This window comes from Phyllostomus hastatus, unplaced genomic scaffold, assembly GCF_019186645.2.
Source record: "Phyllostomus hastatus isolate PE091 unplaced genomic scaffold, TTU_PhHast_1.1 phas_contig_137, whole genome shotgun sequence".
In the NCBI taxonomy this organism is placed as follows: Eukaryota; Metazoa; Chordata; class Mammalia; order Chiroptera; family Phyllostomidae; genus Phyllostomus; species Phyllostomus hastatus.
The window spans coordinates 4,655,227-4,727,315 of NW_025333583.1; the positions used below are offsets into that span (position 1 = coordinate 4,655,227).

The 72,089-nt window shown below is 44.2% G+C and overlaps 1 protein-coding gene across 1 annotated transcript; it reads left to right on the forward strand.

Annotated features, from left to right (window-relative positions):
* Positions 1 to 2,415: 2,415 nt before the first annotated feature.
* AP1S3 (adaptor related protein complex 1 subunit sigma 3) lies at positions 2,416 to 59,685 on the forward strand. The gene is made up of 5 exons (XM_045855966.1): positions 2,416 to 2,589; positions 41,498 to 41,676; positions 43,473 to 43,581; positions 52,953 to 53,090; positions 57,572 to 59,685. Exons 1-5 carry the CDS (start codon positions 2,587 to 2,589, stop codon positions 57,605 to 57,607), a joined length of 465 nt encoding a protein of 154 aa, XP_045711922.1. The 5' UTR covers positions 2,416 to 2,586; the 3' UTR covers positions 57,608 to 59,685.
* Positions 59,686 to 72,089: the final 12,404 nt, after the last annotated feature.

Consider the following 72,089-nt stretch of genomic DNA (forward strand, 5'->3'; position numbering starts at 1 on the left):
TTTACCTCAAGCTCAAATTTTCCAAGTCTTGAGTCCCCTGTCACCTTTAGGGCCTCCAGGTCCTCAACAGGGATGGCCTCCTTGTTGACCTCACATACAGCCTAGAGTTTGAAAGGGAGCCAAGATGGGATAGGGAAGTCAAGACTCAAAAATGCAAGCTATTCCACGGAGACACGTGAATGCTCTGAGTCAAGATTGCTTAACACCCCTGCAGTGTCCCGAGTTGGGTCTGCCTCGTGCGCGGCTCCGGAGGGAATCAGCGTGAGCCTCGGTGGAGCCTCGGTACCTGGGTTCCAGGCTTAGCTCTGCCTTTGGTTAGCTGTCTGTTCCTGCTTCGGCCTCACTCCCTCTGCGTCTCAGCCTCCTGTCTGTACAATGGGCATAGTACTCCTTGAAACAATCGACAAAATACAACGGCAACTATAAAATGGGAGAAAGTATTGCAAGCCTTGTATTGAATTACAGGTCATTTGGATGGCCAGAGAAGATAACCTATGTGAAGCGGCCAGCCCTGAGACTGGTTTGGGGTGTGGTTTGAGAATCTGGAGGGAAGAACATTAGGGGGAGAAGACTAGGAGAGCATCCGCAGCCTACGTCAGCAAGGTCGTGAGGGAGGGCAAGGGCTGCTAACAGCTTTCAAGTGAAACTCCCTTATTCCATAATCAAACTTTCCCTAACATGGGCCGCACAGTCAGGGAACTCTCTCCTGCTTTAATCTTTTACTTCATGCATGGCAAGAGCATTGAGATTTCTTTTGCTTTAAAACTCACCTTTAGTCTTCCCATCTCTTTCCGCTAGCAATGGAACCCTTAAAGCGGGAGGCTCTAGGTGCTTTTCATAGATGAGCCAGGTGTGTGACACCGGGCTGAGCCCTGCCTTGAAATTAGGTAGAAAGAGGAGATCCTACGTGCTGAGACCGAAAGTCCAAGATGGGGGGAGAAAGCGGGGCCTGCGCAGAGAATTAGGAGTTTAGAAAGCAGCTCTCCTCCATTCACAGCAAGTCGTGGGCCATCTGTCAGGAGGCAAACTCACCCCATCCCCTGGGGGTTCATGGTTAAATCCTCCTCCAGAGCCCTCTGGCAGATGCCGCACACCGGGAGCAGAAGCCACCAGGGGTGCAGTAACAGAACACGGAGCCTTTGGAGAACTTTCGGGTTGGAAGCTGTTCTGTCTTGGGGGTTTTATTGTGCATGGTGCCCCTGATGCAGGACCCTTTGCCTTTGGCTCCTGGTCATCTCTTGAACCTCCCCTCACTTAATCCCAGCCACAGAGGCCTTGTCTGGGGTCTTTTAAAAAGGAAAGCTAAATTTTTGTCCCCCCTGAGCCCTGGCTTCTCATCTACAGGTCTCCTGTCACCTCCTCAGCTGTTGGCCTTCCCCGACCTACCTCTCCCCCTGCCCACCCACCCGAATAAACGTAGCCTCCCCTGTGCCTACCCCAGCAACCTGCACACACCTTCTTCTCTGTAATCTCACCTGCCTAGCACTGCCCTCACTTTGTAATTATTTATTTACTTTTTTATTTGTTCCCAGCAGGAAGCCCCGCTCTCCTGCAGGGCCTGGCGCAGGGTAAGCACGAGTACATGCGGCTTCAGTGCATGGGTGGGTGGAGCGTGCCTTCCCTCCCTCCCGGTCACCTGAGCCGGCCCGCAGCTCACTGAAGGCGCGCAGCAGCACACCCGGGGAAGGACTCGCACCAATTTTGGTTTCCAGAGACAGCCCAAGCAAAGGTTCTTAACCTTTTGCGGGTATGGGTCTGTCTAGGCGTTTGATAAAACCTACCAAGCCTCCCCAAAGAACATAAATACGTGCTCAAAACTCTTAGAGTGTGGGGGTTGGGGGACTCCTAACGTCCCGGGTAAAAAGTCTAGACTTAAGAAAAATCAAGGGGAGAGGGAGATTGGAGACTCAATGCCAGTCTTAGGAGAGGCCTCTTCAAACCGGGAGGTTTAAAATGACCCATGGCTTTTGATTGCAGTTATATACAGTATATAATAGATACAATGCAATATATATGCAGGAACCGATTCCAGCGCGGGCAAACGCCCCCTTCATGCCCGGTTTAGGAACGGACAGCCCCCGGTACTTTCCGCGAGTGTATCGGGAAGTATCTTCGCCAGGTCTGCACAACGTTTGTGCAATGAATGACACTTTCGCACCGCAGGGTCAGGAAAGCAGCACCCCCCTGCCGGGACTCCCACCGCTGGGGTTTTCAGGGAGGTCCTCGCGGGTTTCTGCCGCCGAGCAGAGGCCAAGGTGCAGAGGAGCGCGCAGGTGGATTGGCACCTGAGGCCTCGAGCATGGCGCTGGGCGGGGCAAGCTGCCTCGGGGTGAGGGTGCGGGGAGGGCGGAGGAAGGGCGGGAGGGATAACGGGAGGGGCGGGAGAGGAATCGGCTGGGAGGAGTCAGCAAACTTTCAGTTCGAGAGCATTGTGGGAAGCAGCCATGGTCTGAGGCGGGTACCTCACCTGTCAGCCGCGCGGGCTCCTGCACTCCGCTCTGGCACTCCGCTCCGGCCCTCCACGGTACCGCTCTCGCCGCTCGGCACCGGCCAGGCTGGGGAGGTGGCGGCGGCGGCCCAGCCACCATGGTGAGTGTGGGCGATCGGGCGGCGGCTCTGACTCGGGAGTGCGTGCTCCCTGGAGGCACCTGCGGCGCCAGGCTCCCGGAGGGCGCGCCGATCTGTGGGGACGCCCTGCCGGGTCAGCTGGAGCTCCCGGGCCAATCGGCGCCTGTGGCCCCGCAGTCGGGACTATGGGGACGCGCCGGGACACTAGGAACATCAGTCTGGGACTCTCGCGGCCACCGGGCACCACTGCTTCATTCATTCGATCAAGGTTTGCTGAGTGCTTAGTCTGTGCCAGGCACGCGCCAGGCGCTGGGGACCAGCGGGGGACCAGGTGGAGACTGCTATCTGGGGCTCACGTTCTAGGAGGGAGGTGTGGCTGGAGGGAGCCGTGTAATACACCAGTAACATATAGATAACCTCCGAGAGGAAGTGCTCTGATAGCTCTGATAGAGAGGATGGAGGGGTGCAGAGGCAAGCCTGCAGAGTGGGCGAGCAGGAAAGGCCTCCTTGAAGAGGCGGTGGCGTCTGAGCTGTTGGAGGTCCTGGAGGAGTCCTGTGGTGGTGGCCGCAGAGAGAGCAAAGGCCAGAGAAAGGTAGCGGGGCCTGTTGAGGTGGGGCCTTATAAGCCAAGTTAAGGAGTTTAGTTTTTATTGCAACTGAATGGAGGGGATACTTAGGAGCATTTTTGCGGGAAAACTAACCTTATCCTTTCCATACTTTTAAAAGATCTTTTGGCGGTTAGTGGAGAGTAGAATGGTGTGTGTGTGTGTGTGTGTGTGTGTGTATGTGTGAAGAGGGGTGTCAAAGTGAAAGCAGGGAGACCAGTAGCAGTGCTCCAGGTGACGAGTAGTCCTGGTGGCCTGCACTTGGGTGGGAGCAACAGCACCAGGCATCTCCTGCCTGCTCTTGCCTCCCGCCCAGATGGCGTTTTTGAGAGTGCAGTGTCCTGAGCGGCACTAGACCCGCTTCCCCAGCTGAACGCACTCATTGCATGTGAGGAGGGACGCAAGTGACCTGCAGGTCCCCGGTGCACTCTGCTCCAGTGGGCCAGGACAGGCAGGCGGGACAGGACCCCAGGCAGGACTGCGTGGGTTCGGAACGTGGATGGACAAGGGGAGCCGTGGCGTGTTGAGTGCCCGGACAGGCGGACCACAGGTGCCGGTTCCTAGGCGAGGTTTGCTGCACGGACTAGCGGCACTGTCGTCGTCTGTCGAAGGTTCCCTGTAAGTACAGCGCAGGGCAGAAAGGAGGCTGTAAATAATGGAGCAGCTTTCTTGGCTTGCTCAGGTTTCCCAAGGAACGCGGTGGTGGCGAGCAGCGTGGCCGCCAACATCATTTGCCTAATGGGGGGTGGAATGAGGCCCTGGAAGTTTCGGAGCAGCACGGGCTGCTTCCACTCCACAGGCTGGGCCGGGGTCCATGCTCACGGTGCAGCACCTGCTGGGGAGATGTGATTTTTTCTTGCTGGAGTCCTACGATCCGTTGATCAGGAATGTGCGAAGTTTCCCTGGTTTTCCACCAGGGCTTGCCCAACAGGAAACATTAACATTCTTGAGCACTTGTGATAGAACAATCTGTATACTCGGCCCTTTCTGTCCATGATCTCAGTCCTTGCAGACGAGGGCAGCAGGTGCTCTTTGCCTTTTACCTGCTCTGACCTGTTCTGGCAGCGAGTCCGTGGACCATCCCTTGACCTCGCCATGCCAGTTTGCTTATGGACACGGTACTTGTTCCAAACTCACACGGCCGGGGTTCTCAAACAGCAGTCTGGGTACCCGGAGGAGTCCCTCAGACTTTTGCGAGGGCCACAGGCCAAACTGTGTTCATGATAACACAGGATATTATCTGCCCTTTTTCATGTTCATTCCCACGTGACCGTCCATGGAGCTTTCTTGAGGTGCATATGACCCGGGGCGGTGCCACCAGTTCAATGCGGAAGCGTCTGGGAGAGTCCAGCTGTCTTCTGTTGAGCCAGGCACCACGGGCGCTTGCCAAACTGCAACAGTGCCACTCTTCTCGCTAACTTTTTTTTTTTTTGCTTTGGAAAATATTGTTACTCTTCATAAAAAGTTATTTCTGTTAGTGTGTCATAGCTTTATTCTTTTAAAAAATAAACTGGTAATGTTTTTCTCTATTTTAATGGATAATAGACGGCTACAACCTACATAAACAAAAATTTGGGAGAATGTCTATTTTTTAAGAGTGTAAAGGAACCAGAGACAGGTTCTGTGAGTCAGTGCAGATTCAAGTGTGTGGAGCCACTTTGCCTGCAGTAAGTGCTCAGGGACTGTGATGTCTCATCTATTTTTACTGTCACCTGGTAGGGAAGAATAAGTGGACCTCCCTGTTGCCCTGCAGCGCTAGGTTTTTGGGTGAGGGCCACTTGTAACTCCCGTCTTTGTCCTGCTCTGTTCCTGGTTCCTGACTCTTGCCAGCTCTTCCTCTAGGAAACTGGAAGGTGCTCATAGCACCCCACCTAGCACATGCACCCGGGAAAGGGTTCTGGATGCCCTTGTGCCAGTGATCCAGTTTTCTAGCCCAGAGGCTTCCTACTGCATGCATCTTGGAGCTGTGTTTGTCTTTGAATCGTACTGTGTGAATCAGCTCTGGCCTGCCTTTGTTTTAGAAATCTCTGCCTTGGGAAACAATGCTGGTGTTATCGTGTTTCAGGGGCTCAGAGCCCAGCGCACTTAAACATGTTACTGGGAAGAATTTGCTATTGAATGGTTGAAATGGTGATGGGAGAGTTTTTTTTAATGCTTTTTTTTTTAAAGTTTTGATTTCCCTGTAAGAAGATAGCAGTGAGGATTTATGGAGTGATGTTCCAAAGGCTTTGGGGACATGGTTAATAAAAATGCAGGGGGACTTTGCTAGATGCAGGCCACGTGCTTCTGAAAAGTTGAGGTGACTTCTAAGACATTTAAAAACTGCTCTTGAAGTGTGATTAATCACCTTCTTGTGTTGCAAATCCAGTTCTTTTTAAAAAATATTTCATTGCTTTTACTTATAAATCCTTAAATAAATACAAGTCATAGCTCTCTGGCTTCAGTTTGTAAATTTTAGTTACTTCACATGCAGCGAGGATCGAGGTTACAGCAGCTGGAGAATGGAAGAAGAGTTAACGCGTTTTGTGGGCTCTGGAAATTATCGAGTGCAGTGTATCTAAACATTAAAACCACTTGGGATCTTTAAAAATTACTGATGTCCAAGCCCATACCAAGCCGTTTGTCACATTTCTGGGAGTACCACCAGGCTTCTGGAGTTTTTAGAAGTCTCCCAAGTCATTTTAAAGTAAAGCTAGGCTTCACAATGTCTGACAAAATTCTCCATGATCTATGATGATGACAAACAGCTGCTCAGACTTGCTCCCTCTGGGCTCCAGCAGCGGGGTGGCAGCTTGAAAGGCACCAGTGACAGGGAGAGACTGAAGTGTCTCGCATCAAGGCGAGCAGAGGCCATTGTGCCTTTGCTAAACCCTCCCCCCACGGAGCTGGTAAGCTGGTGCCATATCGGAGACTCCGTCAAACTGGCTCCAAATCCAGTTCTTATAATGTGCGTTATTTATCTATACTGAGAGAGACTGATTCAGAAAGCGTCAACTTTTGGGGGGCATGTGGTTTTAAATCTTCTTTGGAGAGAGACCTTCCCAAGCTGTACTGTGAAGCCATTTCTTTGTCAGAATCCATGTCAGTTTGAAGCGGCGTGTGTGCACCCGTCCCCTCCATCAGTGAATTCCGTTTCCCATGTTCACTGGCATCTCTTTCTATTACAGAAAAGGTGAAAAGAAATTGGGGAAGGTGAGTGGGGGAGAATCCCAGCTATGAAGCTGTAGATCCGGCATGACCCCCCTCTCCACCCGGTACATTAATTTTATTGTCTGAGGTTTAAGTGAACGGTAATCAGTATGTGGTCATCTGGGCAGTTTAAATTCCAGGGAAGTAGTCTATCACCATAGACTGTTTGAGGCCTGGTGTGGGCTGCTGCTGGCCAGCAGCTGGTGTGGGGGGCGGGGGAGGGCAGTAGGAGGGAAATGGCCCTCTGTGGTGTTCCGTTGCCCCAAGAGGGTTCACCCACAGCAGACCCTTCCCACAGGTCTCCCAACAACATCAGGAGACTCGTCTTTGCCTCTTGCCAGGACTGTGACTTCCGAGTTCCCATTCCTAGTTCTTTTTTTTATGACAAATACTGACAATAGCTTGCAGTTTTTATGTGGCATTTTACTAACAACAGATGGAAGGAAATGGTCAGTAGACTGCGTGTTTGCCACACTGTATTGTCAAGGCCTGCCCCTTTGGGTCCCATAGACTATTTCATTACGGACAGACACAATAGGTACAGTCACCCCCTCCCCCCACGCAAATCAAGTTCTTGGAAGAGTCCCCAAAGACAGGCATTTCTTGACATCTTAGCAAATCATTCTTTCACTTAAAGAATTCTTAAAGTATAGTTGGCATACGATATTATAGTATTTCAGGTGTACACCGTAGTGATTTGACATTTATATATCTTGTGATGTGATGGTCACAGTAGGTCTGGCAGCCATCTGTTCCATGTGGAGTTAGGGTGTTAGTGATTCTACTCCCTGTGCTGTAAATTACATCCTCGAGGCTTATTTATTTTATAGCTGGAACATTGGACCTCTTAGTCCTCTTCACCTTTTGTACCCCCCTCCCCCACCCCCTCCGGCCACCACCGTTTTGTTCTCTGTGTATGAGAATTGCAAATAACACAACACAGAAACTAACTCCTTTCATTTTATTACTGCAGCCAGAGATTGTCCCAGAGATCTGAGACTTCACCGGGGTTACTTCTTCCCCGGGGCCCATCCTTGCCCCTCACAGAGTCTCCCTTTCTGGTATATCTTCTTCTTCTCTGTTGGAATTCTTTGTGTCCCCTGAAGTATCCTAGCCATTTACCCAGGAGAAACTCCCTAATTACCATTTGAGGCCCCCAGATCCTGGGTTGTGTGTACACAGTTACTGGAGGCAGACGTCCCTCTCAGATGCTCTCAGAGGGGTACTAGGCTGTCTCACCAGCACCCTGACTAGAGGCAATACTTACAGCATGGCTGCTAATAGCAGAAGAAGTGAAGAGTTGTTTAAGTTAGAAATGAAATGCCATTGGCCCTTATGAGGAAGGCAGGTTTCAAAAAAAAAAAATCTCCAACCAAGACCCAAATTGGAAAGATCTGGATTAGGAGAGAGCTTTCTCTAAATAGTTTCTGAAAAATGCCTGGAGAGAAAACAGTACTGTCAGTCACTCATGGGTCTCCTGGTGTGGTGGGGCGGAGCCCTGAAGGGTGTTCAGTCAGGAATAAAGGCATCCAGGTTTTATTTGGAGTGTCCTTTTTGGATCTTTCTAGCAGGCCTAGCTGAATAAACCAGAGGCATCCTACTTTCCTGGAACTTCCATTCTTGGCAGGAAGTTCTGTAAACTTTCTAAATGTTTTGTATCAAGCACACAGAAGAGAATTATCCTAGAGCCTGAATTATACTATAATATGGCCCCAAATAATTTAGGGGCTGTATAAATGTAACTACTCTTTAACTGTTAAGGAGTTGAAATTACATTTGGCCCTTTGAAGGCAACTGCGAGGCTGATGTGGCCCCCGGTGAAAATGAGTGTGACTCCCCTGCTCTAGAGCTTTGCTAAGTCTTCATCTCATTTTTTAAAAAGATTTTATTTATTTGTTTTTTTGGGAGGGAGAGAGAGAGAGAGAGACATCAATGTGCGGTTGCTGGGGGTCATGGCCTGCAACCCAGGCATGTGCCCTGACTGGGAATTGAACCTGCGACACTTTGGTTCACAGCCCGCGCTCAATCCACTGAGCTACACCAGCCAGAGCTTTCATCTCATTTTTACTTGATGGAGATTGCTGACGTTTCCGAGGTGGGTGTGTGGGGACCTAGTTGAGACGTGTGTACCAGGGAGTAATGCTAGCCCTGGGGACTAACTCAGGCCCTGACATCCACAGCCCTTCCTGGCCTGAGGCGGTGGGGCCATTCCTTCAGCTGGCTAACCTTCGCATGGTCACTGTCTGGACCAGTTCCGACTGAACACGGTGTTCGGGAGCATCTCCCCGCACTTAGCTTCAGATCAGTGCTTTTCCTGCAGGCGTGCCTCTCTCCACGTCCCTGTGGAGTCTGGGGCGTGGGACACCATGGCTTCTCCAGACCCGCTCTTCCCCGCTGTGTCTGCCCTGGTCGTGCAGGTGCAGCGGGGCTCATCAGCTTAGATCTTGTACATTCTCCCCCCATTTGGGTAAGATAAGCAAATACTCGACCTGTAAGCTGCAAACTTCCAGAATGATACATGCAGACAGCGCCAGTCTCTAGGAAGGGCTCTAAGCATCTGGTGTGGTCAGGAGATTCACTTTTTATTCTCTGTTCTATTATTTGACACTTCAGTATTTTCTATTTGAACGTAGTATGTTTTCGATGATATAAAAATGACCTTATAAATATTGTTGTGTTTATGACTTCTCCAGCAAAACTCTGTTTTGTGTTTGTCCCTGTTTTGTAGCTCATTCAGCTTGGATGTGTTTGGGATCGGGATGGTAGCAGAGGAAATTCCCTTAAAATACCCGCACATGTAATTTCTCTTTCTCACGAACTCGGGCTTTTGGCCAGGGTTCCAGGGCTCCTAGTTGTACTTGGCTTTCATCTGAGAACAGAGACTAGCCGAAGGGTGAAAATGCGAGCCATCTTTCTCACTCCAGTGACTGTGAAAACTTTTGGTAACAAGGTAGAATAATATTGCTGGTTGCTTCACAGGACTGAACCATTCAAGTACAGAGCTGTTTGTCAGGTCGGGTAGCGCTGGCCTCTCTCTCCGCATTCGGCAGACAGCTGAACGTTCCAGCAAGATTAAGAAGCCACATCCCTAAAGATGTCAGGAAGGGCACGTCAAATCTGGGATCAGGTGCAGATGATCACTGAATTGTTCCGTCCCCAGGTTCAATGTCTGCTCCTTTTCTCTTTTTCCCTTGAAAAAACAAACAAATGAAAACAACTGGGTGGCAGTTTTTCAGGCTGCAGATGAATCTAGAAGAGCCCCCGGGGGGAAAGAAATGCAATGTCTCTTTTAAGAGAAGGGTGAGAATTTCATCAGGGGACAGAACATGCTGTCAGAGGAGACCTCTCGGTGGTGTGACACGCTGAGCCTTTTGCACGGCTTTTCATGCAAAAGCCTTTGCTTGTTCCCGTCTGAGGCAGGTGTGGGATCTGGGTGTGATGTGGCAGGCGTGGGGAGGTGGCGAGGCACTGTGGCGAGACAGCCCAGGCACTGTGTGTGAGCTCCGTGACTTTGGACCCACGGCTCATCCCTCTCCTCATCCAGGCCACTTCCTCAGGGGACCTGCAGGTTAAATGAGGGAATCCAGTTCGAGCCTCCTGCACAGGGCCTGGCACCTGGAATTTATTCCGTAAATGTTCACGAGGCTATTTTAAGAGAAATAGGAAAAAGCTAATGAATCACTTTACAATGGTTCATTAGGTTTATTTTTTCCTCCCTGAAGAATATATTTGAGCCGGTGAAATAAAGAAACAAAATATAAACTGCAAATATGGGGGAGGTGGGAGAAGGTATGTATATAAAACATTTTTCTTTGATTTCTTAAACAAGCACTTGCCTTCAGTTTCTTTACTAAGAAGCCACGTCCTCAATCCTAGGTGTGTTACATTTGAGTCCCACCTCTCAAAGTCCATTTGGCCTCATGGTTTTGACACTCCAAGAATTCAGATAATCTAGTCTATATCAGCAATCTTCAGGAGCCTGGACTATGTAACGAGACAGGTCAGATTGAACCTGAACTTTGAAACAGGATGATAGATATGCCATCTCCCACCTCCTAACAGGTTTTGTTCCTAACTGTAGGTATCGTCATCAAGGCACAGAGGCCCTGGGGACTGATTTTTAATGAGTGCTGAGCAGGCTGCAGTAGGGAGAAAATGAAAGTTCTTAATAAACATTTAAGTGGTCATTACCATGCAGGGTGCGGAGTTTCGCAGATTGAGCGTATTTAAGCATAGCCTCTTAAACGAAGTTGTCCCTGGTCACAAAAAAAATTCACATTAAGATCAAATAAGCATCACTATGAAATATGAATAAGGTCCCAAGTTACTAATGTTTCGTTCAACTTCAAAGTCAGACTGAAAATTGCCTGGAACTTTCACCCCCTATTTCCAGTATCTTGACTCTCCTTGAAAGATTTGAAACAAGAGCTAAAGGCGCGTCTGCCCCTCGAAAGACTCCAGGAAAAAAAAATCTAATTAGAGGCATATTTACTGTAAGACAAAATTAACCAACTAAGGGTATTGTTGAGATAATCTAGGTTGATTATGCTGTCCAGAGGAAATGGTACATGGAGAAACAGTCTATGAATCACTCTTCAGGGTTTTTTTCCCCCCACTTGTTAATCTTTGTGTTCTAACTGTGGAGGTTATTAGAAAAGCAAAACAAGTAAGAGGTCTGTTTCCTGATTATGAGATATTGTGCTGTTGGGAAGAAATTTCTCACATGCTCAGCAGACCCAGCTGAGGACGAGGGTGGATAATTAAGCTCTGAGGCATGTTGTTTGGATTATGGAATTGCTGCGGGGAGTCTGTGGAGGGGCTCTGGGGGGGTTCTGGGGGGACAGGCGAGGGGCTGAGCCCCCAAGGGTTCAGCTTTTCAGAGAAGAGTGTGGGGATGTGTGTCTGGATACGTGCGTGGGAAGGGGCTACCGTGTGGACTGTACGGAAAGGTGGCTTTAAGGAAATGTCTGTCCCGGAGGAGAGCCTGCTGAGTCTCCCACGATGAACAGCTCTCTCCCTGACTCCACCTCCGCCCTTCCCTCCTCTAACTCCGCCTTCCAGGCTGCCAGCCCCGTTGAGAGATGATTTCTGCAGAATCTTTGGGCAATGATGTTTCTCACAAGTGGATTTTGTAGATAACTAAGAAGGGCAACCTTTAAAAAAATCTAGAGTTAAAAAAATAAATACTAATACCCTCCTTAAGCATTAGGGGAAATGGGGCAAAAGTCATTTAAATCTTGTCCAGAGCCAGGAGGAGCCTCACTCCACTCTGCTGCATGGTTTGGAGACGACTGGTCTACTTAGCAGCCAAGGTACAATGTTACTGACGTCTCGAGTGTACTTAGGGATGTGTGTGTGTATGTATTTTGTCTCTGAGAGGGTTAGTTCCCTTGTGTATCTCTAAAACATGTCTGCTGTTACCCCCTCCATGACCCCCTGTGTCTGACCCAAGTTTTCTTCCTCCAACATTTTAAAGTCCGTTTTGAGAGGGGACACTTACTTGAATAGCAGCATGGGACAAACGTCACTAGAAAGACAGAAGAGCGGCATGCTTGGAAGGATTGCTGGACTACAAGGTGAGGAGATTTTTCACTTCCTCCACCCAGCTATGCCCCTAGCCGTGACCTTCACCGGGTCATCTAAGTTCCCAAAACATCCCCCCTCAGTGGTCACACCAGGAGAACTTGGGCCTGAGATATAATCTTAAAAACCCTTTCTGGCTCTCACACTCTGTTATCAGCAACAAGAAAATCATATGCCTCTCTAATCTTAGTATACATTAGTATCCGAATGAGAAGCAGGGCTCGCCTGGGGCTAAGTTGTTGGTCCGTGTGTCCTTGGTGTTGCTGTGGAGCAGGAGCTGGGCTCATTCTCTGTGCAGCTTACAGGCAGGGCTCTCGTGTCCACAGCTGACATGAAGGGACAATGGCCACCGCAGCAGAGTGTGTGTGTAACTTTGTGTGGGTCATAGCATTGCTCACCCCTCTGTGTGTGTGTGTGTGTGTGTTTACTTACTGGCCACGTAAAGTGAAGTTGGGGCTTCAGTCAGGTGAAGTGTAGAAGCAGGACAGCATTGTAATTTTACCAGAGGTGCACATTTACTAAATATCTACTGTGTTCTGTACCTGGAACTGGAGATTATCAAGGGACATAAAAGGAACAGAAGTAATCATGCGTCTGATGCCACAGAGCAGGAAATGTATACAGGGAGCCGCTGGTATGCTGCCCTCAGCTGTGGGTTTCCTTATGAAGGCTGCTAACAGAGATGTGGTCAGGAAGGGCTAGGGTGCATGGGGCAGTGTGAATTCTGAGAGAGGTTCTGAAAGCTGCTACAGACTTGGTTTGGTGAGGAGCCCGTTTCACACATGGGGGAGGGAGAAGGAGCTGGGTGGTGAGACGGGTCCTGGCCACACGTGTTTCAGGGTCTGTAAGTGGGTTATTGTGGCTGCATTTGGGGACGAGTTTGGAAAATGCGCCCTGCCCTTCTCTCTCTCATACACACACATATACACACTCTGCAGAAATTCAGCTCTGAGTCAGTTGGTGGAGAATGCTGAATGACAGAGGAGGTTGTCTCCCTGCCGTTGGTGGGGAGGGGACAGCCCAGGAAGGTGCGGTATGTTCGTTTTCTCTTCAGAACCATCATTTCATAGATGCGGTGGATGAGCGGTGTGACGGGCCTGCTGGGACCAGCTCCTAAACCAGACCTCTGTTCCGCTCTTTCGTTCAGATGTCAGGAGCTCTATGCGCACATGTAGACGTGATTGGCTTGACGTTTTAAAGTGAAATTTGGAGTTTGATGTTAATTTTCTTCTCTATTAGATAAGTTGAACCATCCTATCCATATCTCAGAAAAACTTAAGCTTGTCCCTCCATGTGGTCCTTTTTTTTTTTACGCCCTTTTTACCAGGATGCACCTGCTGATCATGAGTTTGGAGGCCGGGCCAACATCAAATTGCTGTCATATTTCCTTCTTTTTTTGAGCTACAACTGACATATAACATTACATTAGTTTTAGGTACACAATGTAAGGATTCGATATATGTGTATGTCCTGAGATTGAGCGCTACAATTAGTCTAGTTAACCTTCAAAGTCGTTTTCTAAGAAGTTCAAGCAGTAAGTATGTATTTGTTAAGCAGCTTAATGTCATTGGCTATTAAAATTCAAACCATTAAACTTATTGGAAAATAAAACATTTTGAGCATAATGGACCAAATGCAGAAACTTCAACGAAGGCTTCTTGTGTGAAGCATCAGGGAACAGGAGTTTGTGCGCCCCAACTGCAAGATCAGTGATTTTCAATCGGAGGAAAAAAATCCTTTTAAAAAAAATGATTTCCTTTGAAACCATGGGCTTGTCTCATCAACTGCTGTCTATCCATATTTATTAGCAAAATCTATGTTGCAAGTGCCTCAGGCCAGCAACCAGCTTAGTGGACACTGTGCTAATAAAACTCGTGCTGGAACAACCTCTGTTCCCCATAAGTCAGTGGTAGGCCCAAAACAGCAGTGTGTTAAAGGCCACACTAAATCTTTCTAACAAGATTTACATTAAGACTTAAAATAAAAAAACAAAACAAAACAACCCACAGCTTCTAAACCCCATTTTCCTGCGTTCCCTTTTAGAAACTATGAATATAATTGTATTTGATCAGTAGGAGTTCAAAGGACAGAATACTTAAAATAACTAACTTTGCACAATCATTTATTTTTACAAGTATTTATAACGTGAATGCTTCTATAATATACTTCTAACTTACAGTTATATTTTGTACTAGAGTCTCAACTATGAAAGCTAAAAATTTTTTGGACCTTGAGCAAAAGTGACCAAAAAAAAAAAAGAACCCCACAAAATTATTTTTTGTTAACTGTGAAATAAAGTAACCACTAACAGAGTAGGACTTCCTTTTCTTTACAAAGCACCTTTTTGCTCCCTCCCTAGTTTTGTTGAGAAATAGTTGACCACAACATGTTGGAGGGTATTTTTTGTTTTTTTTGTAGCACCCTTAAAAGATTGATAATAAAATCAGCGTTATTGCCAACTGCTCTGTGTTTAGGGGTGTCAGTTTCTATAGTTTATTCTGTAGCTACAATCGCTAACATTAGTTTAGCTTCCTGAATTTGAAAATATTTAAAATATTTGGCAAGGGAAAGTGGAGTATACTTTTCTTACATTGCCTGTTTCTCTACTGGGTGATATAAAGAATGGTTGTTATCAGCAAAAAATGACTCCCAAATGTCTGTTCTGTTCTCCCTTAAAAATTTTCACACTCTTGGGCCGATCTAATGAAAGAAGAAACAAATGGAAGACATGAAGTCCAGATTCAGCCCTGGCTGCACGTGGCTGACTGCTCTGTGCTGGCCTGCTCTGGGGCTCACCGTGCTGCTTCTGAATAGGGGGCTGGAGGCCGCCAGCTAGAGAACAGGTGCCCTCTGGCCACTGCGAGCTTATTTCACTGCCCACCCTTAATGACGTCACATTGGAAGAGTAGAGAAAGCCCATCAAGGAATTATATAATGAGATTTGCAAGAGGCCAGGTTCGCTATCAAGTAATTAGCCCTGGGGTTACTTTAATGGCAATTAGAGTAGTATTAAACTGTCTCTCCAGGACTGAAGCTTCAATCCATGACTGTTAAATAATGTCATCTTAAACAGTAGCTGATGGTTTGTACAGTTTTGCGGGATAAGAACCCCTTTGGGAATCTGCTAACTCTTCTGGATCTTCTCTCTAAAGCAGTGCTCATAAATCCAAAATTTTGCATATACTTTCTGGAAGTCTACCAACACCCCTTTGCCCTTCCAGACTATCCTCGCTAGACTTTGGGCATTTCTTGTAAAGCATTTCTTAGAGCTTTGCCTGAATCTATACCTAGCCCCCCATCTATAGCTTGATGACGCTGGGAAAGTCTTCTAGATGCTAACAACATGACTTTTTGTTTGTCTTCAATATTGTTGCCTCACCTAGGTAGGCGGATGAAACAATAGAATGCTTGCAAAGCTGCTCAGTATTGTGCCTGCCGTGCAGTGGGTCGCTTTTACTGATAAATACAATGTCATGTGGAATATTCCATTCAGATTAGCTGAGCAGCAGATTTGAGCCATCCTGTCCGAATGTCTCTTTGAGACATTAGAGGAGTTCCTGGGAGAGCACAGGGTCAGAGTAGGGAAAGTTAATGGGCCGCTGGTAATAATGCCTTTGGTGTGTGCTGACAGCTGCTGCGTCTACCTCCACTCCAGGGAAACAAGTTAACAGCGGATACTCATAGAAGCCAGACAAGACGTGTTTTCCCTTAGAGATGTGTTCACGAGTTCTTCCAAATTGTCTTCTTTTTTTAAGGATGCTAAGCAACCACTTCTGTTAATACCGTTTTCTTCAGACTGGTCACTGTAGGGTAGCCCCTAGAGCCATTTTCTGGTTGTCATCATAGCCATATCATACAGTGACCATGACATGGCCACGTTGGTTGGACCGTGTCTTCTACAGATGGCTAACATCACTGCCTAGGGGCTATTTTATTGCCAAGTTATGGGGATTACCTGTAGTCTCCTGTGACCAGACTGCAGTACTGTTGGTGCTCTCTGTCTAGCACAGATTCGAAAGGTTCATGTTGCATAACCAACAGTCCTGTCTGCACTGTGCGCATGTGAAGACTGCCTTTGGCTGGTGGGAAGGACTGGGGCATGGACGGACGGAAGACCTCAGGCCCTAGAGTCGCACCGGCCTGAGTCGGAATCCCTGTCTGCCGATTCCGAGCCTTTGAGCTCGGTCCCTGGCGTGGTGTTGTGGGACATCTCCGTGGCCTCGTGAACTTCACTATCTGCTCCTTGCCAGTGATTATTATGATCAGGATGCCTGTGGCTAGTCACATTTCCTGCTTCTCCCAGCAACATGGTGCGTGTGTGGCCTGGAATGCTGGCTTTGCTCAAAGAGGGCCCTCTGGTCTCTCGGGTTGTTCTGACCAGTGACCGGTTGAAGCAGTTTTTTTCAAATGCACGGAAATGGCAGGAATAGTCACCCACGATCTGTCATAGATATTTATCTTTGAATATAGTACCTTATGTTCCTAATTTAACCAATGAACCTAACTAATGATCACATTCATTCTGGTAGCATTGTGTTCTGTGGAATGTGGAGTAATGTATACATAAGAGTGGTGTACATGTTTGGATTATGCTGTGGAATTAAAATTTAGATTTCTGAAAGAACTAGGACCCATTGCCTTATGTTCCTCCCTTGGTTCACATATCAGGCTGGTTTTACCCACTATGCATCATTCATGTTAGGTTGCTGAGCACCGCAGTCGACAGAGATCTGAGGTTGGTTTATAAACTTAGGAGGGAAAGTGATTATTATCTGAGAGTTGGGTCAGACCCTAAAGAATCATTACTTCGGTTTGTCTGAAATTAATTAACCCAGGCTCTCTGTTTTCCTTGGACTGTATCCAAAATCAACCCTGGACGGTTCTCAGAATTAGCTTCTCCAAATTCTTCCTCCCAAAGAAAATGTGTCACATACACAGAGCCCATGAATAAAACTTACCAAACAAGGAGAATCAATGACAGTCCTTTAGTTTTATAGCAAAAGATAGTCAAAGATTTTCCCCTGAGGTTTAGAGAACATTGATATTTACTTTCTGAATTAATTTTTTAAGATTATATTTTTTAAGATTTTATTTTATTTATTTTTGGAGAAAGGGAGACAGAGAAACATCAATGTGTGGTTGCCTCTCGTGTGCCCCCAGCTGGGGACCTGGCCCACAACCCAGGCATGTGCCCTGACTGGAAATCGCACCAGCCATCCTTTGGTTTGCAGGCCTGTGCTCAGTGCACTGAGCCACACCAGCCAGGGCTCAATGGCATTATTTTACTGACTCTATCAACCCTAAAACTAAAGTAAAAAACTAAATGACATCCATTTACAGTGAATATTGGGTTTTTGTTATTATTGTCAGTCTGAGATCTCCTGCACAGTCATAGAATGCTTGCATTTTCTAATTTCATGTATAAACTTCATTTTGATTGAAGTACAGCCAAGAGTTTCTACACATGAAACACCAGGCTGTTTTGTGGATGTTTACTTGATCGGCGAGAGTTTTGTGTGTAAGGTTTATTGGGGTCACTGGAAACCTAGTCCTGGGAATATGCCCCTGCTTATTTTGTCATGGAGGGAGGCCAGGGATGGTCCCAAAGTCACCTTTTAAGTATGTTTGGTTCTAGAATTAGGTGATGTCTGAGAAGCAGAAACGGCCAACTCTTTGTCATTTTTTTGCCTCTTTGTTAAACAACACTGGCAGGCGAGGCCTCTGCATGTAGGCTGCGGGCTGTGAACTGGAGAGAGCCGAACAGAAAGGAGCGGCAGAGAACAGCCACTTCCCATTGTTCAAGCACAGAACAAAGAGCAGAGTGTGAGATGGCCAGCAAGGCCAGCCGTGTCGTGTCCACTGTGGCCTCTTCCCCGTGATTTTTTGTCCAACTTGCTTTTCTCTGTCTTCCTCTCCATGGGAGTCACAGGGTGTCAGGGCCTGAGGGCCAGAGGGACGGGAAACCAAGGTCACTTCCACATTCTGAAGCCACTGGCATGTGAGAGAAATGAAGTGCCCAGGCAGAGCGACGCACGCCGTGGCACCTTTGCAAGCCAGTGCATGGAGTGTGCATACAGCACTGTGCGCCTTCAGTTTGCCTTTTGCAATGTGTTTTAAGGATTTATAGAAATCTATTGATTCACTGTGTATGTGTTCCAGGAGCCGGAGCTGGTAGTGGGGCACAGACTTATAGCTGGATGAAGCACATCTCTGTCTTTCGGCCTCGTTGGGGTTTCTCTGTGATAGCCTGAATAGTGGACAATTCTGAATTCGAGATCCTTTGTGGATGTGAGGCCTGCCCACTCCTTCTCACCCCTTTCATTCAACAGGCTTCCTCTGAGTCCAAGGATGGTTTGTCTGTATTGGTGGTCCCACCCGTGGGCATTCATCATGTCCATGTTTGAGAAACGGCTTAAAGGAAGGATGCGGGGGCTGTGTCAGAGTGGGTCACAGCTAGGCTGTGACCTCCAAACAGGACTGTACTTGCTAAAAATATTCAGAGGCGGGGATCTGCTGCCAACCTGCCTGGTTTCTAAGTCCAGTTCTACCACGTAGAGCTGTGTGACCTTGGGCAAGATACTGAACCTCTCTGATCATCAGTTACTTCCACTTTAGAGATGGAAAAGAATGATTGTTCATCTCATCTGTTTTTTTCTTGGGGATTAAATGATGTAAAGTATTTAGCATGGGGCCTGACATGTAGTAAATGATATTCCAAATAGTGAGCAATAGTAATAAATTAGTATTGTTTATTGTGCTGTTTATTCTTCTCCCCAGGATCTTAATCCGTTTACTCTCTTAATCCGTACACTCATGGGCTCATATAGGCCCATGAGTGTACTGCTTGGAGATGCTCAGTCTTTGGCATAAATTCCAAAAGACAGCTTTGGAAGCCATAGAACAACTGCTCACTGATATTTTGTAATATGCATTCCGAGGTCAAAATGACACACCCGCAGCAATGGCAAAAGAAAAGTGAATTTGTTTCATTGTTTTCATTGATAGTTTTGAGTCCAGCTTCCTTGGGCCAGGTGGGAACTGAAGAGTAGGGTGTTTAGAAAACTGCAGAAGACAGGGGAGTATGGTGGGGTCAGCTGTGATTTAGTTTCCCTCTGTCACATATTAAGCCACCGAGTCTAAATTTTCACTGGCCCTGCTGCATTTTGCTTTGGTCAAGAGACAACTGTATGTATTTGAGATTCAGATCCCCAAGCTCCCATCCTGACTCAACAGCTTGCCAGCCACGCGTGTCTTTGGGCAGTGGCCTTTTCTCTACAGCTTTCATTAAATCACACCCATGATTCTATTCGGCTTTAGCATTCTGCAAACTCTCTGGTCTATCATACTAAAATTTTTAGTGCATACACAGCTTTAAAACATCACTCTCTGATCTTGATCCATTATAGCTCTTTTTAAATTTCTAAACAACAACAACAGAAAACCCCGAACACCTCCAAGATTGATTTTGAATGAAACAGAGGAAAGCCAGTGGACTCATTAGTAGCCCGGACGTGGGACGAGTCATGTGAAGGCATCTTGATGTTGGAAGGCGTTCTGTGACGTCATTCTCCGTATTATTTAGAGGAGCGTTACTGTGCAAACCCGAAGCCCGTGATGCCGGTGGGGTCGGTATTCACTCTGGAGTTCTGCAGCTGGTGGGCACTGCTGCTGTCCTGCCACTTGAGTGACACCTAGAAAAACTGGCCATAAAGACAGCATCTGGAGATGGGCGGTGACAAAGGCTTGGGACCCCATTCTGAACCCATTCTATTGGTTTGCAAATGAAAACTTCAGTTTTTCCAGGAAAAAAAAAGTGACGTGATGACCCCTCATGAATGATATTAGGGAAACTCTTAAATTTTGAGACTTACCTAAAGTTTCAGGTGTCCTTAGAAGTTTGTTTGCTGCCTATGGTACTTTGGTCATTCTGGTAATTCAGGTGCCTGTCAGACACACGGCCCAGGCTACTTCAGTGTTGTCAAAATACTCCCTTTGATTGTTACTTGTTTTCTGATTGTTGATGGTCTCTGTCCCATTTTCTGGGAGGGGTAATGTGGGGTGTCTTGGAAGAGCAGATATTTGGTAGCCCGTTGAAAAGTTAAATATGAATGTATTCATTTTGTGTTCAGTTAAATGTTTAGTCTTCTTGGCAGTTACTTCGTAATTGTTAGTCCTATCAATAAATGGCTAAGGGAAATTTTCCTTGACTATGCTGTGATGATGGAACATTGCTTTTATTTTTAATGTAAGGTGTACAGAAAAAAAATTCCTAGTGTTCTCATGTTGCTGTTAGTGGGCTGTTTTAGGCTGACCCACCAAAGACTGACACCAGTATACTCATTTGTTGATAGTCCGTCAATAGTTCCCAGAAGAAATTGCTTTCCCTTCTCTCCTACAAGCAAAATTCTGCCACTCACATGTGAGGCAATGATGGATTTAGATACCATTTGAAACCCATCAACATTATTCTAAACATCAATCTTCTAAATTTTCACAGCTCTATTGTAAGTTAACCGAATAATTACATTTTCCACATCACATTTTCTTTTTTTGTAGTATGAAACTGTCATTGAGTAAATCATTGCTTCTTTTTCTTCTTCATATGAGAGCTGATTTGCTGTAGTCATTCATTCATTCATTCACGAAGGATTTAGTGAGGGCCTACTATGTGACAGTTATTGCTCAGGAAGCTTGGGATACATCAGTGAACAGAAGGCAAAATTATTGTCCCGTGGAACATACATTGTAGACTGTGGAATAAGGACAATAAAGTAACAGATAAGCAAAACAGCCATAAATACCGTGAAGAATGACGGAGTGGGTCAGAAGGCCAGGAGTATGGGGGGAGGGCAGTGATGGTGGTGCGTGTTGTACGGGGGGGTCTGGCCAGGCCTAATAAACAGGCAGTGGAGTTTTGAACAGATGTGGTGGAGACGAGGGAGTGACCCATGCCGATATCTGGGGGGAGAGAGTGCTGGGCGGAGGGCGTGGCTGGTGCCACGACCTTGAGTTGGGGTGTGCGTGACCCGTGAGGCTGGGACAAGGTTTGAGGAGAAGAGCAGAGGATGATGTCGGAGGCAGAGAAGGGCATTTCGAGTGAGGCCTTGTAGGTCATGGATGGTAAGGACCTGACTCTCCCTTACAGAGCAGCAAATGACCTACTCAGAGCTACTATAAACCTGGCTGCCTTATTCATACCCACGGTAAGGGAGCGATGGATGAAGTAGTTGTTACGTTCTTGCTAATGAGGTCTCCTAAAACTCCACCAACTTGTCAAAATGGAAGGGAAATGAAATTGAATTTCTCAGGGCATTAAGTTGCACTGTGTTCTAGTGCATGAGCCTTGTGCCTTCAAGTTGATTTGTCTTCAAAGTATCAAAACGTAGGGGTCTGTTTAGGTCTGCAGTAATGAAAAGATGAGTCACTAAAAGTTAGAAATTCTACATTTTACAATGTTCTGATGTAAAAGTGATTGAAAAGAGCCCCTTCTTTCTGCAGTGGCCTGTGGAATGACAAAAGCTAGTAATAATAAAGAAGTAAAAATCCCTGCTTCTGTGTAGCATTAGATTAGCCTAGGATTTGAAACTTACCCAGAGGGAGGGGGCTCCTCAGAGCAGGGTGGAGGGAGCACTTCCCCACCGCCCCCCGCCCCCCACCCCCCACCCCCGGCCTTCAGGGTAGTGTGGGCTCAGCTGCCTGGTCCCACCAGGTTCTCACAGGCCTTGGAGCTCAGTCTAGCTGTGCCACCGCCTGTGCTCTCCGGTCTTACTTTGCCACAAGGAAGAATTTTATGGCAACCACTTCACCACTTCTGATGAAGAAAAATGCTTACAAATACTAGGCTCTTTCTAGACCTCATCTCAACATCAGCAAAGCCATGTTTTCTTGGGCTGGGTGTTTCGGAGAGTGGGGTGTGTGTGTGGGAGGGGGGCACAGTCCCTGTTCCAGGGTCCCTGAGTAATGAATGGCACGGCCTCCAGCTCTCCAGCAGAAGTCCTGAGAACAATGATAAGTAAATCGTGTGGACTGCTCGGGTAACCAGGGAGCACAGTTCTTCCCTTCCTGTGTTAGAGTATTTTCTCTTGTCCTAGCAATCTTTATGAGTTATAAAATTATGATAATACATTATTATAGAAAATTCGAAAGAAAAACGTAAAGAGAAAAATAACCCCCCTGAAATGATGCCTTGAGAGAACCATTGCAACCTCGTTTATACTATTGCTTTTTTCTCCTCATATAAAAATTAAACATGAACAATATCTCAAATTACTGGGGCTCAAAAAGAATATTTACAATCTCAATCACATGTACATAAAAATTTACATATATTCCAAATACTGAAATTATAAAGTTACTTTTTAAAAGTAAGAAGAGTAAAAAGGAGAATCTAACAGGTGCAAAATGATACAAAGCAGAGCTAAATGACAAAACGATTTAAAAAGAATCAGATAAATGATATGAAGTATATAGCTAAAATGATATGAAAGTAACCTTTTCTTCATATCAAAACCTGAAATGTGCCCATGCATCTCAGTGGCACGCATTTCACATTTACTGGTGTGATTGCCAGGCTGGGGTTTGCCAGTATCAATAATGAAATCATGTGGTCGTTCACTCAGTTGGAACCTGTCTGGTTTCTTTTTAACTTGGCAGGCATGCCTGCTGGAGAGTGCTGCCGTTTTTCTAATGTTTGTGTTCCAGTCTGTCTTTATTTTTGTTTTTCTACAAGTCAGATGTTTCACATTCTCTCTCTGCCTCTCTCTCCCTCTCTGAAGTTTGGGAAACCTTTTCTTTGTCCCGTACCAACTCTTCTTAACATTAGTGATTCTGCGTTTTATCAATCAATAAATGTTAGGAATGGAGGTTTCTGGTATACTCAGACTAGGGAAGGCACAGAAACTATTCAGATTTGACCTCAGAATCATTATTTGCAAAGGTCCTGCAAAACATCATAGCTAGATTATGTATACGGCTTGGGTGAGGTGGAGAAGGTAGAAGGAAGGGGTGGGGAAAACCTCAACTCACTGAAACCTCAAAGCAAAAAACACATTTCAGGTCAGCCTGTAAGAAACCATAAAACATATTTTTAGAACTATGTGACGGTAGCGATAGTTCCGAACGACAAGAGGCATTAGCATGTATTTGTTCACTTGGAATGATACTGGATGCACATCTAAAGTGTCAGATGAATCACTGACCCAGCGGAATAAAGGGTGAGACTGAACCATGTTGTCCTGACATCACAAGTGTAGCACCATAGAGGCTTTCTGCTACGATCTTCAGAAATATCTCTGGAAACTGTGCATAAGTATGTAGTAAAGTGGCAAGAGTTGCTATTTCCTTCATTCAAGTCCATTGACCGGTTTCAAGGCTCCTTTCAACGCTGGCCTTCCCTTTGCTGAGCTATGCAGAGGCAAGCTCTTCCTGAAGTCGTTTTTCTGGGAATGTTTTCTCACGGGTTCTCTTCACTTGACTAAAAGTGTATATACCTTTGAGTGTCAACCCTATATCATTTCAGCTGTCAGTTTAAGGTGGTTTTCAACCAAGGAGAGCTAGACTGCCCATTTCCTACAACACTGTTGCAGAGTTAAGTCTTTTCTTACTATTGAATATTCAAGATGGACATACAAACACAATATGCAGCTTTTATCATTCACATCCTAACTTGAAAAACTCCCCTTCCTTTCATTGGATTCGGAAGATCCTGGTCATTTTCACTCCCCCATGGTCTGCAATCAGTGACCTGGAACTCGGGAAGAAAGGAAGCTGTGACCTTGGCACAGCAGGGCTGTTCACTGGGGTGTGCATCGTGAAGTTAATTAGCCGTTACAGCTCCTCACTGTCTGCCTAGGCGGCAGTCAGTAATTTGGAGGGTTTGGGATGCGTGCTCAGCCACTGCCCGATGGCTGTTCTGTCCTGTCTGAGCTATGGGTGGGACCTGAATTTTGCAGCATGAATCCAGGCATCAGCGGGGGAGTTCTCCATGTCTAGCTCTACCTGGCTGTGATCACAACTTCTTATTGAAAGACTGTAGTTCATCCAGTGGGAAAGAGAGACAGAGTAGGGTGGGTCACAATTCAGTGTCCTGTTTAAGTGGACGAAAGCCATCCTTGCACTCCTTGTTTGTGCTGTTTATTCCACCTCTCAAAGGTCAGGAAAACTGTACCCGCTCTCCTTTGGAGCCGCCGCTTCTGTCTTCATGGTGCCTCTGTCTGGGTGTAGTTACCTCAGACTTCCCACGTGGTCTTTTCAAGTCAGGGATACAATTTTTTACTCCCCAGATAACAGGAGGCCTGCCACCCTGGGACTTTGAAGAACAGTTATCTTTGAGAACGCACTGTGGCCTGACTGTCGCCGCCTTCACCCTTATACTAGTCGCCACGCTATTAGGTTAAATAAGACCAATTAATTGTTGCACGAAGTGAAAACCGCTTCCATGTGGAATTCTGAGCAGTAACATTTACCAACGCCAAAATTGCACTCTGAAATTGGGGCATTATAAATCTTACTAACGGGATCCAGTTTTCCCATCCCATTTTGGCTCCTTTTGACTCATCTTGGATATAAATTTAAAAATTAACTGGCTGCGTTTGACCTTGAATAAAGCTTTAACTTTCTGGAAGAGGATTGACCTATAAGCAAATTTCTCATCTATGAGAGGATAGATGTTGGAGTTGCAGTGGGTTGTTTTCACGGAGCACCAGTGATTGACAAGAAGAAAAACAAATCTTCTCACTTGACTGATAGTAAATGTGTTTGTTCGCATTTGATAACATCCTTGCAATTTAAAGTCGCTTCAAACAGGGTTCACACAGTCACAGAAAAAGGCTAGTCTGTACTGGCAACTAGTACAGAAATTTTGATTGAAAGGAATATTCAGATTTTAACACAATTATGTAGATTGTAGCAATGGGAAAACCATCCTACTGTGGTTCTAGTATATTCTCGTTTATGTACCTGAGGGTGTACATACTTACTGTAGTTTCATACATGTATTATTTGTTCAGAAATATTACTGAACTATTGGTTGGCAGAAAGATATTTCTTCTGAGAAATCTGGATAGTGGAATAGAATCAAAACTTCAGGAAAAATGCTCCTCATTGAAACCATTGATGAAAGTTCAGAATTTCCTTCCCCCTGAGGTTGAACATGTCTCGGAGTAAATGCAGGAGAAGTAGCCTTTACAATGAGCCTTTGCTCATTTGGGGTTTGTAAGGTCGTCTGTTAAAGTTGCTTGAGAACTCCTACATCTTTAATACAGTCCACATATTGCCTAAGAATATAATTTATAATTATGTCAGCTTTTTTAAAGGTAGGATTCATTATTGGGAATCAAAGAGTCAGAAGACCATTAAGACTTTTGCATTGCATTCTATGAAAAAAATACTTCTATATGTCCTTACGTTGAAAAACTGTCAACTGTTTTGTCCTGGCAAATAATCACTATTAATTTTTCTTACACTCTTAAAATAACAGTAACTGGGACTTTTTATATAAGCATTGCTGACTACATGGTTCATCATGGGAAAATGATTCATTATTGGAAAATGGTTCATTATTGGAAAATAATGAGATCCCCCAACCTACACAGTATTATATATTTTTTTCTAGGATATTTTGAAAGGCTCTCCTTCAGTGAATTCCAAATGGAAAAGAAATAGACAAACAACACAGAATGTAACCTTTCTCACCAGGTCGGACAGATTTGCTTCAGGGAGTTAGTGGGGAAGGGTAACGGGTTTGACTCTTCCTGACCAGAAGCACTGAACGAACAGTGGCAACTTGGGCCCGGATCCTCTATCTGATTTTACTCACTCCCTTTGTGGTCTCCATGAGTCATTTCCTGTCTCAGTGCCTCAGTGTTCTCATTTAAAAGTACAGATTGGAGCAAATGATTTAGGAGAATTCTCCCAGCTTCGTTACTTTCTAAGCCACTGGTTGGAGGACAGTCTCTACATTGCGGAAGATCTTGAAACTGTACCTGACAGAGTGTTCAAGCCTGTTGCCACCTCCATGACGGCTCCCTTTCCTTTGGTTTACCTCCTAACCCTCCGAGGTTCTGTGGCTCACAAGATTCGCCACCACACTTGGGAATTATTCTTGACTCTTCTCTCACACCCACAGCTTACCAAGTCCCATTGGCTCTATTTGGTTGGCCAAAAAGTCTGTTATTTTTTTTCTGTATGGTGGCTCTAGTAGTGCTTAGTTGTCTTTAACTTCATTTGAAACATTTTTTTTAGATTGTATTGTGACAGCTGTCATATCAGTGTGCATTAAAAAAACATCAAAATTCGTGAACTTTTGTATAGCCATTTTAATATTGAAGATGGAGTAAAACATGCAACATTTTCAGCATATTATGCTTTTTGAAAGAAAGATAAAAAATGCAATGAAATGTGGAAAACGTTGTGCAGTGTATGAAGAAGATGCTGTGACTGATTGAAAATGTCAAAAGTGGTTTGCGAAGTTTCTTGGCATGACTGATACTTTGCCCAAATAATTCTCTGCTGTGGGGCTGTCTCGTGCATTGGAAGATGTTTAGCAGCACCCTTGGCCTCTGCCCACTAGAAGCCAATAGTGGGAGATGGCCAACAAACTCAAAATAGCCAAATCAATAGTCATTGGTGAAAATGAAAAATATGTCTTATTTTACAGAAAAAAACGTAACGGACTTTTTGGCCAACCCCACGCCACGGAAGTAGCTTAGAACTCCCACTTCTCTCGGTCCTCACTGCTGCGTGCTGGTGGAAGCCACTGTGGTCATCACTTCCACGTGTCGCTCCCTTCTTATGCTTCTTCGCTCCCATCACGCTTAGACCCAAGTCCAAACTCCTCACTGTAGCTTACGAGACCATCCTCATGTTTGCGTCTGTGATCTCTGCTGACTTCATTTATTTTTTTAATTTTTATTTTTCATTGCATTTTTTTCCACTACCATTTATTCCCCTTATCCCCCTTGTACCCTCTTCCACCTTCACCTCTACCTACCTCCCAGTCCCCGCATCCCACCCCGGCAGTCACCACAGTGTTGCCCTTGTCCATGAGTTCTTTTTCTTTTTTGGTCAGTCCTTCCATTCCCTGATGCCCCCACTAAACTGCACTAACAAGCAAAACAGAGACAGACTCCTGGATTGAGAACGGTCTCTCTAGACATTCATATCTACAGTTCCCTGTGCCGGATCATTCCTCCTTAGGCCTACCCTCTCCTTTCTCTAACCATTTCTATTTGGCTAATCCTCTTGATCTTTTAGATCTTAAAGCAACTTGAAAGTTGCTTCCGTAATATATTTAGACAAAGTTATTTTATTTTCCCATAGCTGCTGTGCTACTTCTGCTTTAACACACCACACTTGGCTATAATTCTGTGTTTAATTGCCCATCGCTCTCTGTTAGGAAATGTACTCTAAGAGGGCAGGAACTTGTCTGTCCTGTTCTTGGCTGTGTCCTCATCTCTTGGCACGGGGTCTGGTACAAGGTAACATTCAGTACATGCTGGCTGAATGACTACATGCAAGAAATAAGGCAAGACATGAAGGAAGGTAAAACTGCATGTTTGAAAACTGCATTTTCAAGAAGAAAGAAGGCCCAGCAGACAGCAACTGTACTTCTTCCTCTCCTTTCTTATCACACTTCTCCCTACCTCCCACCCCAGGGACTTTCCTACCAATGCAGGGCCTGTTTTATTTTAGAATCTTAAAGGAAGTAGTGGTTCTTCTTTGTAATAGCATTGTAGACCCTTGGTAGAGATAGCCAACAATTTTTTTTTTTTCTGAATTCTTCATTGCTCTTATTTTGTATGAGAAAAGATAAGGGCCCATGTTTGATCTAGTTCAACTACACAGATGACTTTGGATTATATTTTTCTGTTAATAAAAAATGTTTGGTCTTATAAACTTTATTTAAAGCTTTTTTACCCATTTTTTGTTACTGCTGTGATACATTTAATAGCAGCGACCCAGACTGATTCAGTGCTAATGCTGTTGTTACATTGAGTTGAATATTTATTTCTTCTGTCTTAATCTCTATAAGCACAGGAATTTTGTCCCTTCTTGCTCATTTTAAGAATTGGCACAGAAACTCTTTTTTTTCCCCAGCAGGGTTGGAGAGAGAGAGAGAGAGAGAGAGAGGGAGGGAGAGAGAAATCAATGTGTGGTTGCTGGGGGTCATGGCCTGCAACCTAGGCATGCGCCCTGACTGGGAATTGAACCTGCCATGCCTGGGTCGCAGCCCGCGCTCAATCCACTGAGCTATGCCAGCCATGGCGGCACAGAAACTCTTGATACTGGATTGGGCAGGTAATCCTTCAAGAAATACCTTCTAGCCACTATGGAAAACAGTGTAGAGGTGCCTCAAGAATTAAAAATACAATTACCACATGACCTAGTAACCTTCTTCTTGATATCTACCTGAATAACTTGAAAGCCTTTATTTGCAAAGATATATGCACCCTTATGTTCATTACAGATTATTCACAGTGGCCAAGACATGGAAACAACTGAAATGTCCTATGTAAGACGATTGCATAAAGAAGATGTGCCACATATATATATAGCTCAGCCATAAGAAAAGATGAAACAGTGCCATTTGCAACAACATGGATGGGTCTTGAGAATATCATGCTAAGTGAAATAAGTCAGACAGAAAAAGTTAAGAATCCTATGATTTCACTTATTTGTGATATAAAATTGAAAGCCACAAATGAGCAAACAAGAAAAACAAACAAAAACTCACAGACACAGTCAACTGTATGGTGGTTACCAGAAGGAAGGGGGATGGGGGGCATTAAAGGGTAAGGGGGGTCAAATATGTGGTGGCAGAAGAAGATTAGACCCCAGGCGATGAGCCTACCACACAGTGTACAGATGGTGTATCATAAGAACCACACACTCAAAACCTATACAGTCTTATTAACCAATGCCACTCCAATACATTTCATTTAAATACAAAGAAATGCCTTCTAGTTGCAAAAATCGTTCAATATATGGACTTTGAAAGTGGGTGAAACCAGCCTAGTTGGTGCCCAAGTCCGTGTCTTTGCCACTCCCCCGGGAGGCAATGCTGCATCAGTTAAAGAGTGGGCTCCGAATCAAAGCCCAGATCCGGAACCTTCCAGCTGATGGAGCGGGAGCTTGGTACTTCACTTTTTCTGGCTCCAGTTTTCTTACCAACCAAATGCAGGTAATAATGTCACCTGCCTCCCACCCATTTTAAAGATTAAATGGGATCCTGCATGTAATGCTCTTAGCATGGTGTCTTGAGCACTCTCAACGCAGGTCAGCCCTTGTAAGTAGGTCTCTGGTGTTTGCATAAGTCTTGCTTGGTTATAATTATTTGCATAAATGGAAAAAAAATGTAGAACAGGAGTAGTCCTAGCTTTGCCAGAAAACAAAAGGTGGCTAAAGGTGCTGAATGCAAAGAGCCTTGGGCTGGGAGCCAGGGGGTCATTGTAAGTTGGCCACTTGCTAACTGCAGGACCCTGGGTCTAGCCACCAGCCATCTGAGTCTGCGTGTCCTCCTCTTAAGAGGAGGCAGTTTGCACCAAGTCAGCTCTGTTTTCCTTTGTGAGTCCAGGAATGAGGGATTTTTTTTCATTTTAAATACCTTACTGTGGTAGACACTGAATAAATATTTACTAACTTGAACGGAATCTGCCGATTTTATCTCCGGAATGTAGAGGACTTGGTTTCATGATTTTGGGCTGTAAACACAGAAAACAATGACGATGATGTTTGAGATGTAAAAAAAAAAAAGGTTATAAAATTCAAAGCCAGAGATAAGATGTATATTAGGGTTGCTGTAACACACTGGCATGAGCTGAGTGGCTTAAACAACAGAAATTTATACTTGCACAATTCTGGAAGCTGGAAGTCCCAAATTGGGGTTCCAGCTCAGCTGGTTCCTCCTGGGGACTCTGAGAGAGAACCTGCCCCATGCTCCTCCTCTGGCTTCTGGGGCTTTGCTGGACATCTCTGGCGTTCCTGGGCTCTGCCTTCATCTTCACAGGGTGTTCTTGCTCTGTGTGTACTTGTATCCAAATTTCCCCTTCTTATAATAATACCTGTCATACTGGATTAGGGGCCCAGCCTACACCAGTTTGCCCCATCTTAACATCTGGAATGACCAAGGTCACAATCTAAGATACTTGCGAAGGCTAGGGGGTGGTTAGGACTTCAACACACGAATTTTTAAGTGATGTAGTTCAACCCACAACAGGCTGCTGATCCCGTCCTGTCAGTATAACTACCCACATGCCTATCTTTCTATCCATCCTTCCTTCCAACAAACATACGGCGGTGCATACAGGTGGATGGCTAACAGACAAATTTATGAGAAGTTTTCTTTACAGAAGTCTCTTTAATGTTTCATATACATGGCCACTAGCTCATCCTCATCACTAAACCTTTTAATTTGTGGATTGCTCATAACTTTTGTTTTCATCTCATTCCTTTTTTTCCCCTTACGGTCGGTCCCTCTTTTCCCATCCTTCCTAATGGCTCCCTCCTCACCCAGTTCACCTGATTTTCCTTCTTCACTGAGCACTTCACTTGCCGTAGCAGATAGTTCTGCCTGCCACCAGATGGTGTGCAAGGATTGGGGAAAGCTGCTTTTCAGCATTTTACTCCAGGAAAAAAACTGATGTAACAAACTAGACTAGGGATTCTGAGATTGTGTAGGTTTTACTCCTTCATATACATTTTCTCTGTGTTTATTGTGGAAACAGAAACCTGAGCTGGGCTCTTGAGGGAAAGAAACCCTGAACGAAAGTTGATGAATAAGAGTTCCCAGGAGATTCTGATCTCAGTATTAAGCTGGGAGGTGGAAGCAAGGTTCTGAAGCCAGAGGGCCACTTCCTCAAATAGAAACCACGAAACAGGGGGAACCTATTGAGTGCAATAAAGCTGTAGAAGGACACGAGTGAATGGGGCACTGGGCTGTCCCCTACCTCGGCAGCCTCCCATGAGGCCTGCAGCCCGAGAGCAGCTCGCAGACCGCCGCTGCTCACCATACGCGTTGTTTGGCTCCAACGGGATTGTGGTGTTACTATTGTTATGAATGCCCAACATTGAAATAATACCAGTATTTTACATAATCATCGGATTTCAGGCTTCTTCGGTGGGGGACCCCTGAAGACCTGGCAATACTGGCTGATACTTGTTTTTCTTGACAGCACCTTATGGTGGCTGAGTTGTGGCTGTCCTTTAGCTGGAACTTGGGATTCACAGTTTGACTCTGGGTCTTCCACCTCCTGTTGTGTCACTCTGACCCTTTACTCTCCTTTTAAATGTTACCTGCCTCTGCTGAGCCCATGAAAGGTATTTGACATGTGACCCTGCTGTCCCCTTTTACAAATGCAGAGCCAGAGCCCATAAAGGGGAGCGGGCAGCAGACCTGGTGCCTCAGCTGCCCTGTACTCCCCACAGAGCCACGCTGCCTCGTGAATAGGACCTGGGGGGGAAAGAGAGAGCAAGGTCCCCTCGGGGGAGTGTCACAGTTCAAGCAGACTCAGGAAGGAAGGGGAACACTAAAACTAAAAGCAGTAATCGCCATCGCCCAATTATAGATAAACGAGAACCATGCACACCCAGGAGTGAAAAAAATGGGGAACCCTAAAGTTAGCACTTTATAGGGAACTCGGAGAGAAGTAATAAATTCTTGGTCAGAAGGTCACTGGTTAGCAGTCAACGGAAAGAAAGGAGCTTAAATGACTTCCCTGCAAGTTTGGGCTGCCTGTCAGCTCATTCTGTAAGCATTAGAAAGGTCATTGATGAGACCGGGTGATTAAAGAGACAATGTAGCAAGTCAGCTGGAAAGAGGATGTTTTATTGCCCAAAGAATCAGCAGGACGCCGCCCTTGGATACCTGTGACACGGCTGTCAGAGGCTCTTCCCTTCAGAACGTGGAACCAGTTGGTGAAAGGTGGTGGAAGGGGAATGGAGTGATTCACAAGGAGGAAGCGAAGAGTTTTTTTCCTACCCCAGTGAAGATCAATGTCAGTATAAATGGGAGGGACAGTCTCTTGAAGGATTTATTAGCAGTAGCCAGCATTTCCTGTGAGCTTGCTCTGTGTGGACACTGCACTCTGAGGTTAACCTGTGCGTTACATCCTCCAACGTTGCTCATGTCCTTACTGTGGTCATCCCTATTTTACAGATGAGGCGACTGAGGTCCAGAAAGATCAGGTACCTTTCCAGGTCTACTTAGCTCATACATCACAGAGCCAGGATTCAAATGCAAGCTGTCAAACTACCTGCTAGCAAAGTCTTCCTACTTAACCACCAAAGCTGCCCTACCGCCACCCCACTTTCTCTGGCCAAGCATGTGGCTTGGCCTAGTGACAGATGCCTGGCCTGCCCTGAATCAAGGATGGGTGCCCTGGGTCCAACATGAAACAGGGATTGAGATACACCATTTGGGCTCCGTGGTATGTGAGAAATTTGAAATAACCAAGAATTTTCATTTCTGGCATATCACAAGTTTGTTTCAGAGAGCCGCTAAACTTGATCCCTGGCAGATTGTCAATGAACCTTCATGCAAAGAACGTGTATAAGTGACTTCTGGGGAACTAGAGTGGCAAATCTTATTCCCACCCCGAGCATGCTGGTAGAGTCTGTAACTGGGTAGATCCCCGAAGGCTTAAGCAAATGACCTTTGCAGAGAAGGCAGCTCGGCTTATGCAGGAGGGAAGTGTACACCCTGGAACCCTTTGAGCAGGTGAGTGCAGGCGGCTGGTGAAGAAACGGTGGATGTCTCTTCCCCTTTCTGAGAATCCCTGATAGGGGCTCAGATCGAAGGGAGATGCTTCAGACTTCGAGGAATGGTCCTGTGGCTTCCAGAGCAGGCTTAGAGGGAGGAAATTAGGAATTGTTAAAGGGTTCATCCCCACGTGCAAATATATAAACTGTAGGGTCCTGAAGGAGTGCGTGCCAGAGCACTGGCCTGTAACCTTGTCAGAACCGATCGAGCAGACAGAGGAGGACAGCTGGATCTCTTGGTGTGTGAATGCTACTAAGCCTTTCTGGCCAAGGAACTGTTAAGCCCATCAGAATAAGCTGTCAGGAGATCTGGCAAATATAACAAGTGCTCGTTACTTTATTGCGTCTGGGGAAAGGCAACCCCAGTTTTAAGCTGAAAAACAAAACAACAACAAAAATACTCTCGGCTTTTCAAAAGTCATCTCTAGAAAACCATAGTGTAGCAACGCCTTTATAGAGAACCCAGTTCTCTGTGCAGAATATTAATACAGAGCTTGTTGCCATTTCTCAAAATTCAACAGTTCCACCAGTATTTATGGAATCCCTTTTGTGAGGAAAGAATGGAGTTAGACTTGACTCAGGAAGAAATGTACAAAATGGTAAGGAAATTGAGAAACCCATGGTATGAAGGGAGGCTTAAAAGGGGACAGGTCTTTATTCCCCAGGTGAAGGGTGGGGGGCATATACAGAATGCATTATAACGAGAAGGATGGGCACAGAATCAGCCAAGGACTCTATCAAGTCCCTTTCCTTAAAAATTGTGTTAGGGACCTTAGAATTCAGGTCAAATGTTCTATGCCTCAAAGTAAAATCGGGACATGTGCGGACTTAGCTACTTAGTCTCACACAGCCCTTCTTTTTATTTTAATAAGGAAAATGCTTTTCTATTTATTATGAAACTAGTACATGTCCATTGTAGAAAAACTAGAAAATAGAAAAAAGCAAAGTGAGGAAAGCAATTAAAAGCCCATTTCAGTCCAGAGGTACTCACTGTGACACTTCACACTGATGCACACATATATTCGCACTGCCCTTCTTTTTTCTTTTTAATCGAATTCGTTGGGTACACGGCCATTCTCGAGACTCAGCTTTCTCTTCACACTGCCGTGGTTTTCACACCCAGAGACCCACTGCAAATAGTTGCTTCTCACACTTGGAAAACATGTATGTATAAACATAATCTTCCTGGTACTTAGCTTTCTCTGACGGTAAATATTAACACTAATTTTTTTTAAAAGGTGTTTTTTTTTTGTTAACATTTCCTTACTGACTAGCTTTGTGTTAGAACATTTTTTTTCCTCCCTTTTCACCTCCTTGTGGGGGACCTCTTTCTTAGTCTCGTTTTTGTCATCGTTTTCCCCTTCCCTTCTTCTTCTTCCTCCTTTCAGCCACAACCAATCACAAGAAACGCATTTCACACCACCACCCAGTAGAAATATGTGCCATTGAAACAAAGGTTTCTTGAAACACACACCCTTAACTTGTGTGGTTTTTCTGAAATTAGAGGTTGTTTTGCAGTTAGAGACACATGGCTACTGGGGCTCCCCCATCTGAACACAGCGACTGTGACCATTTCTGTAGCCCCCTCACCTGCCCATTGGGGTCTGTGCCCACCTGTGCGGTTGTGCGGCTGGGAGATGGGCTGTGGACCAGGGAGTCTGGCTGCCCCGCACTCAGGCATCTCCCAAGGGGTGTGCCGTCTCCTTCAGTATAGATTTATTGTTGAGAGCACTTGATACTCACTTAGTATTTGGCCTTCAAATAGAATGTTGACTGGTTTTTAACTGAGCTCCCTAACATTCTATTCATTAAGCATTTTTTTCTCATTAAAGAATCAAGCATAGGAAGTTTGGAAAATCCAAGTATATAAGTACAGAGAAGAAAATAACATTTATAACTCAACTATTCTGAGATGAACGTGATGAACAATTCAATGCATTTCCTGCATATAATTTCCATGCACGTATAGCTTTATATGGTTGCTATGATATTCCATGTACTGTTTTATATTGTTTTTTTTTTTAACTTAAATTATACCATAGGCATTCTCATATAGGCATTCTCATTTATTGAAATCTTTTAACAAATACCATTTCTTATTTTTTAAAAAGATTTTATTTATTTATTTTTAGAGAGGGAAGGGAGGGAGAAAGAGAAAGAGAGAGAGAAACATCAATGTGTGGTTGCTGGGGGCTGTGGCCTGCAACCCAGGCATGTACCCTGGCTGGGAACCGAACCTGCGATGATTTGGTTGAGCAGCCCATGCTCAATCCCCTGAGCTACACTAGCCAGGGCTAACAAAGACCATTTAAACATTTTTCTGTCACTGGCAATTTAGGTAGTTTGCAGTGTTATTTATTTATATTGGTGTGTTACTATAAAGACCTGCAGCGAACGTCTCATGCCCGAACATGTATCTGCACATTGAGGTACGTCCTTAAGAAAGGTCTATGGGTATGCACGCGTTTGGACCCTTGACACTGACAGCTGAGTCACGTTTTAAGGAGGTTGGAATTCTAGAGAAAGCCATTGCTTTCTAAAGATGAGAGAGGGATTTAGTTATTGAGCACCTACGTGTGAGGAGCCTCAGAAGAGAGGGGCGGAGATTGGCAGCAGCAGCAGCGTCAGAAGGATGAATCTGCAGCTCTGGAATGACGAATCTGTGTTCCCCACGAGTTAGGTGAGAGTTGAAGGCCAGGGCAGGAGATGATGTATGTGTTCCCTGACACAGGAAGAGAATAAATCAGCGGAGGGTGGTTGTGCCCGAGTTTGTGCTTATGGGCGTATGGGTGTGGGAGGAGCTGCGGAAATCCCACAGAATGGTTTTTATCTTCTTGGCTTTTCTTCTCAGAGCCAGGGAGTGAGAATGGAGGTATGGAACCTGAGGGGCGTGGCGGTGACCTGGAATAACCTGTGTAGGAAGGAAAGGGGGATTTGCTTCGTGACCCTTTACACGAAGAGGTGCCTGGAAAGTTTCCAAGTCGCACTGGTGATTCGGCTGAGCTGCACCATCATGTGTTTGTGGTTGTGCCAACCTGCAAAAGTGCCGGATGCCTCAGTATAGAAGCAAAGAGGAGAGTGGAGGGGCTCTTCTGAGTTGGGGATTTGCAGAGTGGCTGCAGAAGTTGGAAAAGGGGCAAAGGAAGGGAGGACCCTACCAACAGTGTTGTTTAAGTGATGCATCATGAGATCCAGCCACCAAAGGAAGGGCTCCTCAGGCTGATGGAAATGGAGGAAAGGAACATATTCTTTGTATTTAATATTTGCAGCTCAGATCCTGAAATACAAGCTAGTTCTGAAAACACATGTTCATGGTGAGACTGTGGGGGACGGGAGAGGGTCCTGATAACCCTTTTCTCAGAGGCTGGTTGTGGATCCACTACATGGGCTCAGGACCAGGGATATTCACAAACAGTAAGAACCAAAACCACTATTGGTAGCCTTCATTGTTCATCTTCAACTAGAGGGAAGACGCTAGTTGGTGCACTGCTATGAAAAATGGTACAGAGTGTCCTAAAAAAATTAAAAATTACATTTGCCTTATGACCCAGTGATTTCACTATGGGGATTTATCTGAAGAAGCTAAAAACACTAATTTGAAAAGATACATGCACCCCTACATTCACTGCAACATTATTTACAATAGCCAAGATATGGAAGCAACCCAAGTGCCCATGAATGGATGAGTAGATTTAAGCTGTGGTAGATATATACAATGGAACACTACTCAGCCATCAAAAAGAATGAAATCTTACCATTTGCCGCAGGGCCTAGAGGGTATTATGCTCAATCAAATAAGTTGTCAGAGGAAGACAAATACCATATGATTTCATGTATATGTGGAATCTAAAGAACAAAATAAATGAATAAACAAAATTGCAACAGACTCATAGACACAGAGAGCAAACTGGTGGTTGTTAGAGGGAAGGGGGTTGTGGGACTGAGTGAAAGGTGAAGTGATTAATAAATATGAATCAACAGTTATGGAATAGATACAGGGGTGTGGAGTACAGCATAAGGAACATAGTTGGTAACACTGTAATAACTACGTATAGCTTCAGGTGGGTACTGGAAATATTCAGGGGAACACTATGTCAAGTTTATGATCGTCTAACCACTGAGGGGTATACCTGAAACACTACAAAGTAAAATTGAAAGAAAAACTAAAACAGAAATAAAGAACTAGAAGGACGATGCTAATACTGCTTCAGAGCAGCAGCCCGAATAGTAATAGATTGGTACTGGTCCACTTTGTGTGTTTCCTTCTAAGGCCTGATAGCACCCCCTAGACGTGCGTCAGGAATGTGTGATGGAGAAAACAGCCAATTTCTGTCCCGGTTCAAAGTGAGAATCTTGGGCTTGCCCAGTTCGGTCAAGCATTGTTTTGGAGGACGCTCTGAGGACAAGGAGTGCTCGGATTAACCTCACGTGTTTGCACTTGAGGGGTCATCTCGGGCAGAGCCAGACCCTTGGAGCGGGCCGCTGGTGTGAGGGTTCCTTCTGGGACAGGGATGGGAGATACAGGTGAAGCTGGGCGACCGCCTGAGGCCGACGCATTTTGGGCAAATGGAAGCCATCAGACCTGCTCAGTGAACTCCATTGGATTTTCTGGTGTTTCTGGATTTGTCATTTCCAGATGTTACCTCTCTCCTCCTTACCCCTTTGCTCTCAGCAACCTCATTGAAAGAAATGTCCAGTGGTTGTTTTCTGAGGTCGGATGAAATTTGTTGATGGCATCGGCTTGAATTTAAGTCGGCTCCTGGTAGTTACTGAAGGAAAACCCCCCACGGCCTCGTCTTCCTACTCTCAAGCGAATGCTAATCAAAAAATGATATTTGATTAACCTCATGAAACATATTCCAATACGCCTTGAAGGACTAAATTGATAAATTAGATAAAGTCAATTGCTGGAGGTGATGCCTCGTGAATTGCTGTGATTCATTCTGCCAGTGGCTTAAGCTGCACTGTTAAACCTGGGGGAGACGCACCAGACATCTGACACCGGAGCAGAACTCGAGCGGACCAGTGCTTTCACCACAGCTTACACACGGCAGTTATTGGATAAACTAGAACCTGCTTGTTGCTTCTTTTTAATTCGGAATGAATTTTTATATTTTGTGTGGGCTTTATGGAGACATATAGTATATCCCTGATTATCCTTTCTCTTTGAATTTGTCACTAGAATGAAAAAATTGCTCTTTGTTTATTGTTGATCCATGATTAAAAAGGCAGGCACTTGGTCTTCAGTGAAGATTGCAGCAGACAGGAACTAGAAAGTATTCTACAATTAAACTCAGGAATAGTTACAGTGGCATTTAATTTGGGAGGGCTCCAAATTAAAAGTAACATGGAACCTATGAAGAAATCTGGAAGAATTATAACCATGATTCCTTTGACATCTGAAAATCAACCCAATAAGGACAAGACGTGAGACCAGGGTTGTTTCTTCTGGAAGGAAAAGATTGAGGCTACATTTAAAGGCTTTCTTCAAATATGCGCAGTTGGCTGTTACCCCGAGGATAGTGATATGTCTTTTTATGTACTCTGTGGATAAAATCAGGGCAAATTGGTTTAAATGGTAACAGAAGAGATGTGGTTTGAATGGGGGAAGAAAATGTTCTGTTAGGAAATGCGGACTGAACACTAACAAAATGTGTGGATTTCACTTCGACACTAGACTGAATAGTCTCACCCATCGGTGGATCATCCAAAAAAGGTCCTTGCTCTCAAGATCCCGAGATTTTATTATTCTACCACCATTCAATTTTGTGCTTTTGGAATGTCACTTTCATAATTAGATCTTCCTGGAAGCAGACGATGTTCTGTTACTGAATCGTCTATACCTGCTCTGCCAGTGCAGTGGGTATTAGGAAAACGCTGTGTTCTAAGCAAATATTTTCAATTCCAGACTGAAGGTGATTTTTCTTAAAGCTGCTAGGTGTGTAGGGCTTTTAATTTGCTTTCTCTTCATTTGCCATGTCTTGGTCTTTAAGTCCTTGTTATAACTGATGCCTCCTTACTAAGGCAGAAGAGAGCTTATTAAGAAGACCTGGAATTCTATAGGTTGGGGGCGGAGGAAGCTCTGAGGAGGGCCTGGTTTCTTTTGGCCCTCGGATATTGCCACCTGTTTTGTGTTTGTATGACATGCCATGACATTCAGAGACAAATCTTTTCAATAAAAAGAGTTGAATATTGTATTTGTAAAAAGTTTTTAAAATGAGCCCTGGCTGGTGTGGCTCAATGGATTGAGTGCTGGCCTGTGAACCAAAGGGTCGCCATGTTGATTCCCAGTCAGGGCACATGCCTGGGTTGAGGGCCCGGTCCCCAGTAGGGGGCACACAAGAAGCAACCACACTTATGTGTGTGTCCCCCTCTTTTTCTCCCTCCCTCCCCTCTCTTTAAAAATAAGTAAATAAAATTTTTGAAAATTTTTTTTAAAGTTTTAAAAATGAATTATTTTGGTTCCCAGTATATATTGGCTCCCTCCATGACACCATTAACCTCAGCAATGAGTTTTATTGTTTAAAAAGCAAAACAAAACAAGAACTCAAAATAAATTTTGATTCTAAATGTGATCTCTTACTGTGGATTGAGAAAACTTAATCTCTCATAACGTAAAGATCAGACCACCTATCGATTTCTGAAAAGCAGATCTAGGGTACCTCCAAGATACGGAAGTAAATTTCTACATGGTACAGTGGCTCCCACTCTTGTAAACCTTTTAAAGTCCATTAGAATATGAATACTCATTTTAAAAACACAGTTCAAAACTTAATTGAAAACAAGATCAGCTTGCTCCCTAACATAGCCAACTCACTCTCTAAATTGTTAAAAATCTGTTGTAATGCCAAAGACAATGGTAACTTGAGATGGCTGTTTCTAAAGCTCTCAGACAAGTACCCTGCAAAGTGAAGAGTTTACATTTGGATCTTTAGCAAAAGTGCCAAGAACACACAGTGTGTAAAGGACAGTTTCTTCAGTCAGTGGTGCTGGGAAAACTGTCTATCCACATGCAGAAGCATGAAACTGGACCCTTATTTCACTCCATATACAAAAATCAACTCAAAATGGATTAAACACTTAAGTGCAAGGCCTGAATCTGTAAAACTATTAGAAGAAAACATAGGGAAAAAGCTTCTTGACATTGGGCTGGGTAACAGTATTTTGGGTATGACTACAAAAGCAAAACTATGCAAATGGGATTGCCCCAAACTGAAAAGACTCTGCACAGGAAAGAAAGCAATCAACAGTGAAACGTCAACCTGTGGAATGGAAGATAAATATTTGCAAGCCGTACGGCTGTTAAGGGGTTAATATCCAAAATATGCAAGGAACAGAAACAACTCAATAGCAAGAAAATAAATAACCTGATTCAAAAATGGGCAAAGGACTCAAATATTTCTCCAGAGAAGTCATGCAAATGGCCAATGGGTATATGGAAAGATGCTCAGCATCAGTAATCATTAGGGAACTGCACATCACAGCCATCGTGGGATTTCACCTCACACCTGTTAGAATGGCTGGCTACTATGGAAAAGATGAAAGATACACGTTGGTGAGGGTGTGGAGAAACGGGAACCTTTGTACACTGTTGGTGGGAATGTAAATTGGAGCAGCCACCATAGAAAACAGTGTGGGGATTCCTTAAAGAATTAAAAATAGAACTACCATAGCACCCAGCAATCCTACTTCTGAGTATATTTCCAAAGGAAATGAAATCCGTATCTTGGAGAGATATCTGCACTCCCAAGTTCACTGCGGCACTCTTCACAATTTTCAAGACATTGAATCAATCTCTGTCCATCGAACAATGAATGGAAAATGAAAATGTAATACACACATACAACAGACTGTTATTCATTGATAAAACATAAGGAAATCTTGTCATTTGCCATATCATGGATGGACCTGGAAGGCATTATGCTGAATGAAATAAGCCAGGCACAGAAAGACAAATGCCACATGGTGTCACTTAGATGGAGAATCTAAAAGAGTCAGACTCATGCAGGCAGTAGAGCGGTGGTTTCCAGGAGCAGGGAGGTGGGGACATGGGGGGATGTTGCTCAAAGTGTACAAAGTGCAGTTGTGAGATGAGTTAAGTCTAGAGCGCGAATGTACAGCGTGATGTCAGTGGTTACTCGTCCTGTATTAAACCTGGAAATTTGCTAAGAAAGTGTGTTTCAGTGCTTTCATCACACACAAAAAGTGGTAACACTGTGAGTCGATATTAATTAGCTTGATCGATGTTGTACACCTTAAATATGTACAATTTTTATTTAAAAAGACAGACTTGGTCCCCTTCTCGCTTTCTCTTTCCCCTTGCTTCACCCTCATTCTTTCCCTACTTACCTCCTTTACTTCTCTGTTATCATTATGTTCCTATACTTGTGATATGGAACTGGGATATAATTTTTAAAGTAAACTCTTCTACTGTTCTTAACATTTTTTTGACTTGTGAAAGAAGAATTGAATGTGTTCTTCAAAGAGTTATATACTTCCTTGACATATTTTTCTCCCTGTACTGTGTTTGTGACTCATACAAGGAATTAAAAACAGAACTTATCTTTCCTCTGTGATATAAATAACCATTGTTTGTGGTGTACACATTTCTTTGTTTCTCTGATAGGTGAAAGGCAGTTTCAGAGATAAGACAGTTTTCAGGCTGGTAGGTGTTTTTTCATCTGTTCAGAATTATAACCCTTTGTACACTCTGCCAGCGAATTTCAGTGTCTATGTGGAATGATTTGGTTGACCAAGTTCTGAGGGTTTTTTTTTTTTCTGTCCCTCATTTGTTATAGATACATTTCATATTGCTCTTCAGTCGGCAAGGAAAATTACGGCTGCAGAAATGGTACACGACTCTCCCTGACAAAGAAAGGAAAAAGATCACCCGGGAAATTGTTCAGCTTGTTCTCTCTCGAGGTCAGAGGACAAGCAGTTTCATTGACTGGAAGGAGCTGAAACTTGTTTATAAAAGGTGTGAGTAACTTTATGAGAACTGAATTTCTCCTGACTGCTTTGCCTTGTTTAACACTGAACATTTTAGATTGCAACACCAATGTCATCATTTACTGAACTCTTTGAAACTGGAGGCCAAATATCTGTACCAGTAGAACTGACAAGGAAAGAGCTCTCATTTATTGAAAGGCCTTTCAGGAGCCAGGATGGATTCTAGGTACCTAATCTGCCCGTGGGTGATGCCTGCCTGCCTCCACCGGGAAGTATCTTAAAAGCGCCAGCTCTGTTCCCAGCACTGTCCCAGTGGCTGTGGGTACAGTAGTCAACAGGACAGGGGTCACTCCTGCCCTCATGGCGCATGCTCGTTCATTCAGGAAACAAAATATTTTCAGTTTGTAATAAATACTATGGGGAAAAATGCAGATGAATGTGATGCGGAGTTGGGCGGCTCTGTTTATTGTTACTGTCACTCATATTTGCAGATGAAGAAGCTGAAGCCATGGGGAGTTTAAGTAAGTTAGTCCCTGATCACAGTAACTGAGTGGTAACTGGCAGAGTCAGAATCCAAATTCAGATCTGCCTGGCTTTAAAGCCTATATATTCTCTCTTTACTGTGCCTGCTTGCATGGGAAGACCGTATGGGAAAGAAACCTCAGTTTATAGATGAGGAAACTGAGTCCTCAAGTGATAAAGTAATTTCACCCGTAAAGACCTAGATAACTGATGGTCAGGCCAGGACCAGGGCACAGATGACTTGACCATACATCCGTGTCCTCTGGCAGCGCCCAGAAGGAAAACACACATTAGAGAGGCTTTTGCAAGCGGAGTTTGTAAGACCTGAAGAGGAAAGACAGAAGTAACCTTTGCAGACTATCTTGAATGGATTAAATAACCAGGAAGTTCCCTGGGGCAAAATTCCTTAGGCTGGATCCAAGGTCAAAATTTTTAGTGCTTGCCAACCAGAAGCTTGTCTATTTTTTCTGCCTGCTGAGAAAATATAACTTCGGGGTCCATTGTATTTTAAATCATTGTATAAAGAGCAAGCTTCAGCGGTTCTCTGAACAAATATTACAGGTGCTGGGCATGCAACAGTGAGCCAGGCAGGGTCGGTGCCTGCCTCTGGGAAGCTGCTGCTCTGGTGGGGGCAGGCGGGGCCGGGAAATGGACAACGAAGAGACCCGACGCTCTGAGCAGGGGTGGGTGGGGCGCAGGGATGCACAGCAGGGGCGTCCAATCCGGTCAGAGAGGATAGACATTTCCTGGAGGAAAAGACATCAAGCTCAGAGGATGGAGAAAGAGTTAGCCACACGAATGGGGTAGGGAAGAGTATTTTAAGTAAAAGAAACAGGAGAAACACAGAGAGGAAGCACATGGGACCTGACAACCCTAGGGTGGGGTCGTGCAGAACATCTGCGGGAGAGTGTGAGGGGGAGGGTGGGCAGGTGGGGCCCTCGGCCAGGTGTTTGGAGTTCACAAAGGACACGTCACAAGCTGGGAAGGGGCGTGAACAGACACCCTGGTTAACCTAGACCAAAGGACCCTGTCCCCCTGAAAATAGCTTCTCAAAATAAAATGTTGTTGAGGGACTTTCACACAATTAACAGAAGTAAACCAGGCACCCCAGTATTTTCATATATTCTATTTAAATAGCCCCCTTGAGGGAGGACTTGCACTGTGGTGTGCAATGATTTCATCCATGGGCTTGGATGGGGAAGTGCTCTGGGGTGCAGGTGGTGATGCACCTTCACTGGGGAAAACCCATCTTCGGGTTGTTTAATGGGTCACTGTAGTTTACTTTATTATTTTCTTTTCCAGGTATGCTAGTTTATATTTCTGCTGTGCAGTGGAAAATCAGGACAACGAGCTCCTGACACTAGAGATTGTGCATCGTTACGTGGAGTTGCTGGACAAGTACTTCGGAAATGTAAGTGGTTCTGCTCTGCCGGGGTCCGCCGGTCTCTGTCTCTGTCCTCACTGCAGTCTGCCCTTCACTGCATTCATTCTCTCTCTCTCTCGAGTGTAAAATACGAACTGCATTTGTGCCGGGCATCACAACACAAGGCTCTCCCCACGTCCTGGAATTCTTACACGATCGATGTCGAGTTTTCCAGAGGCAGGGGGTGTCTCTACCTTCAGACCACAATGCTAGAGACCCTGTTAAGTGCACTCGAATGTAATTCCTTCTCTGTCATTGTCATCTCTCTTTTAGTCGACCCTCTCTGGCTTCTTTTACTAAGTTACACGTGTTCTTCAATGTTATTCATCCATAAGAACAAAGAAACACCAGCGAAATAAACACAAATGAAGCCCCTTTCCTTCACGTTGCTGTTTCATCTCCTTGCCTTGCCTCACAAGTAGTAAGGGACGCGAGGCGGCCCAACGCTCTGACCTCATTCGCTCCGCAGCAGCTTACCGCCTGGGTTCCCCCTTTGCAGCTACAAGGAAATCAATTCTCACTGGCCCCCTCCCCAGGAACCAGCCCTTGCCCATCGTGATTCTTTCCTTAAATTTGCTCCTTTTTATTTTGTCATGGCACTGAATTCTGCTGATTGCTGGGTTTCTGAAGGCCCCTTCTGGTGTCTGCTGCTGAGCCCCCTCCCTCTGTCTGCCTGCTCTCTGAGCGCCATGTTGCTCTTCCTACTCTCTCGTGTGTCTCCTGGTACATTTTCTCTCCTGGAAATCTGTTACTAGGCAACCCCTCCTCCTTTGCTGAAGATGCTCTTCGCCGGGGCTCTCGTAGTCATCTTCGCCTTTTCCGTGGCAAGAACCAAACTCCTCTTCTGTCTTGTGACTGCATGTATTGTGTCCCAGGATCATTTCATCTTTCTCCAACCTTTATTCAATCTACCTCTGTCTATTCAAATTGGACTAAAATTCCTCTCTGTCTTTCCTGTCATGAGCCTAGGTTTACTGGGGGGTTACACGTTGGCTTCTCTCTCTCTCTCTCTCTCTTTTAAGATTTTATTTATTTATTTTTAGAGAGGGAAGGGAGGGAGATAGAGAGAGAGAGAGAGAAACATCAATGTGCGGTTGCTGGGGGTCACGGCCTGCAACCCAGGCATGTGCCCTGACTGGGAATCAAACCTGCGACACTTTGGTTTGCAGCCCGCACTCAATCCACTGAGCTACGCCAGCCAGGGGGCTTCTCTTTTAAACCTCCACTCTGGCCCCCGCCTGGCCTGTTGGTACCATCTTCCTTGCAGAGCACAGATCCAGGGCAATGCTGCTCCTCGGTCACTCTCCATCTGTAATGGGTACAATCCCATCTTCTCAGCCTGGTGTTTTAGCTTTCCCCAAACGCTGGTCCCAGACCACTTCTCCAACTTTCTCGCTTTTCTCTGTTTACATCCTGGGCACACCAGGTGCTCCGGTGACACAGACCAGGCTGGTGTTATCCTTAACTGGTGCAGGGTTTGCTTGTCCACCAGGCTGCAGGTGTCTTGAGATGATGACTTAGGACTTGCTTGTTTCCTTTTTCAACACTTGTAACCAGCTCTGGGCCAGATTTTAGCGAATGTTGCAGAAACAATTTAGTTCACATTGAGTAAATAAATCATTGAATTTGGAAAATGTTTTCATGTTTTCTTCTTAGCAATGCTCTCTGCCATATTCCCTTGCTCACTGAAGATTTTTATTAAGTAGAGTTAGGAGAGTTTACTTTCAGAACAGTTTTCTGTATTCATTTACTGGAATGGACAGTATTTGCAATATTGGCTGGTATTGTATCAGATTTGTGGTAACATTGTTTTATAGGACGAGCACTTGAAAGATTTCTGAAAGAATTTTCCTGCTGTCTCATATTCCCTCCCCTTTATTGCCCCCTTTTCCTCCCTTTGTAAATTATGATAAGATCTAAAATGTTGCTTTAGGGACTTTGGGTTGTTGGGCAGTGTGTAAAAGTAATAAGACAGCTAGATCATTTTTCTCTCTCTTTCTTTTGATTCACTAAGTTCATTTACATTTTTAAAAGAGAGATTTGCAAAGAAATAAAAGTATATTTTCATATTTGATTAGTTAATGTTATGCTTTCTGTCATTCAAATGAATTCTGATATTTAGGTGCTTTCTTTTGAAAAAAAAAACCTCCAGGCACGACCTTTTCCAGAGGCTGAAGGGCTTTTCCTGAGGCCTGGGTCTTCCCAGGACTTGCCTTCTCCCCTCCACTTCTGCGTTCTGGTTTGACCCGTGGTGTTTTTCTGGGTTAATCCAACTATGATCACTTGAATGGGGGCTGAATGTTGATCTCAATCTTATCTGACCGTATTTCGGAACACGTGCCTTTCTCAAGAGAGTTTGAATCACCTTCACTAACGCTAGGCTCATTTGAAGCACAGGAGAGTCAGAATGAATTCTTATTTCTCGAACATTAATTTTTCATCCTATTTTGGCACACCTTTAGAAGCTCTGTCTTTGTTTGAAGAGCCAAAATTTAATTCACTAAAAAATTCAATGAATGTTTCATTAAGCTAGGAGCAGCTAAGAGCAATTCAAGGCTATCTGCCCAGTAAGTGTTCAATTCTTATTAATTAACAGTGATGAGCAAAGTGCAGTGATTTTCATTGACATCGTCTCAAAAATATCTCTTTGGTGTAATTTGCCTCTTGTGTTAATACCGAAGGAAGTTTCCTTGAATTCTGCCCTCATACTATCTAAGGGAAAAGTTTGTGCTGAGCTTCCCTTTTATAAAGCCCTGGAAAAATATTACCTTCTTTTTTTTTTTTTTTGAATATTACCTTCTGATGACAGGTACATCAAAATCTCTGGCTGCTAATTTACGTATTTTTTTTTAGCACTTTTCAATTCCAAGGAGATTTACAAGGATTCACTAGTTAACCTTTCGATCTGCAGTAAGCAGCATTGACCCCGATTTACAGAGGCTAAGTGGAAACACCTCCCAGTCTCACCGTAGATGAGGGTCCGTCCTGGGGTTTGGACCCCCGCCATATTTCCCCATGAAAAATGAGTGTTGGCCGGTGTGCTCCGAGGGTTTGGGCGCTGAGGTCTCAGAGAGCTTGGGTCTGGATGTGGGGATTTCCGGTTGTGGGAAGAGGAGCCCTCGGAACCTGCTGGGTCCTGGTGCCAGTTCGCTCTCGAGCAAGCCCATGGTCTGGCCCATCACACATCTCTGTTTTTCAGAGAAGGAAAAAAAGGACACTCGAAAAGGTTAATAAAAGTATCAATATATTTGGCTAACCCCATGGGGCTATTGTGAGGGTCAAAGACACCGTGTAGCTAACAGTACTTTGTAAACTGTCGATTGCTATGTAGTAAGACCTTGCATTATGATTATGGTAGGTAGAGCTTCACACATTTCTTGCATAGAACTTGATGCATTTTGTATTTACTTTAGAACAGAACCCAGGAGGGAAAGGTCCTTCTTGACTCTCTCCAAAAGGACTTACTCATTGAATATCAGAAATGTTCTTACTACGCCACATACTCTGATCTAAGAGAAGAGCCTTACACCAAATTATTGTGAAGCACGAGGCTTGGAGATCCAAGATCAAGTTAAATTATCACTGTTTCTGCCTTTTGTGAGCTCTCTGCCAGAATATAGGTCCACGAGAAAATGATTTTTTTAAAAAAAGACGCTCATGTGCTAATTAACACAGAAGCCACATGTTTGTGCATAATTAGAAGGAATGAAGTTATCTGAGCATCTGCTGTACTGAGACAGTCGTTGGGTGGAATTCCAAGTATTTGAGCAATTAGGCAGGAGCTGAAGAACCTGCATTTATTTAGGCTAAGGCGCTCCTGAATTGTTTTCTCTTTTTATTCTGCGATACAATAACCCCTTGGGGTTACACTCAAGAAATAACCATAGAGTAGCCTTTGGGGGCTGCTGGGTAGGAAATAGCTGCTCATTGGTAGCATTCTCTATCAGGCCAGCAGAACCTGTGCACCCATGTCCCTTACGACTTAGAGACAGTAGCTGTACGTTGAAGTTGTGTGTGCACGTGTAGTGCGTCTGAGTGTTTTGGGTGCGTTTGCCTTTGCACACCGCCTTGCCTTACCCCTATTCCTTGAACTGTGCAGTGCAGTGCATTAAATGTCCCATCGCTGCTGGGGAGCCCTGCAGGCTCGGGTATGGGTGCTTTGAGAGTGGGGTATGATACGTCCTCAGAGAACTTGCATTAGTGTCTGTCAGGTTCACTTTGCAGAATTCTGGCTGCCGGTTTCTCCTAAGGAGGCTCCTGTCTGCCTTGGATGCCCGGTCCATACCCGCCTGGAACTCTGAGGTTCCGCAGCTCTTGCTCCTGTACCTCCTGACTTCCTGCTTCTTCCGGCCTGTGGTAACTGCTTGTTTCTCCTACCTTCTTTCACGTGTGTGGTGTCTGTGCCTTGTTTATCTAGATTGTTTAAAATGGAAAAGTAATACATAGTTTCACCTATCCTTCTAGACATATGCTTTTAAAAATAAAAATGGGATTGCATGTTGCATATTATTCTACAACTTTATTTCCTTCTTACAAGTCTGTCTTGGAGCTCTTCCCATGTCTCCATGAACCCTACCTCATTCTTTCCAACTTCTGCATAGAATTCCCGTGGTATACCAGTCCATACCCAAGCAGGGGGATAGCACACACTGTTTCATCAATTCCTTTATGGATGGATTTGGGGTTGTTTTCAGTTTTTTAAAAATATTTTATTTATTTATTTTTAGACAGAGGGGAAGGGAAGAAGAAAGAGAGGGAGCAAAACATCAGTGTGTGGTTGCCTCCTGAGTGCCCCCCACTGGGGACCTGGCCTGAAACCTGGGCATGTGCCCTGATGGGGAATCGAACCAGCAACCCTTTAATTCGCAGGCCAGTGCTCAGTCCACTGAGCCACACCAGTCAGGGCTCCAGTTTTTATTATAAATGAGGCTTCCATAATTTTTGTTCTTCCCATATATATTATTGTATACTAGTTTAAATATAGCATAGAAATAAATTCCTTGTGGAATCGCTGGGTCAAAGGATTTATACATTTAAGACTGATAGATACTGTAATTTAACCCTCAAAAATGTCCTGTAAAATTTAGATTCTACCAACAGTGCATGTGAATGCCTGTTTATTCATAGTCTCACCAGCAATGGTTTTTCTTAATTATCAGATGAAAATTACTATAATCTGCATTTCTCTGATTACTAGTGAGGTTGTGCATCTGATGTGTATTGGCCTTTTTTCGTTTCTTGCCTTGTCTGTGAATAGCTTCTCGACAGCCGGTTTTTTTTGTTGTTGTTGTTTGTTTGTTTTTTTTGTCTTTTGATTGTGATGCTCCTCTTAGGGATTTGAGAGAATCCTTTCTATATCATGATAGTATTCTTTCCCCTTTGTTACCTGTGTCACAAATATCCCCATTCTGTTGCTGTATTTTTTAAAATTTCATTTTTTTATTGTTGTTGAAGTCCAGTTGTCTCCATTTTCCCACCACCACTTTCCCCCTCCCCACCCATCCCCTTTGCTGTATTTTTAACCTCGTTTATAGGGCCTGGGCCACAATGTACTCTGATCTTTCCATGTTTTTTTCCTGGGCAACTAGGTTGTGCCGTCATTCAAATACCCGGAATGAGTGTGCTCTGCAAGTAGAAGATGGTGTTCATTAGCTGAGAATGTGTGCTTTCATTGTGGCTTCCTTGCTCTGATAGTTGTTCTTAAGAGGGAACCCTAAAGGTCTGAATACATTCTCGTCTTAAGTTGGTTTATATGTGTGTGTGTGTGTATCTGTACATATATACACATATAGGCGTATATACTGGTAGACACATATATATGTCATGTATGTATTCATATATATATCTGTGTGGAGAGAGAGAGAACCCCTCGAGGGAGGGGAGAGATAGATATAGACATACTCTACACACACGTTGATTTGGTGCTGGTTTTCAGGGAATAAAGAGACTACAACCTTCAAAAATGAGCTTTTCCGAGTTGCCCATTTATTATAGTAGTATTGCATTCGCTTGTTCTTATGCTTCTAGATTTAATTGGACCTGTCAGCACAAACCATTTTCCCTGTGGAATCTGCAAGGTTATTGAACTAACTCCTGAATAGATGTAGCACTTTGCTAATTGACATCCACTTTATGTGAAGTCACAACATCCAGCGGCATCAGAGAACCGTCAATCTCGGGGGCCATTAGTCCCCGGCGTCCCAGGATCTGGGCCTGCACGGTGGCTGGCCTTTATCCTGCAAACATTTGTTGTGTTCCTCCATGTGCTGGGCATCAGGGACATAAGGAAGACCAAGACAAGGCCTGTGCCTGCCCTCACTCTCTTGGAGGAGTGCCTGACGAGGAAGCTGATACTAGAGTGCGTGATGGATGAAAGGGAAGAGGATTTGGGGGAAACACTGTGCTTCTGACTTTTGACTTTGGCCTTGAAAACTGAGCTTGATTTTGCCAGAAGAATAAAGGAAAGTACATTTAGAGAACATTCCAGGAATGGCTGGAACGCAAAGGGCCAAGGCAGGAAAGGACTCCGTGAGTCTGTGGAATGTGTGTCTGTAGTTTGAGGAGGGAGGGCTATCGCAGGGGGCAGAGAACAAGGCCCCGGGTGGGTCACAGAGACTCGCTGAGGGACTCACACTCTGACTTAAACATGAAACCCTGCACAGAGGAGGAACAAGATCAGCACTTTGGGAAAGTGTTGGTCGCCGTTAGCCTTGAGCAGGCACAGACGCCCCCTAGGAGGTCACTGCAGTGGCCTAACTGTGGCAGGCCCAAGCAGCGTCTGTGACAATGCAGAAACAGGAAGGGGGTTATTTACATGATGGAATCAATAGCAATCGGTGACCAGTTTGAAAGGCACGAGGACTAGGGAGGGAGAGGAATGAAGGGGAGCGGGAAAATGCGTCGAACTGTAGAGTGCATTAGAATGGGCTGCTAAATCAAGGGTGCGCTTACTACGGAAAAGAGGGACTAGAGGAAAAAGAGAGTGCCTGCCTTCAGTTTGGGGCAGGGTGACTTGGACTGAGGCGTGCCCGGGCAGGGATGTGAACGCGTTGGACTGGGCGTCTAGGTTTCTTAAGCCACTTGCATGCTAGACAATGAGATTGACAATGACATTGTCGATAAGATTGTCGATGTAGATAGCCCTTGTCTAGGAGAATACATGAGCTACAAGGAGAATACAGGTCTAGGAGAATATAAGTATAATCTATTCTCATGAGAAACACCAATATTCAGATGAAGTTGGATCGCTAGAATGTAGACAAGATGGAACAGAGGTGTTGTTTTGCTAATTGATATGTCCCAAGCACTCCATAAATACTTCTTTTGTAAAAAAATTTTTTTAAATTTTATTTTCCATTCAAAGTTGGCATACACTATTATATTAGTTATTATATTAGTGTCAGGTTTACAATGTAGTGATTAGACATGTATACACCTTAGGAGGTGATCTCCCCAGTAAGTCTAGTACCCATCTGAAATGTTTCTTAAGCCAATATAAAGTAGGGCTGAAGAAATACCATCTGAGGAGCCTGAAGAAGAGTCATGAGGGATGGAAGGAGGGGACAGGCATCCAATGGGATTGCCAGGGCCAGGGAGCAAGAGAGGGATTTTCAGGGAAGAGATTCAGCAGTGCTCCAATGCTGCTGAGAGGGAGGGGTGGGGGTTGGGGGGAGGCGGAAAACTTGGAGTTAGCAGACCTTCAAGAGGGGGTCGGAATGGAGAGTTGCATGGCCGTGAGGTGAGGGCTCTGTGGGAGGAAGCAGCAAGGAGAGTGCCTGAGTGGCCGTCTGGCTAAAGAACTGGACACGAGCCTTGTTTGGAGTATGGGGGTGGGGGTGGATTTGCTGCTTGCTTCACTTGGCAAAGTCTGTGAGACTCTGCTCTGGTCCGTGGCAGTGACTGTGGTTCTCAGCTTGTCCAGCATCGTTGATGTCATCAGGGAGCCAGTTAGAAGTTCAAACTTGCAGGGTTTTGTTTTCCCTTTTTCATTAATTACTTTTATTGTATTTTTTCATTACATTTAGTCCCTTTCTACTCCCCGCCCCTCCCCTACAATCAGCACACTGTTGTCCACGAGTCCTTTTTCCTTTCTGTTCAGTCCTTCCATCCCTAACCTCCCTGCCCTTGGCTGTCACCCTGCTCTCCATCTGTGAGTCTGTCCCCGTTTTCCTGGTTGCTTCAGATTGTTCATTTGATTCCACATGTGAGTGAAATCCTATGGTATTTGTCTTCCTCTGACTGGCTTATTTCACTTAGTGTAATGTTCCCCAGGTCCGTCCATACTGTCCCAAAGGATAAACGTTTTTACTTTTTTATGGCGAGTAGTATTCCATTGTGTAAATATCCCATAGTTATTTTATCCACTCATCTACTGGTGGGCACTTGGGCTGCTTTCATAACTTGGTGATTGTAAATAACACTGCAAATGAACATGGGGGTGCTTAGATTCTTTCAAATTAGTGTTTTGGGTCTCTTTGGATATATTCCCAGAAGTGGGATCCGTTTTTAATTTTCTGAGGTGTATCCACACTGCTTCCCACAGCGGCGGCACCAGCCTGCCTTCCCACCACCTCTCAGGTGTTACCCAGACCCATGGAATCAGAAACCCCAGCAGTGTGTGTTTTAATGAGGTTTCTGGGTGATTTAGACACATTCCAAAGTTTGAGAGCCCCTGGTCTGTGACATAACTTTGAGGCCAGTTAGCACAACGGAGCTTTGCAGTACAGGTTGCTGAGGGTCCCAGAGCTGGGAGCCCAGACACAGAGCAGGAGACACGGGGTGATGCCGCCTTGCACCTGAAATGTAGTGGGGCTCAGCCTCCGCCTGTACCAATCGGAAGACGAGCTGTGTGGCCACATGCCTCCAAGAAGTTCCTCTCATTGTGACATTAAATAATATGTAAGAGCATGCTCTGCTTTAATAGAATGTGATTTTACTACTTTATGTGTGTGTGTGTGTATTTTTATTTATTTAGTTTTAGATTAGAGAGAGGGATGGGAGAGAGAAAGAGAGGGAGATAAACATTGATGTGTGAGAGATACACCAATTGGTTGCCTCTCACATGCGCCCAACTGGGGACCTGGCCCGCAGCCCAAGCATGTGCCCTGACCGGGAATCGAACAGACGACCTTGCAGTTTGTGGGCTGGCGCTCAGTCCACTGAGCCACACCAGCCGGGGCATGTAACTTTTATGAAAGGCCTACAATCCCCCAGTTCTATTTTCTGTCCTTAACATACCGTCTGATATTTTTATCTTTGGTATGGCAATAACTTGAAGAAGCTCGCGGTACTGGCAAATGTTTCTTGTAACCCCACTGCAGTTTATCAAAATATGTGTTGTTGTTTTTTTGTCCCACCAGGTCTGTGAGCTGGATATTATCTTTAATTTTGAAAAGGCTTATTTTATCCTGGATGAATTTATAATAGGTGGAGAAATTCAGGAAACATCCAAGAAATCCGCTGTCCAAGCCATTGAAGATTCTGATATGTTACAGGAGGTCAGTACTCAGTTTCTCACGCAGTGAGAAAAGATGATGATGATGATGATGATGATGATGATGATGATGATGATGGTAGGGGTGCTTGCTGGTGCTGGTGGTGGTGGTGGTGGTGGTAGGGGTGATGGTGGTGGTGGTGGTGGTGGTGATGGTGGTGGTAGGGGTGATGGTGGTAGTAGTGGTGATGATGGAGGTGGTAGTGATGGTAGGGGTGCTGGTGGTACTGGTGGTAGTGATGGTGATGATTATATATTAGCCAACCCTTATTGAGTGTTTGTTCTGTGCTGGCTACAGTTTCTAAGCAACTGGTGTATTAATTTAATTATTGCAGCAACTCTAAGAGGTAGGTAGTACTGTTACCCTCATTTTAAGGACGAGTAAACTGAGGCACAGAGAGGTTAAATGACCTGCACAGTGTGACATAGCTAGTAAATGTGGAATCAAGATTTGAACCCAGGCAGTTGGGCTTCGGAGTCTTTGCTTTTCATGTTTGTTTGAGCTTTTTAGTGAGCATACTGCATTATCAAAGAGCTCCCAAATATGTGGTGATGCTCTTTTCAAGAATAATCTTATGAGGGGTATAAAAAGACTTTCATTAAAATATCTGTGCTGCCCTAGGAAAGGAGAGTAGTCATACATTGTTATTTCCTTTGCCAGGGCTATTAGAGCTTTATTATTGAAGATGGCATTTATCATCTTAATTAAAATTTCTTACACCTCCTCAGGAGGCTGTGTGCGTGCTCTGATTTGCATAAATAAATGGAGAACACATGGCTGGCCTTCCACGGTGTAAATCGGCCGCAAACCACCCCTTCGCTTGTGCTCCTGACTCGGATACTCATACAAAATGGGGTGGGGCTTTTCTTTTAGATGTAGTCCGGATTTTCATTGTACTTAATAAAGGAACTTAACTTACATGATTCCCTTCAGCTCTCCCAGGGACTCGGGGAAAAAATAACGCTTCCCCCACCTACCTCTGCCCTCCTAAATGAGGCTACCCAACCCAGCTCTGCCCCCTCTCTGTTCTTCTTCCCACAGCACCCTTGGATCTCGCCATCTGTCTATTTTCACAATAGCAGGTCGAGAGATTCCAGAGTGTTATCAAGTATCTTTGAGAAATTGGCTTTAAAGCCGTTCTTCCTGCTGATTGAAAGTAATAGACTGATTAACTTCATAAAACACCATGAGGCGTGATTCGCCGGTAGCTGTGTCTGCACATCTTTGAGCTGCTGACTTGTTCCTGCCCATCTAGAGAGCCAGTCTTCGGACACCGAGAAAGACGTCTGTTTGAGGGGTACCCATCAGCCTCTGGCTGTGCCTCCTGTTGGGAAGCTGATGCTGTTATTGCGCTCACCTCAAACAATGCACATAAACTTTCTGATGTTTACTTGACTCTCTCCAAATGCCACAGGAAGGGAATCCTACAAGGTATTTGAGGAAGCAGCGGTTTGGAAATTCCACAGAACAGCCTTTGCTATAAAATCTGCCAGGGGGTTGTTTATAACTCTGTCCCCAGGGCCCTCACTGTGGGATCTCCTTATAGGAGAAACTTTAAGCAGTGGCTTTTAGCACTTTAGTAATTAAGTCACAGAGGAGTTATTCTGAATTCCCCCCATGCAAGAAAAAATTTTGAAGAACTTGCATTGTATCTGGTTGGTAATTCGAGTTCCATTTAAATCTAGGAAGCAGGCATTTCAAGGGAGAGCCCTTTCACAATTAAACAGTAATTGGTAGTTTAGATCTCTGGTGATTGAGTGGAAGGTCCTGGTAGGCAGGTCTCAGGGGACCCTCCATTTAGCCCCTGTGTCCCCATAGAGAGCAGGCAATGCCATGATGGTCCTCTAAGTCTCACTGTATTAACAGCACCAGCCAGATCGAAACAGCATTATCAGTATTCTGATACAGGCCTCTGGTAGTGGAGCTAAATCAATGAACATTTGGGGAGCTGGTTGAAAAACTGACTTTATATACCTGGTTTGCTTCATATGTCCAGAGAAGCTTCGAACGAATGAGCACGAGTAATAAAATTGCATAAAGAAAAAAAATTGCTGCTTTCTTTTATTTCTGTCCTTTGGACCTAAGTACATATTTGTAGTTACTAAAGGTTAAAGGAGGCCTTTGTAAGATTGCTTTCACTTTTAGTCCAGTCGAAAATCCCCAAGCAGCCCCTGGGACTGTCTCTTACTCCCTACCTAATAAATGGCTCTCTCCCCATGTTTAGTAAGAAAATACATAGTCTCAGAGCCTCCAAATGCTGAAAGCTTATTCTCAGTGCACTGGGGAAGATGTTGATAATATGGAAATGAAGAACCAGTTTCACTGGTTGGGGATGACTTTAGGCTGTATCCTATTTTGGAAGTAACAACTCAGCAGTGCCGAAGACAGGTACAAAGTGATAAGAAGAAAAAAGAAAGTCTGAAAGAAGATAGTGACCTTGTATAGTTGAGGCTGCAGTTCCTGAGGTTACCGTGAGGGCAACCAACAGAAGATGTTTTGACCACTTAGTAGGAAAGCACGTTTAGAAGGGAGGGCCTAGTGGTACCTCATTGGCTCCAGCAACAGGATACTTTGCATGCGTATGCGTAGTTTCATGGAAAATGGACAGGTGCATCCCCACACGGCCACCCTTAAAGCAAGACCATGTTAGCAGCCCAGCCACCCATAATGTAGCAAGAGGTCAAAGCAAGCCCACTCCTACATGCCCAAGAAACACTGTAGCGCCAGATGGGTAGCCGGAGAGCGGGAGGGATTGCTCCCAGGGTACGGACTCCAGTCATCTTGTGAAAGGCCAGGGCAGAGCTCTTTGGGGCTGTTCCAGCCTTCAATGTCTGTTCCGACCATTGAAGTAATTGGCTCAAGACAGTAGCAAGCTCATGCACTATTGGTAGCACAGCTTAGCAGGGGCAGCCCGTGTGGGCTTCCACAGATTGGTTTAGCCAGTGGTGGGGAGGAATGCCAGTCACTAGAGGCCAGTGAACTGGAAAATCCATGAGATGACAAATCCAGGGCCACTTGCTGGTCTAGGCCCCTTCCAAGGCTGCAGGCTCTTACGGTCAAGTTCGTAAAGGTACCTTAACTGCAAAGAATATGTAGCCAGGCAGTGAATATAAAATATGATAGAGGTAGTGTCGGACACTTAATGATTAAAAACCATATGTTACTGTTCTGGATTTTGTGATACTTGTCATCTTTAAAAAATTTGTAACTTACTATCATTTCCACCCTCATAAACTTGATGCCCAATTTTGTATTTGTAACTTGGTATTTTTTTAAGTGGCATAAGTTTTAGGTGCCACAAAAATAGGCATGGGCCTCTGGCCATTGTGATGCCCTTGCTGAGTTGAAAGACATGGGCAGCTTCTGTGACGGGAGATACAGGGCAGAGGTCTCAGGGTGTCTCCCTGGACAATGGTCGTCCACCATAGGAGGTGTCAGAGCTCGACAGGCAAGTGTGGAGCCAGACCAGACCATGGTATTTTCAGCAGGGGAACGCTGGCACTCTGAACAGAGCTGGTGGAAACCAGTCAGAACACCTGGGGTGTAACCCTAGCCTCCTCTGAACAGTCTCACTTGGCCTTGGTCTTGGTCTGTTTGGCCCATGCTGGTTGGTTGTCTTCCTGGCAGGTGCCAGGGAATCACATACCCTGGGGCTCAGGCTTCAGGATGCACTGAGCATCTCAGAACGAGCTGTCAGAGGCAAGAGTGTTACCTGGGGCTTTTCCCTTAATCTCCCTCATTGAATTAATCCAGAGGCCACTGTATTGCACACACACCCGTATTATAGGAAAGGGTGCAAACGTCCATCCATTGTGCATGGTAAAGGGCTTGCAACATCACAGTGACTTTGAACTCTGCCTGTAACTGTGGACCCACTCAAATATCCCAAAAAGTGCTGGGAAAAAAATCACGGCCTTGTGGCATGTTAGCAAACTTGGGAACTGTCGAGGAAGATGAAGAAACATAATTTGTCTACTTTAGAAGAAAGCCTCTTTGAAAATACGTGGCAGGACATCTTAAGAATTATACTTGTTTATTTGTTATAGCTTGGCAATAAGTAAGAAAGATGTTCTTATAGTATCTGTAACAATAAGTATGTTATACAAATAGAATTTGGATTTCTCTCATACATGTGCCTGGCGATAGTCCTCGTGGTCATTTTACCAGACACACTTAGCTGAAGTCCGCAGTGATATCTTGCAGCGGATTCAGTGCTCTGATCAGACATTCATTTTATGATCCAGCTTCGTTTCTCCCTAGTTCAGCATTAGTCAGTTCCAGCCGCATGGAGGTGTATACAAATCATGCTCAAACTTTGAACCATCTTCTTTGATTAGAATGCCAAGATGTATGTCCACACATACTTTTCAAAACTACTTTTCAGTAATGGCAAAGGAGTAAGTAAAAGCACAGAAAAGATTTCACAGTCTGCTAAAGGTTGTGGCTGAAAGGAAAAGCTGCTCTAACGGACGGTTCTCTTTCAGACACTGGAAGAATACATGAACAAGCCTACGTTTTAACCGCCCATCTCCCCGAAGACCCGGAGAGCTACCTGTCGCAGACTGGCCAGGAAGCAGTGCCTTGCCCACGTGACGGGACAGAGCCTCCGGCACCATGCCAAAAATAACTTAAAAGGGATGTTCTGTTAACCGGCAGAAATTTAAGCTGTTTGACATAATATATTTATCATTATTCCATGTCTGTATTATATTGCATATGATTACTTATTATAGCTCTGGTTGTTCACATAACCTCTTCATAATGCAGGAGACTGAACATTTGTTTGCAATGTATTAGCTCCGTGTAATATTTTAAGCTAATTTAAATACATGTGTTGTAGTACGTTTTTGCTGCATTTGGTCCTCTACTGACAGGCTGAAAACTGTACTGTAATAATCCATGATTTAGTATGTAAAGTAGCAATACTTTTTTTCTAAATATGTAGCTTTTAAAATTATATGATCATTCAAAATTATGTCAACAGTCCAGAGTTTATACATAATGCTAGCCATTTTTAATGTACTTAATAATGATGTAATTTCAGTCCAGATACAGTGTATCTGATTTTAATGTCCTGAATTTATTTATTTGTCAGGGTTGGAGTGAAGGAAGATAACCAAAGTTAGTATAAGGGTGAAGTGTTTTTGACACCGTGGAAACTGCTCTTGTGAGAGGTTTCAATTTTACCTTTTCACTGAATATTTAAAAAAGCACAATAAGGATGTGTGTTCTACAAACTCTGTACATTGATTAAGGTTTTTAGACATCTGGAGATACAGTGTCTATGACACTGTATTATAAAAATAGTATAATAGAGATTAATAACAATAGTAATAATGATTATTATTACTACTCTTAATAATTTTTTATATTTCAAGCACTCTTAGTTGCTTGAGAGATTTTGTTTCAACTATATTTTAATATATTTCTAAGATATGTGAAAACTTAATGTTTATTAGGTTGACTTAGAACATTTAATACAGGGTGGGTGATAGTAGGTTTCTAGTTGTTCATATGGAAAATAATACAATAATTAATAACTAATAATGCAAGAGTAAACTGCTCCATGTACTCACAGCTGAAAACTACTTTTCCCCCACCCTATATTATTGTTATATGGTGGATGCCTTTTCTCCTTTTTCTTTCTTCACCTACCCCAAAATATTTGCTGCTGACCATTATTGTTGTTAAAATATCACATTCATGCTTCCGGGAATGGAAGCTCTATGTCGCCAGATAGTGAATGTGATCAGACATGTAGGGAAGTAGCTGGTAATGTTTGTCTCGCTGCCCCACTTTTGACGTCTTACCCACGCATGTGCAGTGTAAGTGCTGAGCTGCGGTGTTACCCTCGCCGGAGTGGGTAGGGACCCTCGGGTGCTTTTACTGAGACTGTGATTTCTGTCGGGGTCTCTAGGAGATCCGATAAGGGCTGACCTTGAGAGAACGTGAGGGAAAAAGGTTCCCATTGATTTCTTTTACCACAGATATTTAGGGGAAGAATGGCAAGGCAGGAGCAGAAGAATGGAAGGAAATATTGATCAGTGCCTTGATATATAACCATTATGAAATGGAAAAGACCTCAGATTAGAATGTGAAGTAACTAATGTTGGGCTTTCCACATCTAATGTTCCCTCGATTAATCGTGTAATTACAGTTACGGCACCAGGTTGGAGTTTAACTACCATCTGTGATCCCTTTGCCTATGTATTCAGTTTGTGGTCTAGCTTTTTTGTTGTTGCTATCAATGTGGTAGAACTCTATTTTTTTTTAAAAAAAACCAGTTTTTTAAAGATGGACTTTGCACATCATTTTCTACGTGCTACGTATTCTGGGGAATCCCGTTTTAGGCCCTGGCTAGCTATGGTCAGGGCTCCTCAGGCTTCGAGTCAGTGTCGCCACAGAAAATGAGCAGGACCCAGGGTGGCGTACCGGGGTAAGTGTGAGGGATCTGGGGACATCTTCCATGGGCCTGGGCGAAGATAATCATTATGTTTTCTAGATGTTATATGATTATAATAAAACTACCAAGTGAAGCAAAAGATAATAAATATTAAATTTTGTAAAACTTCTGAATAAAATGTTTTAAGATTTTTAAGTGAGGAAGTTCAGTGTGTTTTCATGAATGCATGTTTTAAAAAAGCAGATTTCACGCTTGAAATTGACACCCATGATTCCTGGTGAAGTCCCTTTAATAAGACCTTCGTTTTCTTGGTGCTTATCCTCACAAACAGACTTCGCAAATAGGTGACAGCACATGAGGGAAATTCCTTTCTTCCTGTCCACCTCCTTCTCACCATTCACCCACCTTTTCATAATGTAATCTCTTTACCAAAAGTTAGTGATGTAGTCATTCTTTAAAACTAGCAACTCCTTTCATTAACTCATGTAAAGCTGGCATTTATTGTGATAAAGCAAGTGAATTTTTATAATTACATATATATATTTAAATGGTTTTTTTAAAAGATTTTATTTATTTATTTTTAGAGAAGGAAGGGAGGGAGAAAGAGAGAGAGAGAGAAACATCAATGTACGGTTGCTGGGGGCCATGGCCTGCAACCCAGGCATGTGCCCTGACTGGGAATTGAACCTACGATGCTTTGGTTTTCAGCCTGTGCTCAATCCACTGAGCTACGCCAGCCAGGGCTAATAGTTTGTTGTTTTTTTTCATTGTATTTTTTGCATTAGCATTTATCTCTCTTATATTCTCTCCCACCTCCTCCCACTGAAGTCGCCTGAGGGTCACCTCATGTCTGTAGCCATGAGTTCTCGTGATTTCCCTTTTCTCCAGTCTGAATGTTTCCTTCAAAATGTTACCAAGTAAATCACACGGACATCTTTCTAATAAACATCCACTTAACACACAGGATTAACGAGCATTTTAAACATTTGCGAGTATAAAAGATGAAGCAAAGTTCTCTTATAAATTCTAAAAACATCCAGTGTAGCTCCTAGGTCCTCCTACAAACGGCAAAAGCCCACATAAGTCACCAGCCTCTGTGAAAGCTCTCAACATTTCCAAAGGAAAGAGAACAGCGCTATGTTTGAATAACGCTATTAGTAAACAGGTAGGGGACATGTCAAAGGCGTGGCAATAATTCCAATCTAGAAGATGGTTAAACCATAAATGTATCATCTCAGATTACTCTATCCTTGTTAAGAACTATGCTAACGAGAAATGTTTAGAATAATATTCTGTAAACAGCAAAACCAACTGGTTAACCAAACAGTAAATTAACACTTTGAAACAATCGTTATAATGGAACACTGCATAAATTGATACTGATGGCACACATTCGAGGTGGAAACCTTGAGATTTAGTGAATAGAGGAGTTCATTCACAAAGAACTAGGCAGAAGTAAAAGCCCATCGGCAGGCCTGAATTCCGCGCTGAGTAGTACTATCAAAGTGTTGATCCAAACAGCCCCGCTGTTCGGTCCTTTCTGTTTCTCCCCTTCCCTGACAAAGACAGACTCTCCTTGCTCAATGCCACAGGACATTGTCTGAGTTTTTTTAAGTTTGTCAAGATTTAAATAAGAGTTGAAAAAAATTGTAGTAACCCTGTTTTTGCAAGTTATTGGAAAACAGTCGCTGGCTTATTTTCCTTACATTCCAGAGCATCTGATTGAACTTAATCCAAAACTGGAGGGACCGTGCGGAAAGACGTGTTAACATTTTTCTGAAAAGTGAAATTAAACACAGTTTCCTAGTGATGTTTCATGGGGGTGATAATATGAATCTTAAAGAAGAACTATGAGGTATAGGAGAACATCGGTGTATGTTTGAAGAAAACCTTTAATATTGTTTTAAGAATTTTTAAGATTTTACTTATTTTTAGAGAGGGAAGGGAAGGAGAAAGAGAGAGAGAAACATCAGTGTGTGGTTGCTGGGGGCCGCACCCAGGCATGTGCCCTGACTGGGAATCGAACCTGCGACACTTTGGTTCGCAGCCCATGCTCAATCCACTGAGCTACACCAGCCAGGGCTTGTTTTAAGAAATTTGACATGGAAAAAAGTTTGAATAAAAAGTCATCTGCTTTTCATGGACATGGAGAACAGTGGGGTGACTGCGGAGGGGACCAGGGGAGGTGTAGGTGGAAGAGGGTATAGGAGAGATAAATAGTAATGGAAAAAAACAGTAAAAAATAAACTTTAAAATACATAGATGATTATAAAAATTCACTTGCTTTATTAGAATGAATGCCACCTTTATGTAAGTTAACGAAAGAAAGAAAGTGAGCTTTAAAGAATGACTGCGTGACTATAGGTGAACAGATTAAATTAACGAAATATGGGTCAATGGTGAGAAAGAAGCCAACAGAAGCGACCTTAGACTTTGGGGCCCTGGCTGGGTGGCTCGGTTGGCTGGAGCGGCATCTCCTACGCCAAAAAGGGTTGCAGGTTCCACCCACAGTCAGGACACCTATGTAGCTTGTGGTTTGGAGCCCTGGTGGATGTTTCCCTCTCTCTCCCCTTTCCTCTCTCTCTCTCTCAAAAAAAAAAAAAAATCAATAAAAACATATCCTCGAGTGAAGATTAAAAAAAAACAGACTTTGGGCAATTATAATATTAAAAGCCAAACTGAAATGGTAAATGGATGAATAAATAAACCAAGGCACATAATAAAAAAATGAATGAAATCAGTTATGTACTACTTGGGATTAACTAATCCCATGTGATAATAGCAATAGTTGTAAAGAAAACAATTTGTAGATACTTTCTCTGTTAGCTGAAAACTTTAAAATATAAGAGCACAGAGCAAATTAAGTTGAAAGAAAATTTAAATCAGAAAGTGAAAACCAGGTAAGTTCATTATTTTTGGAAGTGTTAACACGTGTGGACACTTCTATTCAAGTCCTCTCTGCTCTCTGCATTCTGTACTCAAAATCTTTTGAGCCAAAATACATAATTGGTACATTTAGGCTTTTTTTCTGAGGCAGCCATCCAAATGTGTCAAATATAATTTGAACTTTTTTTAATGGAATTTTTTCTTTCTTTTTTTTTTTTACATTTTATTTACTTATTTTTAGAGAGGGAAGGGAGGGAGAATGAGAGAGACAGAAAAACATCAATGTGTGGTTGCTGGGGGTCATGGCCTGTAACCCAGGCATGTACCCTCACTGGGAATCGAACCTGCGACACTTTGGTTCACAGCCCACGCTCAATCCACTGAGCTACGCCAGCCGGGTAATTTGAACTTTTGAATCAATAGAAAATAATGGCTTAATTTTCTTATTCTCAATCTCTATGATTTTTAGCCATCAGTTTCAGAGCAAGCAAATGGGCCATAACTTACTGGTTGGGATATTCTGAGCCACATAATTAAATACCATATTTATGTTTTAAAGCATCAAAATGGACTAGAAATTGAGGACCTTCAGGCTGGTCCTGGATGTCCCACCAACAAGGTTCATGAACTTGCTCTTTGGAATGAATGGAATGTTGGAGTCAGACGGGAACACGGAAGCGAGCTAATCGGAGCCGCTCCCAGTACACAAGAGGAAAGAATAATCAGCACATTAACGGTTATGCTTTGATCGGGTCCCAGTGCCAGTCCCTTGTTTAATTAAACCTTGTCTCGATCAAAGTGTTCCCTTAAAGTACTCGATGAGCCTGTGTACTGGTATGAAATACATACCTAACGACATTCAAGCTTGGTTTTAACCCTCCTAAACGATACAAGTGAAGTAGACTGAGTGCACTTGAAAGGAAGAGCACCTTACTGAGGAGAGAGAAGTGCTACTCCTGGAATGTAGATAAAGTGTGACTTACCAGGTTTTCTTGTTTAATTTTGGAGGTGGAATTTCTTATACATTTCAGAGGGAAGAATAGTTTTATTTTCACTTTTTAATTTTTGCGACTGTCGAATCAAAGGGACTGGTATCTGGAAAAAAATCACAGAATTCTGTGATTATTTTTCTGCATTTAGCTAGGGCTTATCATTTCAACTTTGTTGGCACCTACCTATGAAATAAGACCTTCATGTTTGGTTCTGAACCCAGGAGCCAGGGCTCAATGAAAGCAAACACTGCCTGAAAAATGAGGCAGATACCAGCTGTTTATTTACCAAGTCATTTGCTCTTTCCTCCAGGGTGCACAGTTCAACTTCGTTTCCCATTTCCCACTCTTATGAAGTCTGGTTTCTCTGTGGCGGGCTCATGGCCATTGGATTGTGGGTTGAAATAACAAATGCCCAACAAAAGCAGACCTGACTCATAAACACCCTCCCCCATCACCCTCCATTCTCTCTCTTTCCCTGTTCCCAGCTGTGGGAAGGGACTCCAGGATCCGGAGAAGCCAGAGCCATGGGTTGGAAGAAACCTCAAAAAGGTTGTCAAGAAAGACAACCAAGTAGGAAGAGCCGCACTGGACTGAAATGTGTGTCCGGAGTAAACTTTTATTGTGTTACGCCACTGAACTCCTGAGGTTGTTTGTTACAGCAGTGATCCTACCCTACTACATGAAACAATTATGGGCTATGGTCAGCAGGATGTGGATACATATAATCAAATTTATTTTCAGGAAATGAAACAACATAGCACCCTTTAGAGTTAATAGAAGCAACTAATTATGGGTCCCAAGCACCCACACCAGAACCTGACACACAGTAAAATAGCAATAAATGGTTGCTGAATGAAAGTTGGATGGTGAGAGACTAAATTCAACATGGCAATTAATTGGCTGCAGGAGCTCCTATGGCAGCAGTAAAGTGATCAAAATTCACACTGAGCACTCCCTAGTGGTACCGTAAAGACATGTGTTGTTTCTTGTGAAAGAAGAAACAAGAAAACAAGCGGGATGGGACCAGAAGTTGAGCTACTGCGTTTTCAAGCCAGGTTTGTATCCCCTAGCTAGACTGACAGGCCCCTATGGTCAAACACCTTCCCCTGGGCCCCCCGACAATCTGGTACTGGAAGAGGGAAGGGAGGCGTGTAAATCCCCTGGCGGAGCAATGCTCTGATCCCCTAAAGTGTGAAGCTGCAGTTTCTTGGTGAAGCAAACTGGCTCATGCTCCCCTGTTTATTAAGCTCAATGCCTAACCCTTTCGCTTCCTTTTTCCTTATTAATAATTAGCTAAATACCAAGAGTAACACTATGAAAACAAATCATGTGCATTTGTAAACAGAAATGGAAAAATGCCGTTTAACGAAGCTCACTCTAGCAGAAGGTGGTATTTGCCATAGGAATGATTGACTACCAATTAGGGTTCACACTAGACCTAGTTAAGATACTACTCTAAGGGACAAGAAAGGCAGTTTCTGTTTTTTGTTTGTTTGTTTGTTTTTAAGTTTTATTTAGAACAGATGCATAGGTAGGGAAGGACATACAGCAGTAAAGAGGAAAATTATATTTCATGTTGGTAAGTGTAAAGGTTCTCCATATAGTTGATTCTTCTATTCCATGCTCTTGTTTATAGGTGAAAAAGTGGTAAAACAAGAATTTAGAATGAACTACAATTGTAAAGGAGGCCTGAGAGCCAAATTGAATTATTATTTTTTATTGATTTTTAGAGAGATAGAAGGAGAGAGAGAGGGAGATATTAATATGCTGTTCTACCCATTCATACACCCGTTGGTTGATTGTTGTACGTGCTCTGACTGGGGATTTAACCCACAACTTTGGTGCATCGGGATGACACTCTAACCAACTGAGCTCTCCTGTCGCTAATGCATGTGCTGAGCCCCTGGCCTGAAATATCCTACTTTTTTATTTTCTACCTTGACAGTGTTCTGCTCACTGTTGTACTGGCAACTCCCCATCACCACCCAGGCCTCAGTTCCGATGTCAGCACCTCCAAAACTCCCCCCTTCACGCCCTTCCCCAGTATAAGTGATTGCAGTGTGTGAGACAGGATCAGAGAACACGCAGTTGTTGATATGTGATCATACATTGACAACATGGTGTCCCTCCTCTTCAAGACAGTGACTTCTTCAGGACAGAGGCTATGAGCTTCATTTTGTTATCCACATGGTTACTTAATATTCGCTGCATAAATAAATGCTCACACTTTCAAACTTTAGATTGAGACCATGGCCTGGGATCCCACCCTCCTTATCCTCATGGACACAGCTGACAGGAGAGTGCAGCCCCATTCTCCCTTTTCAATGCCCCAATGTTGTTGATAGGGCCATTTGAGGACACGTATACTTTTCTCCGATTACAGCTTGTACAGGAAAGCGTTAACTCAGCAGGTCTGGGTTGCTCCAGCCCTGTGTATTCCAAATAAACACCTGCCTCCAGAAGTGGCTGGCTCTTGGGAGATAACTTCTGAGCCCTTGGAATGTTTTGCCAGATAAGAGTGTGTTTGCATGCCTGTGAGCTTGGGCCAGGTTGCACAATTATTATCCTAACCGTGTGGTTTATGGTGAACACTATTTTCCTCTGGGCTAGGGGCTGGAGACTGAGTAGCTGAAATCAGTCACAGGGGTCCCACATGCCTGTGTGACTGACCCCTCCAAAATCTCTGGGTACCAAGGCTCGGTGAGCTTCCCTGACTGCTGGCACTTTACATGCTTTGTTGCACTAAGTTACTGACAAAATGAAGCATATCCCTGGGTGACAACACTGAGAACAGACCCTAGAAGCTTACGTCTCCTGGACTTGTCCCATGTGCCTTCTCCCTTTGCTGATTCTACTCCATGTTCTTTTACTGTAATGAGCTATCATTGTAACTAGAACAGCTTCTGAGCCCTGTAAATCCTAATAATCATCAAGCCTTAAGCTGGTCTTAGAGACCACCTCCCAAATTTGGTTGCTGTGACTCAGTATTATGGTGTGTGAAAACAAATAATCATGGTGACCAGCAAGGGGAGAGTCTGATGTTTTGTGGGTAGAGTACAATGGGTTCTTTGAGAATGTTGGGTCTTTCCACTTCGCTGGGATTGGGTGGTTAGAGCCAGAACCGGTATGGCTGGAGTCAGAAAGTTGTGCTTCTTCTGACACAAAATGTGCGTCTACGTTCCCAAAAGAAGGGGATGAAGTAAAACAAAGAGCAAATACATGTAACTGGCCACTTGAAGATTTGGGGGCTCAGACTCTACTCAGGGCAGCTTGTTTGTCAGTCTTACTTGGATGGTCCCCTTGGGCAGCAGGAAAGGCAGACCTGCATGGGAGCGAGCGGAGTGGTGGCCTTTGTCAACCACGCTGACTGTCTCAACCCTCCAAGGCCAAGGGGATCTCTTTATGTAGTCCCTTTGATAAATAAACGCTTGAAATCTCTGAGTTGACTAGTAATCTCAGGAATTTTGGGGTTCGTATTCTGATGCTGCTACTTGCTTCTGGTGACTTTGGGCCGATAACTTCTGCCTGCCCCAGTTTCCTCGTCTGTGCCTGGACAGGGTCTGGCACCTAGTGCGTGCTCAGGAAATGCCAGCTGCTGATGTTGGGGTCTATTCTAGGCCCATCTAATGAGCAGCGGAAGTGCTATCCCAACTCTGTTGTTGAGAGGAAGGTTCATGTTGCCTAAAATAGCTTTATGGAGCTGAGACCAAGGATGGAACTGGGTCAGCATTTTGTGAGCGGATGACCGCAATTGCACTTAAATACCATTTCTTACATCGTCTATTCAAGGAAGAGGATTTCTTTATGGCCAGTAGGTTGGAGTGTTTCCCCTGGTGGGTCCCCTCCTCCCCTTGCCCCCCCCCCCCCCCCCCCCCAGTGCTCCTCCCTTGACTCCTGCCGGGGTTGGGATGGGCTCTGCAGGCAGAAGCTGGCCCGGGCAAATTTCTCACTTCTCCAGACAAAGCAAGCCTGAGACGAACATCATCCCGGAGGCCAAGAGGGCAGACCGGACAAGACAGAAACTTTAATCATGGGCGAACTCTAGGTTTAAAATAGTCTCTTCCTTTGACATATTCAGGATAATCCACAGATGATAAAGTTTATTTTTACACAGGTTTGAAAGGCCATAGGCTAGCTGTGTTCCCCAGAAACAAATGCTTCAGTGCGCCCAGGGACCTGCTATGACACAACTGGGCTGCCCCTTTACAGGACAGTTAAAAAAAGGCACAATGGGTCATTTAGTTTCTCTGGGGTCATGAGCTCCATTTCCAACCTCACAAGTTTCAGCAAGACTGACATGTTTAAGAAAATGAAGAAGAATTCTTAGCAAAAGTTCTTTGGCTTTAATAAAAAATTCAAATGATATTTAACAGAAAAGCAAAAACTAAAAAGTAACACCCCCTGTTGGAGGACACAGGTAAACAAAAGAAGAATTTGTTAGTGGGTATACATAACATTACACTGATCGAATCCTTTGACCCAGGAATTCTGAGACTTGAATACAGCCATTAGGGACCTGGCTTGTGGGTCGAATCCATTCCGTGGCCTGTTTCGGTATGGTCACCGAGGTAGGAAAGATCTCTTCCCTACAGTTTTAAAGGGTTTGTTAAAAAAAAGGGAGAGAAAGAGGAGGAGGCAGCGAAGAGGACCAAGGAAGAGCTGGGAAAGGAGGAAGGGGAGGAGAGAGAGAAGGGGGAGGAAGAGGAGACAGACTGCACCACAAAGCCTTAATTTTTATTATCTGGCCCTTCCCACAAGTTTGCCTACTCTTCATCAGATCTAAGGAGTAATCCTAGGCACAGAAAGGCTACAGGAACAAGGATGGTCTTTGCAGTAGCTTTCTAGGAGTTCAAACGGCTGGGAACAATCCAAGTGCCCAGGATAGAAGGGTTAGGTGACTATTAGGTAACTTGCGGAAGGGGATGTTTTACCCCCAGTGAAGCGATAGCTAGTGAGGGTCATGGGTCTACGATTATGAGTTTTGTCCATCTTAGGGACACTTTAGGGACACTCAAGGCTCACAGACATTTTCTTACTTCTTGGTGCTCAGTGCACATGCTGGATAAGCCATGCATTTAAAAAGATGATGATGTTCTGCCTTAAACATGAAGATCTTGACTTAAGGAACAGACCCTGACAGCTCCTGACCCCTGTGCTCTTGCTTATTGGATTCTTGTGGCAGGGAGGTGACACCCAGGGTGGCATGGTCTACCTGGGGAGATGTTCTAGCTCACAGTGGTCCTTCTCTTAAGGAGGTGTCTCTGTCCTCTGGCAGAACCCCTTCCTCCACATTCTGCAGATTCTGCTGTGAGTAGGGGGATTCTTATGCACTTTAATTGATTTATACGCCTTTGCAAAACTGGAGACAGTAAGGCACATTCCGTATACCTCATTACATGGGACTTTTGTCATAATTTGCATAAAAGCCTGGCTTCAGAGTCATGGCCAGGAATGTAATCAGGGTCACATTTTTGTTTCATTGCAAACATCAGCTACAGAGTACAGTGTTGGCCCTGTTCAGGGGAAGAGACAATGGCCATTGTTTCAGTCTTTCCTACAGAGAATTTCAGAAGAATCTCCTAACTCAGGCCTCGTGCCAGTGATTTCTTAGTGACTGAGCAAAGCACAGTGAGGGCAGATCAGCCCTCCCCTGTCTGCTGCTCTGAGCCTGCAGTCATCTCCCGTGGTCATCAGAGAATGTCCCAGCACCTTGGTGTGGAACCAGGCCTCGCAAATATTACCATGATATCATGCTATGCCTGTTAACCTAATGTAATTTTACTCAAGTTTAAAAATATGTGTGTTCATGGAAGGGAGTAGCTTGATTTATATTTGGTTTAGCTTTTTGCTTTGTTATGTCTCTCTCCTAACTCGATACACAAACAAAAGCTAGAAATCATGTGAGTGCATAATGCTTCTATTATTTCACTGTTATTCACCTCTTTCCCCCATTAAGGGTATTTACAGGGTTATGGAAAATGGAGTTCTGGAAATAGCTTCAAAAAGTTCGTTTCGTGTTTCCATTAGATGAGATTGTATTCAGGGCAGACAGCGCACGTACAAAGAGACAGAGGTTAATCGGAGCCAGGGCTGCTTGCCAAGATACAGTAAGGGTAGACATTGTTCAAAAGTTTGAGGTTTAAGATGCAAGAGAGATGCAAAGATTGTTCACTCATTCATCACTTTGCTCGTTCATCCATTTTCCCATTCCATGCATGCCTTATTCAGTAATAGCTCTATTGAATACAAAAAGAACATGGAGTGAATTATGCTCACGGGCAAGAATCAATGAGGTTGTAACAGAGCAGCTAGCTTGGGGTGGGAGAGGTTCGAAGGGGGTTCAATTTCATATTGGAGCTGGTCCCAAACAAACCCCCATGTTTAAGGCCGTGGAGTTGGACCTGGGTTTGGATCCCAGCTCTGCCAACTCCATGGAACCCTGGGTTTTGCCCAGCTTCACAATTTTTCATCAATAAAATTGGGAGGCAGAGCAGAAATCCCCTTTTCATTTAAGGTTGTTGTGGGAATGAAATAAAGTGAAATTTGTAAGAACTTGGTTTCTAAGTGCCTGACAATTAGAAAGTGCTTAATAAATGCTTGCTAAACCCAGTTGTGGGTACTTGAAAGAATGGAACTAAGCTGTTATGGTGACAGGCAGCCATTCTTCTGAAACATCCCTACTGCAGTCAGAAAAGATGTTGGTTTGAAACTCACTAAATAGTAGCAATAATAACAAGACAACAACAGCAACTAGCATCTCTTGGGCACTCACTGTAACAGGCACTATGCTAACCATTTGAGTGGACTATGTCATATGCTCTTCCCAGCCAGGTGTAACTAATGAGGATGAAATTTTAATTTCAGCTACTCTAGTTATCCTCATTTGCAGCCTTACATTAGAAAAGTAGCAGGTGTGCACCGGTATAAATAATTCATTAGTTTATTAGGGTGTCAGACTCATTTTCACTAGGGACCACATCAGCCTCGTGGTTGCCTTCAAAGGGCTGAATGTAACTTTAGGACTGTAAAAATGTAACTCTTCCTTAACTAGAGGCAAGGAGCTCGGTGTTGCCACTTGGAAGGAACAAGGTGCCGGGCCGGATAAAACAAGGTGGAGGGCCGGATTCGGCCCGCGGGTCTTGCGTTTGCTACCTGTGTCGACAATTCTTCTGGGATCTTCTACTTAGAAAACAGTGGCACAGGTGACACTTTCACATCATGAGCTTGGACCTTTTCCAACACTGGGCCAGAGCTTTCGGTGCCTCCAGGGCAGCACTGCCTCAGTTTTACTATTTGCTCTTTAGAGACTGACTTCGGCATTGACCTCGGATAGACTGATTTACTGATTGGGTCCTATTTCCACTCATTTAATGAGGCTCCAGTCAAAGAAGAAGGAGGAGGAGGAGAAGGAAAAAAGGAAGGAATGGAGGAAAGAAGGGAGGGAGGGAGGGAGGGAGGGAGGGAGGAAGGGAGGGAGGAAGGGAGGGGTAGAGAGAGGGAAGAAGGAAAGAAAGAGAGGAAGGGAGGAAAGAAGAAGGTAGCAAACAGCAAAAGCCAACAAATTCTTCTTTGGATATGTTCTGCACTGTGTCACTGGCAGGGTGCTCTTTAACCTCAAATAAGGAGATCTTAAATAAAATGTCCCTTGGTCCTGGTTTATTCAGATAAATCCAGATAAGCCAATACAAGAGGGACAGGTTCAAATGGGTGCTTGATGGAAAACAGGAGATAAACTTTTGGCCATAGCTCCCATAAATTTCCTGGGGCTCTTGATGCTATGTTTAGTCTTCTAAATTCAAGTCTGCATCATAAATACAATAACTTAGAGGAGCCTGATGTTACTGATATACAAGCTAGTGAGTGTCCTGGAGGGGCATAATTCACAGAACAACACACAGCTATTCTTGTTTTTCTGCGTCATTCCCTCTTCAGGGAGAATTTTAAATCATCTGTGGGTAGCCAGTTCAGCCATCTAAAAGTAAAATCTTTAACTTCTATCAAATAGATTTTGTGCAAATAAAACAGAACAGCATAGAAATCTCATTCTCCTTTTTGAGTGTTTTCTCTCTGTTTGTTTTTTCCTTAGCAAAATAACCAAAGTCATTCTTCCCAGAGTGGACTAGCTATATGCTGAATACATATTTGTGCTTTCAGGAAATATTCAGCAACAATTGCCATGCACCATGACTGTATGCTAAACTCTAGGGACAAAATAATGACCAACACAGAGCCCCTGGTCTTTAGGAACTTGTAGTCTAGAGACCAATACAGATAAATAGGCCAGCAGTATGAAAATGCCAAGACAGGGAAGTACGAGAGAGGGCGGAATTACCAAGCCAGAGCATATATCACCATTGAGTGGGGGGTTAGCAGATATCAGAGAAGGACTCCTGAGAGTGACATAAAAATAATTTAACGTCAGTGCTTTATTCAACAAATATTTATTGAGCCCCTTACTTGCACAAGCATTCTTATAGACCCTAGAGATACTGTAATGAGCAAGGCAAAATCCCTGCCCCATGGTAATTAACTGAGAGAAGATGACAATAAATAAGTAGATAACAAGTATACACTATCACTTTAAGTAGTGATAACTGCTAAAAGAAACTAAAGCAAGGAAATTGAAATAAAGTATTCCTAAAAAATAGAAATAAAACTTCCCATTGCACCTTGAATCAAATTCAAATCGTTTTTACCATCATCTCCTTGAATCTGACCCCT

Excerpts from the sequence above, each read along its gene's own strand:
- AP1S3 (XM_045855966.1), top strand. Across the intron at positions 43,582-52,952 it reads TGGACAAGTACTTCGGAAAT|GTCTGTGAGCTGGATATTAT; the intron begins GTAAGTGGTTCT and ends TTGTCCCACCAG. Across the intron at positions 53,091-57,571 it reads ATTCTGATATGTTACAGGAG|ACACTGGAAGAATACATGAA; the intron begins GTCAGTACTCAG and ends GTTCTCTTTCAG.